Source organism: Cuculus canorus, chromosome 14 (genome assembly GCF_017976375.1).
Source record: "Cuculus canorus isolate bCucCan1 chromosome 14, bCucCan1.pri, whole genome shotgun sequence".
Taxonomy (NCBI): domain Eukaryota; kingdom Metazoa; phylum Chordata; class Aves; order Cuculiformes; family Cuculidae; genus Cuculus; species Cuculus canorus.
The window spans coordinates 14956285-15013899 of NC_071414.1; the positions used below are offsets into that span (position 1 = coordinate 14956285).

General features: G+C 42.8%; 1 protein-coding gene across 3 annotated transcripts; it reads left to right on the plus strand.

Moving 5' to 3' along the window:
* The first annotated feature begins 1276 nt into the window (after positions 1–1276).
* RNF130 (ring finger protein 130) lies at positions 1277–57125 on the plus strand. 3 transcript variants are annotated; one of them, XM_009561641.2, is made up of 9 exons: positions 1278–1875; positions 11935–12129; positions 25425–25675; positions 29135–29206; positions 30728–30810; positions 37606–37702; positions 38719–38923; positions 40968–41061; positions 43935–44108. In XM_009561641.2, exons 1-9 carry the CDS (start codon positions 1617–1619, stop codon positions 43948–43950), a joined length of 1272 nt encoding a protein of 423 aa, XP_009559936.2. In that variant the 5' UTR covers positions 1278–1616; the 3' UTR covers positions 43951–44108. The 3 variants fall into 3 exon arrangements, with proteins under 3 accessions (XP_053935519.1, XP_009559936.2, XP_053935520.1); XM_054079544.1 differs by lacking the exons at positions 40968–41061; positions 43935–44108 and adding an exon at positions 50365–57125 and having other exon boundaries at positions 1277–1875; XM_054079545.1 differs by lacking the exons at positions 40968–41061; positions 43935–44108 and adding an exon at positions 40797–40945.
* The last annotated feature ends 490 nt before the right edge of the window (positions 57126–57615 follow it).

Sequence of the window (57615 nt, forward strand, 5' to 3'; positions counted from 1 at the left end):
GCCCACAAAAAGACAGACAGGGCAAAATGGAAAGCATCCTTCTCTTGTGGTTAGAAGAGGGAATTGGGAAGCTGCTGGCTGGGACATTCGGCTTGTTTTGCTTCTAACAGGGTGTCCCGGTTTAGCCCCACCCAGCTTGATCAGCAGCCAAATGCATGCAGTTGTGGTCCCAATTTCCCTCTCCAGGGAAAGGAGAAGGAAATGAGAGAAAGAGACTTGTGAGTTGGAAACTCTGCCTTTAGCAGAGCCCATAGGTCTACTCTGCTCCAAGATGCAGGTTTGCCAGCGTGCTGCTTCCCTTGGGAATGGCAGAGGGCTCTCCAGGGGCAGAAGGCCCATCACTTGCCTCTGAACGAAACAGGCTGTGCTTTGCGGGTTTTATCTCCCACACAAATGTGACCAGGTGCAGCACAAATGGATGAACTACAAGATCTCTGAAAAGAGGACAGTCCAGTAAGATGCTCAGAACACCAGGTTTATCCGAGGGCCATCTGGAGCACTGGGCAACTCCATACCTTGAAAGAGCAGCAGCACAGCTCTTTGTTCAGAAGTTTAGAGAATATCCTAACTCACAGCCGTGCAGTTTGTGTTTTCTTTGCCATAAGCAACTTGGATGGCCCTTTTCTCTTTTCAGAAGAGCAATGAAGCTGGTGAAGGGGCTGGAGAACAAGTCTTATAAGGAGCCGCTGAGTAACCCGGAGTTGCTTAGCCTGGAGGAGGCTGAGGGGAGACCTTATTGCTCTCTACAACTACCTGAAAGGAGGTTGTAGAGAGGAGGGAGCTGGGCTCTTCCTCCAAGTGACAGGACAGGACAAGGGGGAATGGCCTCAAGCTCTGCCAGGGGAGGTTCAGAGTGGATAGCAGGGAAAGATTTTTCACAGAAAGGGTCATCAGGCCCTGACAGAGGCTGCCCAGGGAGGGGGTGGAGTCACCATCCCTGGAGGGGTTTAAAAGACAGGTAGACGAGGTGCTCAGGGACATGGTTTAGCGGCAGATAGGGATGGTTGGACACGATGATCCGAGAGGTCTTTTCCAACCTCGTGGTTCTATGATGCCTTAGGCCCCGCCTCCTCATTTGACCCTGCCCCGGGGGCGTGGCCTCGCTAAGCGGCTCTTACGGCGATACCACCATTACATCATCCATTAGACCCCGCCCCCTGCCTTGACCCCGCCTTCTGGGGGCGTGGCCTCGCGGCGCAACTGTGGGGCGGTCCCCACCATGACGTCACCCTGAGGCCCTGCCCTCTTTAGCCCCACCCACGTGGGCGTGCCCCGCGCCTCGTGTCGCGGCTGCGCAGTGCGGGCAGCGCCGGCTGCGGGGAGCGGCGGGCGCGGGGGTGCGGGAGGGCTCGGACCGCGCCGGGCAGCGACCCCCGAGCCGGGCATGGAGCGGCGGCCCTGCGCTGCGGCCGGCGGGGTGCGCCGCGCTCCGTTCTAAGGCGTCGAGTGGTGAGGGGAGCCCGGGACCTGCCATGCCTCCCGCGTCTCCTCGCGCGGCGTGAGCCCTCGCTCTCCCTCCTCCTCCCTCCGCTGCGCTGTCGTTCTTTGCTCTACTGCCGGGCTCCCCGATGGGATAAAGCCCCCCCTCCCCTGGCGAGCGGCGGCCGGAGGCGAAGATGAGCTGTCGGTGCGCTCGGCAGCAGCGAAGCGGCGGTTCCCCCGTGCTGCTGCTGCTGCTGGGGCTGTGCCGGCTCGGTCCCGCCGGCGCCGACAACGCCAGCCAAGCTTATTACACCGCCCTCATCAACGTGACGGTGCTGAGCCCCGAGCGCGGCGGCCCCACGCTGCTCAGGATCGACCGCGGCCGCTACGGGCAGGATTCCCCCAAGGTGGAGGTCAAGGGGCTGCTGGTGGCCCCCGTGCCCATCAACGGAGGTAACGGGCCGCCACCCTCGCGGGGAGGGGGGAGGTGGGTTGGTGTCTTGAGGTCTGTGGGGTCTCCTGATAAAAAGAGGAGGAAGAACTTGCCCTAGAGGGAAAAGGATAGTGTGTCCGGTTCTGGAATCGCCGAGGTGTGCATATGGAGCTGTTGGAACGGGTGTAGAGGAGGCTGCGGGGAGGATGGATGCTGGAGCACCTCTGCTGAGAGATAGGGCTGTTGGTGGAATCCCTAGGGTGGAAAAGACCTTTGAGATCATCAAGCCCTGTCCGCTACTAAACCATCTCACAGAATCATAAAATGGTTTGAGTTAGAAGGGACCTTAAAGATCATCTAACACCACTCCCCACCATATCCCTCTTCGTGAAGAAGGGGAGACCTCAGAGCAGCTTCCAGTACTGAAAGGGGCTCCAGGAAAGCTGAGGAGGGACTTCTTACAAGGACATGGAGTGATAGGATGAGAGGGATGGCTTTAAATTGGAGGGGGGAAGATATAGATTAGACATGAGGAAGAAGATCTTTGCAGTGAGGCTGGGGAGGCCCTGGCCCAGGTTGCCCAGAGCAGCTGTGGTTGCCCCATCCCTGGAGGTGTTCAAGGCCAGGTTGGAAGAGGCTATGAGCAGCCTGTTACAGTGGGAGGTGTCCGTGCCCATGGTAGGGAGGTTGGAACTGGATGGGCTTTAAGGTCTTCCAACCCAAACCGTTCTCTAATTCTATAAAAATCCATGATCTGAGAGTGCTGGCTTGAATTGCTGCTCTGCAGAGCATCCAGCTGTCTTCCAGGGTGGACCCAAATAGGCTGGGCGTGTTGGGCGATGAAGGTGGTATTCCTAAACTAACGACAGGCAGTCGGTAGCAATAGTTAGCAGTGTTCAGTCACAGTGTCATTGTGGATCCCAGAACAGCTGCATGGCTCTCCCTGTGATGGACAGGCTTCCTGATGGCTTTTGCAGCTGCAGGGAGACATCATCCAGTGCACATTTCTTACTCAAGTGCTGTTTAAGCCATCCATCAAGTCTTGGAAAGATGAGCCACCAAGCTGTTACTCTCATGGCCAGTCCAAAATGCGCATGTTTGCAGTGCTGGATGCTGTGTAGTGCTTCCAAATAAGTTTTATTTTTCACTAAGTGAAGCTATTGTCAGTCGGTTGTTTTCTGGCAAATGCTGGCTTTTATAGAGAACACCACTGTCACGATTTAACCGCTCAGACAAGAACAACTGATTTAAACAAGAGGGAGTATTATCTTGATTTTTGCCTGAAATGAAACCAGTCGCTTCAGTCATAACAATGTGGGTTTAATAGCATCTTGTTTTGAAAACCCTTCTTGGCATTATCTAAATGCCAACTTTAAGAAACGGATCCACTTGGTGGATCGCATTGTTCCCAGCCTGTCTCCTGGACAGTAAACCTCTCAATGATGCATTAAGTGAAACCATGTAGTTGGTTAAAACAGGACTCGGAGTGATTAATATTAAGAAGTTTTTAACATAATTGATAACACAGAACTGCCATATTATTAAAACCTTTTGAGAATTTGCCAGATTAGGAGAACACTTTGCTTTTTCAGGACAAAATGCATCTTGCTGGGCAGCCTGCTGTAAGCTTCTAGCATATATGAAGCAGACTGTGCATCAGCAGATGCTTGCCAGGTTCATTGAAGCTCAGTTTCATTAGCTTTACAAAGCGTTTGCTAGAATATGTTAATACTTTTGGGTGAAAGGGTGAGGGAGCAGAAATCGTTGAGCAAGTCTGCTGTAAAATTATTTCCATTTGTACTTCAAATCCTGCCTTCACCACGCTCTCTGAGTCAGCTATCATCTTCTCCCTGGTATTCCTCTTCTACACACACACATCAAATGCCATATGAAGTCTGGAGGCTGCCCTGAGAAGTGTAAGGCATGTAAACACTGTTATTGGAAGTAGTATTTTTAGAAGGTTTAAAACTGCAGCCTTTTAATATATGCAAGAGATCAAAATATTTGATTTTTTTTTTTAGTAGTTGCATTATCTGTCAAGAAAATCTTTTGCTATTAATTACTTTTTAACCTGCTTCTGTGACTTTTTATGCTGTCTTCTCATACAGTGATCACTCAAGTGTGATTAAGGCATTGAGGGAGGCTGACAGTATTTTCACTGAAGGCTAATAATGAGAGAAGAGCTAAACAAAATTCTGAGCAGTCCGTAAACAGCATATTTGCACCTTGCTGCCAAGTATTGTGCGATGAATAACTTCAGTGAGAAAGCACAGCAGCAATTGTGAAATTGCAGACCTCAATTTCTGCAGTTTTGACATGCTGCAGTCATTAAAACCTTGCCATCAGTTGGGGAGATTCAGTTTTGTCCATCTGTTTGTCAACAGAAGACTGTTAAAACAAACACTGCAGCAGCTGCCTGCCTTGAAAGTTCTTCTGAATTGGAGGTTATTATACAGTGTACGTTTCATTTGAATTTCGCTGAGGTTCACTTCACCTGTCGTGTAGTCAGAAAGATTGGACTGTTTTATGCTTTTAATTAAGATGTTCTTGAACTCTTAGGGGTCTTACGTTTATATTCCTCTGCTTTTTTTGTATTTAGAGCTTATAAAAGGCAATAATGCTGTCTTGCTGAAGAGAGTTGCTCTAATGCCTTTTTATCAGCCAGTTAATGTTGCTGTCAAACTTGTTCGCAAAATATTTTCCAAAAGCTCTTAACACCAACAGCCGGTACCAGCCCCTGCTGTTAGAGCAGTAATTGTGCTACCCCAGTTCTCATCCTGAGAAAGAAAAGACTCTACAGCTTTTGTTTAAAGACACCTTGACTTTGAAACCGCTTTGATATCAAGCATTCACCCATTTGTGTGCTATCCCTTGGAATTCCCATGAACGTGGGTGATCTGTTTGCACCTTGGTGGTGTCGACTGGGGCATTTATGTTTTAGAGCTGAAACATCCTTAGTGTCACGTTTTTGCGTGCTGCGTTAGGATCCCTTATTCATTGCCTGCAGGGAAATAAATGGTTTTGCCAATTCAAGGTTTAGGGCCCGTGTTCTGCTGAACTCACACCATTTGTAATAGCACAGCCTGTGGTTTTAAGTATTTTGCAGTGGGTTTTGTTAGTATTTAAATACTACTTTTTGAAGTTGCCAGTCCCATCTGTTTACCCATCCTTTAAATTTCAGTTCAGAATGATATTTTCTCACTTCTCCTGTTTCTTCAGCAGAAGTTCTTTAATCAACCTTGTCGTGTTAATGCCAGTATTAAAACTCTTTCCCTGTGCTTTTTATAGACTCGTGTATGAAATTGATACTGGCTTTCAAAAGCAATGTTCCCCTGGAATTGATATGGCAGTAATTCTCATGACCGCTTGTGAATGTGGCTGGTGAAAGCATAGCTCCAGTGAGCCGTCAGTCGCATTTGGCCACTGGGTGTAAATCTGGAACCTGAGTATGCGTATTTTTCCAAACGCATTCAATGCACAATAGCAGCAGGGTTTCTCTGTTAATCTCTCTTTCATTTTTCTCCTTCTAGTTCCTTTTCTTACTTGCTCTAACTTGTTAATCTTTTGTCAGGGCTTAAATAATTTCTTGTTAGAAGAGCATTTCCAACAGCTTCTGGATATGGATGCTTACAGATTATCAAAAAATGATCCTCTTGTTCTGCCTGGAAGGATAATAGTAGAATCCATCTTCACTGCCTGACACAGCTTTTGTGACAGTTCAGTATGGGGCTATATCATTTCTCTGGTGAGGTTACTGAGCTTTTCTCGTTCAGTCCCTTACTCTGCTATTTGTGGCTTTGTGGAACCAGCCTTTTCAGCCCAGACATCCCACTAGCTGCTGAGGTCCTCATGGCAGTGTCCATACTTGCACCATGTACGTGTTCAGCCCTGTGCCGCTCCAGTGACCTCTGCTTTTCAGCATCTTTGGTATTAGATGCCTAACACCAGTTGCGGTGCTGACCTTCAGGTGTATTCCTCTCACTATGACAAACCAAGCTGGAAGCAATCAAAAACTAACGATTCTTGGTAGGAACTGCGGTGCTCTGTAGCTTAGTTCCCTCAGAAATGTTCTCTGTGGTGAACAGAACTTTTCTGTAACTGTTGAGTCTGGGTTAGTCTTGGAACAGGCTGCCCAGGGAAGTGGTGGAGTCACCATCCCTGGAGGCATCCAAAAGACGCGTAGATGTGGCACGTCAAGACATAGTTCAGTAGGCACGGTGGTGTTGGGCTGACTTGATGATCTTGGAGGTCTACTCCAACCTTAATGATTCTATGATTGTGTGTCGCTCTGCGTTTGGATACGCAGCTGAGAACTGAAAACATCAGTCTTGTGTACTCCCAAAGTCTCCTCACAGATGGTTGGACCTTGCCAGCAGGCGAGAGTTTGTGCATCTTGGCTGGTGGGAGCAGGCAGGGTGGTTAGACCGGAGGTGTGACTGGTAGGAAGTGAAATAGCAGCAGACAAAGCTGAAATTGAAAACATGAAGACTTACTGAGCCAACAGGTCAGGAAGGAGGGAGTGAGTGGGATGGAAAAGGGCTGGAGTCTAAAGGACTTGTGGGGAGGTGATGGCTGCATGAAAGCTACTTTTGGAGAAAGAACTGGAAACGGGAGGTCTCCACTGGAGGGGTAGTATAGTGGTGGCTGGGCAAGGAGGCTGAGACAAAAGACCTTAGGAAAAGGCGGAAGCAGGGAAGAAACAACATTGGCAAAGTGATAGGAAAGGAGGCAGATCTTGTGCGTGGTACTATAACTAGCATTTTGTAGCATCTGACATTTCACAAGCAGGTTGTGTGAGTAAGTTTTAGCTGCAGACAGCTTAAAATGACAGTTTCTTGGTAACTGCAGAGCTTTCAGTAACACTCAGACAGCAGTTTTGGCTCCTTTGTGGCCCAGAATCTAAATAATAAGCTTTAGGAAAATGCAACAAGCAAATGTGTCAATAAATACAGAGTAGCGGAAGAAAAATCTCATGCATGCATCCATCCTTTACCATTGGTCTCAGTATCCAGCTTAATTAGTAGCTGTTAATTGATGACAAAAGTGGAGGTTGTGTATTGGAGTTTATAGCCATAATTGCAGTATAGTTACTGAGCTAACGAGGTTAAATCTGAACTATTACAGGACTCTTGTAAGCTTCAGTGACTTTCTTTTGTTTAACTTCTTCCCTGAAACAAGATTACCTCTTGTTGAAAGAGTTTCCTTCATTGTTAAAGCCGGCTTTAGTCAAAGCAATTACCTGAAATAGCTCTTGAAAATAAAATATTGTTATACATAATTCATTGACAAAACTTTTGAAAAGTAGGAGTTATAACTGGCTTGAATAAGAACTCTTGATAATAAGACAAGTAGTAATACATTGAAAAAAAAGATGTGTATTACACTTATTAAACCCTAATGGGATGGCAGATAACTGGTACCCTTCCTTGAAATAAGGAAGAATCGGTGCTGCTTTGTTGCTTCTGTAAATTTCCTAGCTAAATTCGTTTTCTGGAAGTTTTATCGCAGGATTATAATTAACGTGTTGCACAAGGCTGTCAGGTTTGCCAGACAGGTGTGTACGGAGCCCCTGCCCCAGGAGCACCCACTGGAGAGAGGGAACGCTTTGGAGCACAGGCTACATCTTCCCCTATGCCATTTTCTTTCCCAACCAATCTCTTGATGCGCTGCCCCTCAAAATATCAGTGAGGTTTCTCCAGCTGTTGTAGCGCAGTGATTGATGGTCAGGCTTTAAAATGATTTCTGCATGTGTAGTTGAGACAGAGCAGCTCTGGCAACTGGTGCTGGCCTTGGGGAGCGGAGTGTTGGCTGAGATGTGATCACAATCAAGGTGTCTGACCTTTTGGGTTTGTTTGGTTTTAAAAAAAAAAAAGAAAGCAATGAAAAATATATATAAATGGAATAAAATAGTTAAAGACCAAGGTGTGGGAGCATGGCACTGGGCTTTCTCTGTGGAAAGGGGACAAAGTCACAGTCAGTGCAGCAACCTTGGCTGGAATAGGAGATCACAGCTACGTTCTAAGCAATGCCAGAGTGACGTAAATGCACGGTGTACGCGGGAAAGCAAAGCGGTTCAGAAGTAGGAGGCAATCTGCTTTCAGGCAGGTGTGTGTTTACTTCTGACAAAGCTTCTGACATCTTAATTTCATTTTTGCCCCTGCAGAATGGCCGTCACTCTTACAGGGTAAGGCTAAAGGAGCTGGTCAGGTAGTTGGAAAGGATGAGGAGGAAAGTACTGTTGCTGTGCTAATGTAACCCTGCCTGTGCTTCTTCAGTATTTGAGGAAGCCTGGCTGCATCTGTTTTATTACTGTTTTTTTCACATGAATCCCTAAAATGCTGTCACAGACATTAGTCCTTCAGCAGGAAGGGCTCTTGAATTTAAAGAAATGCTTAAGGAGAAACAATTACTTCCAAGTTGAGCAGTCCTGTGCGTTCTGCAAGAGGAAATTGAAGCTCTCTTGAAGTTGAAAACAGAGGTGCAGCCTGTCGGTAGATACTTCAGTTGTAGCTGGTCCTTCTGTAAAGAGGCTCTTCTGTGATGTTGGGGCTTAGATAGGAAGGGAGATGTTTACAGCAATATTCTACGTAGCTCTTCAGACCGGCAGGCTGCCACTTCTGACAGAAAACTGGTGTTTTGCCAACACATGCATGGTATGTAAGCAGGCATGGAGAAAGGAAAGGTAGAGGAAATAACTTAAATTTCAAGCCAGAAAGCACACCTGCAGGAAGCTGTACTTAGGTGGCTTTCTGTATGCTTATGTCTTCTGAAATGATGAAATTAGAAGATTGACTTCTGATCATATCTTTTTATGGGCAGGTGACTTATTTTAGAATGATTTAATGTGAAGTTGCTTTTCATTCCGGCATGGACAGCATCCAGGTAATACTTGCAGGCTCTGGTCTTTCGTCTCCTAATTGGACTTTGGAGAACAGAGCATAGATGGCTTGGTAATGGATAGCCACTGATGATGATTCTTGCTGACGCTGTTCATTTATCTGTGTTCCTTATGATGCCAGCTGACGTGCCTGGCACGTCAGGTGGATGGCAGATGTTTTATTTTAGCCAGCTCGCTATGCTGGAAGGGTGACCATGATTAGAAGACCTTCAGTCTTTTCAGAGTGTATGAAGTCTGTTGAAAAGACGAGCAGAAAACCTCACTTTTCCCTATTGGTCCTCAGTTTTATTATTTAAAGTGAAGAGATTACATTACCACCCTGTAACACAAATATTAAGTAAAGAAAAGTGTGCTGTGTCTTACTATTAAATCTCAAATGACTTGTAGTTACTCAGTTCAGGTTTATATAAAACAACCAGATTTTCCTTCATTATTTTTTCTATTTCTTAAAGAGCAATAAAATAATAGGGTCGGGTGTTAAATTTTCATCAGGACGTGTTGAATCCACCTCATCAGGAATAACATGCTGCATGCATTTGAGTGGGTTTTGTTGGTCTATATCTGGAAAGCTTTTATCTCTTAATATCTTGTTTCCTAATCCTGTTGCTCTATCCAGTTTCATAGCTCTGTCCACAGCTGAGAAAGACTTTGATCTCCACCGTGGTAGAAAATTTTGTACTACTTTTCCCATAGATGCAGTTTCTGTTATCTATTACTACTTCCTGTCTTGATTTTTAAGCTAAAAGTTGAGCGCCGTACAAATTTAAAGGTTCCTACGTAATTTTTTTGTAGAACTGAAATATACAATGGACTTTTGAGAATGCTGCCTCCCTTTCCAAAGTGTCTTTTGCCTTTGATTGCCTTTAACTGCTTTTATGAATTTTCATTCTTGTAGCCTGTTACCTTTTGTGATCATTTTTTTCACTTGCTATTTTAGTTTTGAGCACGATTGTATTGAAACAAACTGCACATACCCCATAGGATCACTGCTTTTCATCCATCCCGTATATTTTAAGTACATTTCTGTTGGCCGTAATGTCGACTTTCAGAGTTATTTTTGGCAGTTTGGGGAGATTCTGTGGAATTGCAGTCATTTATTGCATGGTAGCTTCCAGAGGATGTAGCACACCCAATGTTTTTGGATATGACTTTGCTGGAGAAGGATGAGATTTTTAGCTTTCAAGCCTTAAGAAACTTCCGATCAGAATCTGCTGGTGCTTCCCACCTCCGAGTTTTTCAGTGGTAGATGTTCTGAGCAAGAGGGAAGTGTATGTTAAACGCTAAACTGCTTTTATCTTGTGAGGATATCGCAGTTGGTTGCCTGTGTGCCGTGTTATGGTTCTATCACGTTTTCCAAAAGGACTGTAATTCCTCAAAAAAATTGTACTGTTCTCTTAAATTTCAGACTACAAGGACAAGCTACAAAAATACAGTCGATATGGAAAGGCACTCCTACACCCATTGCTGTTGGTGATGTCCGTCACCGCTGCTCCAAAACAACGTGCTTGGATCAGTGCTAAGTAGCAATTTCCAAAGGGATTCAAGTAATGATGTTAGGGCAATGGAAGAAAATACTCTATAAAGTTTGGCCTCAGGCATCTGTATTTCAGATTTTCCCTGGATCCCTGCATAAAAAGAAAAGCACAAATACCAACACGCAGCAAATAGCCCTCCGTGTCTGAAATGTCTAATACAGCCTTGCAAAACAATGGTGAAAAGGATGTGCTTGTATCTGGCTCCCCACCCTCCTTCCAGGGGAACAGGGAGAGGCATTTCTTGTCGAAATTAAGAGATGCAGCGACTTCCTGTGCGACTGCCACAGTACAGGCTCATCTTGCACCACTTTCCTTTAGGCAAGAAAAGGATTTTCTTCCTTGATTCAGAAAAGATCCCTTAGCTGTTTAAATCTCCTTTGTTACAGGTTTTAACCTGAGCTCTGTTAAGCTGAGAATGCTTAAAATATCTTTTGTTTCTAGCTAATATGTTAAACTGGATATTTTTTGTGGTAGACCTTTTGTTGAAATCTCGTAGTCTCTGCTGAAGAACTCGCTTCTTTAAAATGAAAAATCAGGGGACGCTTCATTGGAATTGCTCTCATGAACTGCGATGTTTTCAGAGCTATTATGCAAACGAATTGTTTATTTATGTCTTTAACAATCACTGTTTATCCCAACCAGTTTTTGTAGCCAAAGATTCTTATACTCTTGGCATTTGAAAGGGTAAATATATTTGTGTTCTAAGCTGCTGTTGGCTCTGGATTTCTAAGATCCTTTAATGATGTGACTAGTGTATCGGACTAAATGGCGTGGTTCCAGTTGTGCAAACAGAAACGTCTGTCATCAGGTTCAGCTGCTGTACTGCGAACTTATCTTCTGGGCTGCTTTCTGTGCCTTTTGTGCACAGCTTTGTGTGGGTTTGGGTTGTTCCAGGAAATGTTACAGCATCGGAAAGGACAAAAGAGCTTTGCATTCTGTTGAATTCAGACATCTGGTGTTTGCCATTTCTGTTACTCTGCCTTTACACCATCAATACCTGTTTAGCTGATGACTCGAGTGCCTCGTTTTTGCAAAACCGTTTGTCTGCCTCTGAATTTGAATGCACTTCCGTGTAGACAAAATGTGCATATGTAAAGAGCTGGTGTTGGCTGCTGGGATTTTACAAGATCAGCTTTTAATGTTATCCTTTTCACAGTAATCTGCACATGGCAGATAACTCTGAAATCTGGTTTTCACAACCTTTGTTTAGTTATACTTCCCACTGCAGGGGTATTCATGGCTGCATTAGAAAGGAAAAAGAAGTTATAGTTCCCAGAACGAGTGGTAAACAGCTGTTTCATAAATGCCTGTAGCATATGAACCATATTCTAATGTTTTTCAGCCTCTAGGCAGGTATTGATTCAAATGTGAATTCATTGTTCTAGCTGCACTGAAGTTAAAAATAGCTTGTGTTAGTGAGACTAATTCTTGGGCATAGAGTCACAGCTTGCAGTGCGTGAGACCTGGTTCTTTTAAAGACACTTTTTTCATAAGAATGCAGTTGTTCTGAGGCTTTATTAATAAGAAATTAGTGGCTTCTTAGTGCGTAACAGTTAAATAATTCAGCAAAACTTGGAGTTCATTTCTTCTTTTTTTTTTCCTGTTTGAACAGATTGCCATCTAGGTAAATGTATTTCCCATTTCAGTTGCAGATCGCCTGGGCTGTGACCCTCGAACACGTTTCCAGGTCCCACCAAACACCAAGCAGTGGATCGCTTTACTACAGCGAGGAAACTGTACGTTTAGAGAGAAAATACTGCGAGCAGCTTCACATAATGCCACAGCCGTGGTCATTTACAATAATATATCCAGCGAAGAGCCTGTCACAATGACTCATCAAGGTAAATAAAGCATGATTTCCCTTAATATCATTCTTTTTTGCTATATAAACTGCTGGTAAAGAGCTCTTGGCGGTGCACAGATGCTGTTTGAAAAGGCCTGTTCTCTAGTGTTCTTTACATGAATGCAATATACCAAAATAAGCCAATAATCCTGAGAAGTTCTTTTCCTTTAGCGTAAATTTTATCCAATGAGGAACACTTTCCTCTGCAGTGGGGATATGGGTGTTTCAAAGTGAGGGAATATCTGTAAGACCTTAGGAGCAACTGTTTCAAACCTTTCTGAGGAAGAAACACTAATACATAGTGGAAGGTCTAGAATTTTATAAAGCATTTGTTCCTGAAGTAGTTTTTGTGGTAGTACATCTCCAACTGGGGACTTTAAAATGTTAGCAGTTATACCAGAATCTGGGCTTGCAATTTTTGTATGTCAGTTTGCTGGAGGTTTGCTTTCTATGATGTGTCTTTGAGTGCCATACTGGCACCGACAAAACTTTGTGATTCCTGTAGATCAGTTGCTTCTGAGTTGCCTCTAGAATTACACTATTGCTGGTCTAAACTAATGATGAAATTCTGGATTTCTGCTTTTTATTTTCTACTATGTGTAAAATTTTGCTGTTACTAGTGAGTCACTTCAGCTGATGGGAGCCTCGTACATAAAAATTTTCCGTGGTCAAAAATACTTTTCACAATTTTGACTATGTTTTATTTCTTTCAGATGACTTTCTCAACTTGGAATTATTTAGCTTAATCAGAAAAATGCATATTTCTGTATTTGACGGCTGTACTGCTGCCTGATTTTTTTTTTTCCCCTTGAATATTTTCAGTCCTTTTCCTTTAAGCATAGGGTGTTGCTTGGAAACTGGAATTTTTCCTAATTTTCACTCTGTGTATTGTCACACAGTTAAAAATGAATTCTTTTACTAAAGTGCTATGGTTGCTTCTTTCTCCCTTTTATACAAGGGAAATGTCTTGTGGTTCCTTCTGGTTTAGGGGTGCTTGACCTTCCCAATTCTATATACCACAGGAATTTTCCAGGGAGATTTTGGCCTCTGTGTAGAAATTCAAAGCCTGTTGTCAATCCATTTTTATCTTAGGTACCTTCCTTAGACATTTTTGCAAGCAATCTGCAGGCTGAAAGTCCCATATTCTAGTAAAATGCTTTCTACCATCTTTCTTTTGTGGTTTTTTGCCACTTCTCTCTCTGCTGATGTAATAACCTCCTAAGCCTTCAGCCCTGGTCTGTCTCTGAAATACCTGTAAGCTTGTAAGGTCTATAGTCTGTTCAGCAATGATTTATGCCTTCTGTGGCCTGGAATACCATATAGTTGCAGAAAAAAAGATTGCCAGCAGCACAGCTCTAGCATTTTTTGCTCTAATACACATTAAATCTATAACGGCTTTGATTATCATTTTGGTACCTTCTTTCTCCCAGTGCTGTTAGATTTGGTGAGTGCTTTCCTAGCAGTGGGTTGGTGTCTTGTTTTTTTATTAAGAAATCCTAGTTCATTCAGTCTTTCAGCTCTGCAGACTTTGAAGCTGTGTCGATAGGTGTGGTGGTTTTGGTAGACTGAAATAATATCTGCAGTGATAAAACGTGAGAGCTGCGGTGGCTGAAGTGGTGTCTTGTGAGCTAGCCAGGCAACTCTTTGGGTACTCGGTATCTGGAACACCACTAATACTGTCTTCAACATGCTGACTTGCGAATATTTAGTCTTAGTTGTGGCAAGCTTTAAAATAGTGTAATTACTGGAGAGGTTGCCTATTTTATCTGTATTTGAGGCGCTGTTTTTTAGCGGCACGTCCTCATTCTCTGGTACACTGGCCTCTCTGTCACTGGTTTGGGCTGTAGGCACTATCTCAAAATTAATATCGGACTTGAAGCGTGCAAACTGGGACAGCCTAAAAATCATTATCCTGAACTGAAGTGGCTCCGTGGCACCACACTGCAGCGAAGAGGACTGTCACTCCACAGCTTTTGTTTTGATTGCGTTATGGTCATGTAAGGGATTTCCGCAGCAGTCCACACTTTGTGGCGCTTCCTATAAATAACTTGTGTTTGGTGGTGTAAGAACCACAAGTGTGCGTAACTGAGATGGAGACAAGTCCTTTGGTCTTAGCCTCAGCACAGGGAGGGTTTGGGAGCCAGCATTCCTTTCCGTGAGAATCGTTCCAAGTGGGATATAGGCTCATGAACCCACGCTTACGTGATGAGCCTGTTCAAACAGATGTTGTGTGCAGAGCAGTCACATTCAGGGCATTCTCTGGTGTTCCTTTTCCTGTCTTTTCAACCATATCGCAGCTTGTATGCTTTTTAGGTGGTGAACAACTGCATCATCTGTTAATTAGCTACTCTAGTATGCTACATTTCTTTAGTATTTTCTGTCCCTAAATGTCAAGAGGAGTTGCCCCTGTGTGTTTGATCGTTGTTCTGATGCTGATTCAGTTAAACATGTGTTAAATAGAGAAAATGAAGGTGAGCCACCACATTGTTCTTACTTCTGTATGATGCCTTCTGCTGTGCAGTATTCCTCTTTTCTTTTAGAAATAAATGTTTCTTGAGACAAATTTTCAGCTGTTTTTCAACTGCTTTATGCCCAGGCTTGTTGCTCTACATTTTCTTTACGTGGACAGGTGAAAATAAACTTTGTATTATTTTATATCATCGTGTCATATTTTTTATAATGCTACATACCGAGCCTTAGGAATATTCTGCCTTCCCAGCGAAGCAGAGGGGCAAGCAGCAACTCCTGATGATGCACGCTCTGTGACCTGCACACCTTCCTACTTTGATATTTGCAACATCTGTGCTAAAAATAAGTACAATATTACATAGATTTCTGTATGTTGCCCACCTGCGGAGGGGTGATTCCCTATGAAAATAACTCAGTAAGCAGTTCTCACCTATGGGATTAATATTTCATCCAAGTTATTTTATGCTTGAACACACATTTGAAAATTCTAATTTTATGGAAATCTGTTCGTACTCAACACATTACTCAGCAGAATATAAATTCCTCTGGTGGCTAGATAACGACTGTCACTCTGGAATCAGTCTGTCATCCCTGTGTCGAATGAACAGTTTCTGTTACTGCTCTCAGAATTTGCTTTTTCTTGTGTGATAGTGCACTAGGTCTCTGCCCCTTTGAGTTCAAGATGAGTTTTAAAATAGATATTTGCCTTAAAGGGTTTCTGTTAATGTTATTTGCATCATTATTTTCTCTTTTATTTTTGTATATCCTCGTATATTTTACTGTGTGTATGTAAAATCAGTTTACTTTAAACGTTGTTGTAGATGTCCTCTATCAAGCTATGCGAAGGACACCTTTCCCAGCATAGATTGTTGGACTATGTTATCACTGGCAGGAAGGCAGTTTTATGAGTGGTTTTGCTTGCTGCTTCTGTTAAAGCAGAGCAAATACTGTCTGATGTAAAAAAGAGCCTGTGGTAGAGAAAATATGTGGTAGCTGTCTTGTTTATAATCAGTTATGGGAATAGGAAGGCAATACAGGTAAAATAGCATTTTAATTCTTTTTTGATTGTGTGTAGTGGAGGGTACTGTCAAATACAAAATAGTTCAATTTTATATTGAACTTCTCTGTTAAAGTCTAGATTTTTTTTATTTGGACTTACAGGAAAGAATAGAAGCCAAAGAAGCCTCTAAAATTTCATACTCAGAATTTATGGAACAAATATAGACCAAAAAAAAAGTTAAATATAGAAGAGCGTGTCAAAATGAAATTGCTGGATTCAAATAACTGCTGAAGAAGTGTGCAGAGGCATTCAAACGACTTCTAATACAATACCTCTTTCAGAGGATTTACTTGGTAGGGGTAAATGAAAGTCTTTAGTACTGCAGACAACTCTTCAAGATCAATCTGGGTTGCACTATGGAAGAAATGGTGCATTTGTTTTCTGCAAGAAGGTGTTTCTGTTCGGTGATGAGCACAGGAGGCAACTTTCTCCTGCCATGGCACTGGAGGAGAGCTGCGCAACGCTTGCCCCCAGAACCAGCTTTCTTTCCAGGGCAGGATTTCTGACAGCCCTCTGCTTCTTAAATATCAGAGCAGGACAGAAGATCTGTACTTGCTTTGAACTGTGATAAAACTGAATGTATTTTACGTGGATTATTTTAGGTCAGTGGCTCAGAGGCAGGAGGGACAGGACGTAATTTGGAGTTGTTGCCATCTAATGGTTACTCCATGTTCTTGCCCTGATTCCAAGGGGGTAGTGCAGAGATCCAGGAGCCAAAATGCCCCTCTCCTCTGCTTTAGCACTCACTGCATGCAGCACATCTCTTCCTCTGCTGCTTGCCTTTGTCTCACAAAGTCTCTTCATGTAACCGCGAGCTGAACCGATGCGTGAAAGCTGTGACAGGGTGCACTGCAGATTATTTTGCACAAATGTGTGCTCTGTACCAAACCCCCTGCAAAACTTGCCCTGGATTGTTGAGACCTACTTTTAATCCACAGCTCAAAACTAATTTTACTGTATCTGACAATGCTGTTGTTCTAATTTATTATTATTAATTTACCCTACAATGTTAGTGAGAAGGAAGGTGAGATGAGTTATTAAAGTTGAAGCTTTATAAAAGGCAAAGCGATCAGTAGTCATAGAATCATAGAATCATTTGGGTTGGAAGGGACCTTAAAGATCATCTATTTACAACCCCTCTGCTATGGGAAGGGACATCCCACTAGATCAGGCTGCCCAGTCTAACCATCGTTTACTTATCTTTGGTCATTTTATATTGTTTATATTTGATAAATGATAATGTGGGGAACAAGTGTCAATGATATGAAGTTAATCCTGTTTCCCACTGCATTTCCTGGAGTTATATCCATCAGGAAAAAATGTCATAGAGTAGATAGAGGTGTCTGACACAACGAGACATGGAGAGGGGTGAGTTTGAAGCACAGATGCTGGACCATAAGGAAGCACATTTCTTCAAGATAAGCCAGGAAAACCCCTTTACAAAGCTAACACCCTCGGTGCCTTGAAGAACTTCTTACCAGTGTTTTTTCATAGTATATGCCTCTTCCATAACTGGAATAACAGCAGTTATGCTCATTTTTCCTTAGCCGGCTGAAAGGGTAATTAGTTCTGTGACTGTGAAAAAGCCCCGGGGACTGTTAGCGACTGTAAGTAATTACATTCTTTTTCTTCTCCAAAGACTGAGCTCCAGCAGCAGAGTAATTCCCAGAATCTATGGATTGGGTGGAATCGAATTTATGGTATTAATCTATGAATAAGCTATTTATGAAGCTCTAAAGGTATTTTGTAGTAGCCTTGGGTAAGTCTAACTGCAATTTGATGGCTTTGGTGGATTTGTTTGGAATGACTGTCCAGATTGATGAATCTGTATGGAAGCTGTCTGTAGACAGAAGAAAATAGGTGAGCGTAAGAGGCTATCCTTGTTAGAAATCCCTGGGGTTTTTAGCTCCAGCTCCATTAGTGGGAATATGAACTGCTGTCCAGAAATAGCGAAATGGGAACCACCTACTTGCAGTTGGTTGTGTTACAGAATGCAAGATTACAGGGGCTTTCAGTTGTCAAAATCCAAGTGTGTCTTAAATTGATGTAATGTAGACCTTGCTGATCCGTTCATTAATATTATTGTTTGATCAAGAATATGATGCTGATCAGTGATTGGGTGTTAAATCCGGATTAAAGTAACAGGTTTTGGACATTGTTCAGAAGTGTGCATGAAGAAGGGTTGTTTTCAAATAAGCAGAAATGTCTTTTGAAGGTAGAAGGACTTACTTATTTTGGAAATATGTGAAATTGTGACACAAGGAACCTTTTTTCAGTAGTGTCATGTGTTAGGATTACACCATTTCCCGAGTCAAAACTTAATGTGAACCTTCTGCTTTTTATTCATTTGCATTGTTCAAGGTTTGAATATAAAATTTGATCTGCTTTGTTAGCATACTCGTACCTAAACAGTGAAAGCATTCATTAAATAGGGCTGCAAATACAGCATACTCGCCATAAAGCATAGTTAAATGCCTTGAAATGTGTGTGAAAGAGAAATCTGTGCATGGGTCGTGGAAAAGCAATGATAAAATGATAAATTCCTTTGTACAAAGTTGTTTTTCTTTTTTAATTCTTCCAGGATTAAAGTGGAGCGTCTGTTTCCTTCTCAAAAAAAATTTAGTGCGAGTAGATGCGAAGGAACATTGCTGAAAGAGGAGAAAGTTGTGTGAAATGTCTATAAGATCATCGCACTATCTGTCTGCTTTTCTCATATCTGGGCTTGCTTTTCCCTGGTGTAAAGACCCCAAAAGGTCACATACATTAAAAAGTACATAAAAATATCATTCCCAGGAGATAAAAGTCCTTCTACAGAAAGGGAATATGTAATACAAGTAGAATGGTCAAGGCAATCAAAAGTGAGGGAGGGGGACCCCAAATCCCCAACCACAAAATCAAAATCCTTTCCATTGTATGTGAACCCTCCTGCAGCTGTGGATGCAGGGATGTGTAAATTCCCCCTTCTGGTGCTTCCCCCTTCTCGGCCCAGCCATGAATCCATCCTCTGGTGCCCACCAGGAGCATTAGAGTATTTTTGCTTTCCAAAGTCACAGAGTGGCAGGGATTCAGGAACTTGAGGCACTGAGAGAAGAGGTGGGGGCATCTTTTAACTTGATAGGAGTATCTTAATTTCTCTAACGATGTGTAGTGTCATATGACTTAGGGCAGAAGATGAAAAGGAGCTCTGTGGGTGAAGTGGCGTGGAGGAAACGATCTGCAGTGAAGCCAATAGGCGACGCCTCTCAACACACTAATGTTGGTTTTCTTGAGTGGGGTACGCTGGGTGTCACAGGGGCCACCAGACCTTGGGAGGAAAGCCAGGGGCGTAGCTCCACCAGCACAACTGGACTTGGGAATGAAGCAGGAGGATTTAGCTATGACTACTTGTTCTGTTTTTAGGCGGATTTCTCTTTTAAGAAACATTTCCCTGAGTGTTGGAATGGAGCAACTGGGTTATGAAATGTGTTGGCAGTTGTAATCTAAATACAGCCCAGCAGTTTCCTCAACTGATTTTGCTACTTAGCTCTCCTTTTAGGAACTCTTGGTCATGGTAGATTATAAAGCTGATGGAAAATATGGCAAGAACATTGTACTGAGGCATAGTTTCTTGTTTAGTGAAGGAGGGCAGGCACTGGAAAGATAATTTCTGCTTATAAGATTATTATTTATCGTCTGTGGACTCAATGTGCTACAGACCAGCACAACAAGAATCTGATTAGGCTTTAATATTTATTTTGAAGTTAATTGTGTCACACCCATCTTTGGAAAGCTACTCTTGCTGTTTCTGGTTTTCTAATCATATGCCTCAATCATATGCCTGTTTTTCTTAAAGGAGAAGGACTCTGAGCACCCATCACGTCTGCTTGCAGTAGTAGTGGTAGATTGCAAAATGTTGAAGCGTGTGTAGTCATATTTAGAGGGCATCGCACAGTGCCCTTCTTAGCCTGGCAGGGTAAAATCTATTGAATTTCTTTTTGCTGAAATCAGAGAAGAGCTTTGAGTGTTCCTCAGAGATAACCTGGCTGTATTTCAGTTGCAATTCATAGAAGCGTGGTCCTCGCTGATCCTGAATATCTACTTCCCTGCCCTCTTCAGCAGGCAGCCAGAATTCAAGTTTTAGCCTCAGAAGAGATTTATTTATTTTTTTTAATTCCCCAGGTTGTTTTGCATAGGTTTGTGTAGCAGAGAGACTTGCGATTTCTGGAAATATCTGCTCAGTGCTTTGGAATCGCTTGGTGTTCCACTGGTTGTGTTTAACTGACGCACACTGTGAAAGCGCAACTTCATATAGCGCTGTCCTTTACAGTTTTCTCACGGTGGTGTTATAACATCTGTTCTAGTGTCTGACACGAGATAGAATAGGCTCCCTCAACTACATATTTACATACAGACAAGAATTTAACACTTTCAATGTTATAAAGGCAACAGGAAGAAAAGTGGTTTAAAATGCTATCCAGTCTCATTCTAAAATTGATTTATATTCTCGGCATTAAATTCTTACCTTGCTTAGAAATAAATAAGTGACAAATATTACGGAGTTTTTTTTGTTTTCAGAAGTATTTGATTTAGGACATCGCAAACAACATATTTTACCCTTGAGATTGCACTGTTGACAGCTTGGATGTGCTCTTGTTTACTTTCTGATTAGATCAAAATAAAAATATGTGCAGCTAGACTTGTTTTAGTCACTCTGAAGACGTGCCAAGGCTCTTCCTCTTGGTATCTGCTTGTCCAAAAGCCTGTTTTAGAGTGTTAGACTTGTCACACTCTGTTTTCTGTCAGACTAAAATTTTAAGGTATCTGAATAATTTGTGCATTTTTGCCCCATGTTGTTAATTACTATGGAATTTCTATGTTAGAGCTGTGCTCCCTAATCCCACCTTTTCTGGCAGTGCAGTTTTGCACACTGCTCAGTGTGCCTTTTTCTCACCTCACCCTGGATTGTATCTCTTCGTGGCTAAATCCCTTTGCCTTATAGGGGTAACTCATGCTTCCATCTCTGCTCCCTGGCAGGTCAGACACCACTATCAGGCTCTCAAAAATTCATATATAACCATAGCACTTCATTTGTGCTTTCCTGTTTTCTTTGTTGATGTTTCATGGGCTCCCAAATTCTTTTGGAGTGATTTCAGTGTTGTTATTCCAAAAACTGGTCGCTCTCAGTAGTGGGACTGATCCCTTTTCTGGGTACTGAGTAGTGTGTGTTCCTGTATTTCTATTTCATAGAGTCATAGAATGGTTTGGGTTGGAAGGGACCTTAAAGCCCATCCAGTTCCACTCCTGCGATGTGTAGGGACAACTTCCACTGGACCAGGCTGCTCAAACCCCATCCAACCTGGCCTTGAAGGCAATTATATTTCTGTTGATAAATGCTTAGTATACAGTTAAGGGATTTTAATGGAAGAATAGGCAGGTCTGGCTTGTGAAGATGGGTCATTTTATTTCCAATTCCATTATCATTATGATCTTCTGATTGTTGCCATCAAATAAGCAGTGGCATTTCAATGCCTGAATCATGGCCCGAATCCAGCCTACAGTGAAGATCTGCACCATTCTTTACCTTGATTAGGAAGGAGGGGATTTTGTTTGCTGTTTTTAAGGAAGTACTCTGAAATTTCTACCAGCAGAATTATTCAGATAAAATGTGTGTTAAGTTTAGGTTTTTCAGAATAAAATCATGAAAGGATTCAGTTACAATTAAATATTGGCTGCTGTTTAAAGAGTATTCGGTGTTCTTTTGCAAGCATGAGGTGAGTGCAGCCTTATCTGCCTCACGCTGTGTCTGCAGCATCAGCAGACGCTATCAAAGACCTGGGAAATTACAAGGACTTCAGCTGAAAATACCATCCATTAGGAAAGTGCTAACCTTTATCTGACTCGATTCTCAGTCTTCTGCAACCATTGTTATATCAAATCAAAATAGCTCCGTGCCTCTTCCAGATGGTCCAACGTTGGCGTGCTTAAGGTGGGATCTCGGGTTTTGCCTTCCCCATAGTTAGGAAGGCGGTTAGAGCGTTGCAGCAGTAGCAGCAGTTTGTTGCCAAGTTGCTCAGATTCCCAGGAGGAATTGTCCCACCTGTCCTTCTCCCTGAGTATTGACCAAGCCAAGGGGAAATAAACCCAGCTGTTTGGCAGTGGCGTTACGCCAGGCTGCCGTTCCCTGCGTTCTCCAAGGTGGGTGGAAGGTGTCTGAAGTCTGCCCTTTGAACCTTGCCTCTCTTTAGCTTGGTATCCTGACCGTAGTGGTCTGTATTTTGAGCTTCAGGCAAACATTTGGTTGTCAAGAATCAACAAAACAAACACAAAGGGAAACAATTATTTGGTTGTGATGAGATTGGAGATTATTTTTTTTTTTTTTAGGATGACTTTCTATTGGCTTTCTAAAGATGCTGTTGTAGAATTGTTAGGAGATTTGGATAGGTTAGTGAGAGAGAAAAGCAGTTTCCTTAGGAGCTCTACAGGAAACCTCTGGATGCTCCTGTTTTTCCCATCTTTTTGTGTTTAGTCTCTTCTCAGTTTTTAAGTCCTTCTCTCTTCTCCTCTCCCAGCATAATATTACACAGATTTAATTGTTAATTGCAGCTTCATCCCTTTTGATACATAGAGTTGTATAGCTGTCCTAATTAAACATGCACATGGTGAAACTGCAAGCTAGGAAGAGCTGTCTGGGCTTGGATGATAGCAATTAAATGATTTATATTTACAGGCGTCAATATTTATCTCGTGCCTGCCGTCTGTCCTAGCTTGTCATCTGTGGCTGAGTGTGTAGTTCATTTGCTTTGGTTAGTTTAGCGTTCCAGCTTTTCTCTGGGCACAGCGTTCCTGGCTGAGGACAGTATTGCTTTTCCTAAGATTACATAGTAAGTCAATGTTCTTTTACACACGCTGCTGGTCTTTCTGTGTTCACCTGAGGAATTATTTTCTGCTGAAGTTTCAGTAATGCAAGGTTTCAAGGTGCTTAAAATAAATGAGTCAGTGTCTCCTCCTGCCCCCAATTGTTCTTAAACAGGGAGCTCTTGCTAAAATTATTTCGGGTGATGCCCCTGACAAAAATACGGATGAATCAAGTCCCAGTTTCCACTGAACTTCACTGTATTAGACAGGAGCAATTTATTTTTCTTTCCTGTCGTTCTCCTTGGCTCTCGCAGGGTCAGAAGCAGCAGTAGCACTTTGGCTGTTCCCAGTTGAGTCATTTGGAATGCAAATCACTTTGCAGTGATGCCAGAGGTTCCCTTTGTGCTGGGCTTTATATAAAACACATGACAGATTGTCAGCTTTGTCATGTTCCCTGGGCTGCAGGGAATAGGTGGAGGCTTCAGCTTTTGGTTCAGACAGAACTGGACTAGTATTGTAAGATCTTACTCAGCTTGGCTTTGCAGATAACCGTAAATCATGCCGGAATGCTGCGTTGAGGGCATCTGAATGAAACTTTGATATAACAATTCCTCGGTGCAAATAAATACGCAGTGGGGAAGCGTAGCAGAACATGTGGTCTGGGGATACAGCCCCCCTTGCACCGTTCCTTGCCTTTCGTGGCTATCACATCTAGACATGAAGAACAGAAGTGAAGCCTAGGAAGGTACCAAGCAGTGCAAATTATCTGCTCTTGATTGATCTTGCACCATCGGAGCTGCAGGGCTTTGAGGCTGCAGGAGCACAGGCTGCTTCTACAGACAGAATATTGCAGGAAAGGTGATTCTTGCCGTCTGATGAAGTGCTGCAAGTCTGGGCAGGGACTCTTCTTAACTGGACAAAGAGGAATCCCAGTAGATTGTCTCTGAAAATAAAGCAAGTGATGGATTTTTACTCTGTTTCTGAGCTTTGCTGCCTGTTAAATATCTTAGTTAGTTTGCATGAAACCAAACTTGGTACATCTCAAACTGAAGTGACTGGAGAACTGGACTAAAACAGACCTTGTGTGGTTGTGTGGAATACTAGTGATTAAATAAGTCATAGCCATACATTGTGTTGGGTTTTTATTGCTATTCAAAGCTCTTGAGTTACTGTCGTAATTGCTTCAAAAATACTCATTCAGAAGGAAACACTAATCATCCTTTTTCTACTTAGACCCATGTTAGTTACTAGAACAAGGCATGAGTGTCTTTTACCATTTTAATTTTAAATGAAGAGAAATTGAAATTTCTTGGGGAGAACACTTTGGGGCTGTGGAATATTTTTTTATTATTATTATTTTGCAAATCTTAATTTCTGAGATTATCAGCTTTGATTCTTAGTAGTTCTGCCAGCACAATCCACACAACTAATGTCTGGGAACTACTCTGAAAACTGAGGATAGTGGCAGTAAAAGTTACTATTTGGCATGGTAAATGGAAAGAGTAATGAGAGAACAGTTAAGACTGTTACACAACTCTTATGAAAGCCCACGTTTTGGAAAATTTTGTGGCTTTCTAGTCTGTCACCCTGACTTATTGTGCCCTGGGTTTCAAAGATGCTGCTGTTTTGGATCTTGTCTGTGATTTTGTGGATACAATAACTTCTTAAAATTCAGATTTCGATTGAAAGGCTTGGAGCAAGTTCCTTGCGTTAAAACAGGACCTCATATTCTCTCTTCACTGTCACACCAGGTTCTCTATAACTTAAATCCACTCTCTAAATCCAGAATCTTAGTGCTGAAGTCGCTTGCATTGTACAGCTCTCATCTGAGGGAATGTGAGCTGGAGCGAGCAGATGGAACAAACAGATGAGCAGACTGCAAGCATTTTGAAAATAGGTCTTGGAAGGGGCTTTAGTATAGGAAGCAAATAGATCTGGATGAATAAGAATGGCACTCATAAGGCTTTTTTCTTTCTGGCTTTGGTTTTCTTACAAACTTTGCTTTCTTTGAACTTGGATCAGAATTGCCCTGAGTTCAAGATGTTCTTTTTTTTATGGGACCTCTGCGTTTAAAACGTAGGTGCTCTCTGCTCTGCAGGTGATTTTTGTTCTTTTTCAGCAAGTCTTGTGGTTTGATTCTCTTATTATCCTTGTACCAATAATTTCCCCTTTGAGACAGGAGGTAGTCTAGAGGCAAGACACTACAGAAACCAGATGGGCTGCACATAGGAGTGGAGCTGATAAAGCTGACAGCCTCTTTGCTGTCTTATCAAGCATGTCTTTGTATGAGTGATAAAATCAGCACTTCAATTTCTGCCAAGTATTTTCATTTCTTTGCAGCCAGACTGATGCGCTTTACTTTCACTTTTTCCGAAGTGATGTGGGTGATGTAGGTAGAAGTCCGACTTTGTTGCTTTTGTGCTGCAGTTGTGATTTACACGTCCTTGACAACCTTGATGAAAGCCACATAACCATGCAGGAGAACTTGCATACCTTTCCAGAGCAACTTGTACGCAGCACTGCCTGTACTAAAGCCGCTTTAGGAATATCATTGAACTCATCTTCTCAATATATTTCTGTGAGTTCCCTGTTTAGGTATTCGCAGTTCCAAATCTGGAACAAATGTACTTTTGAAAGCTAGTTCAGACTGCACCCAATAATTAGAATGTGGGAAGTGCTGTGTAACCAACAGCAGAGAGTGTTACTGCCCGTGGAGCTGTGGCCAGTCGCGTGGTAATGCCCTAATTTGAAAATCTGGGTTTGAAGGACACGGGATGAGTCGAGTGCCCAGTAGCACGTTCCATGAGCCATAGATGGCATAGATTAAAATCTCTGACTTGTCCAGTGGCTTTGCATTTGGAAAATCTTGTGAGCAGCATGCCATGTTGATTTAAAATGTAAATTAAATATATTTGTTTCTCTCCTTATAGGAACTGGAGACATTGTTGCTGTCATGATTACAGAATCAAAGGTTAAAGAGATCCTGAATTACTTGGAAAAGAATATCTCTGTGCTGATGGCAATAGCAGTGGGGTCCCGTGTTCCTCCAAAGAACTTCAGCCGGGGCTCTCTAGTCTTTGTGTCAATATCATTCATTGTTCTGATGATAATTTCTTCAGCGTGGTTAATATTTTACTTCATCCAGAAGATCAGGTACACAAGTGCACGCGACAGGAATCAGGTAAGGGGATGCCTTTTATTTTTTTCGCTCTAAGTTCTGGAGATGATGTAGTCAGTAGTTAATAGAGAACAAATAATTTCTAATGTCCATCAAACTACTGTTGAGAACCGCTTCGTTCTGAGGCAGAGCAAGTTACCAGACAAGGATTTTTGTATAGCAAAATGTTTTCACCCTGAGCAGCACCAGTACAAGATCTTATTACATGACAGGAAGGAACAGAACTGAAGCAAAATGTTTGGGTTTTGATGAGTGCACATCCAAGAGGAAGATGGATTCTATGTTGGCTGAATAATACTTGCTGTATGTATGTTGGGTATGGAGAGGAAAGTTAAATTGTGAATGAACTCATGTAGCGTAGGGGAACACAGAGCTAATGTTACGGATTCTATCTATACTCTTAAGGATAGCTTCAGTAATTATTAAGGTAATTCAGAAGTTGCATAAAGGTATTTCCAGACTACTGGAAATAGTAATCTGCTGCTTAGTAATTTGTGTGGTCTTTAAACTTTCTTCAGGATCACACTTGGTATGGACTGCCACGTTCCCCACATCATATATTTTAAGTAAAATGTCCAATATGCCTTTCTTACATTCATTTTCAACCCTTAATTTGTTTACGAACTTAAGTATGGCCATACTTGGTGATCTTGAATAAATCAAGTCTTCAGTTCCAATATGGATGAAACTTTAGAAGTATATGTTTTACTAGTGTGGATTTAATGACCCACTGCCTCTGCAGTGTGCCTTGGCTTTTGCTGAGAAGGGTCAGTAAAGCTCAGGAAATCCACTGTGCTCGCTTTGCCTCTCTCTGTCCAGGCTCGCTTACGAAACTGCTGACCTCATTGCTGTCTCTTCTCTCCCCCTGAAGCACAGCTGATACACAGGAGCTCGCTGTGAGGCTGTGCTTTGGTGTTTTGTGAAACCTAGAGCAAATGCAAATTTATAAAGCCCCGGTTGCGATAAAGGATTTCCGTTTTAGTTTCTATAAATAGTGCCTGGTGCTGCCGGTCCCATGGGCATCCTGTACGTTTTCCTAAGGATGTCATTCTTAAATGTCCACACTGAAACCGGTACTTAGTGTTGTCCCTTGGGATGGCGAAAGTTTAAATATAACTGTTTCTCGATGAATGTCTGTGAAATTGTGCCTTCTGCATCCCCTGCATGGTCCTAGGCTTCTTCCAAATGTCCATGTTTCTAAACACTTGCTCCATGGGGAAAGGGCTCTTATGACCTTTTTTCTTTCTTTAGATTTTCACAAAGGTCAGGAGAAACTTGATGAAAATTTTATGTGGCTTAAAAAGCTGAGCTTATTAAACTTTAATAAGAAGGTGGCGACAGCTACAGCTTCTTTTTAAAGAGCTTTGAGAGCTTTCACAGAGAGAAGGCTGTGCTGTTAGTGATGGAAGAGCTTGGGGTAGGCTATGATCTTGTTTTTAAGTTATGTCGAGGCACGCTTTTTTAAAAAAACAGAATAAAACAAAACCTCCTGTGTTTTGTAGATAGTACACGCAGATAGTGGTGTTTCACACCATTACTCTTGCACGCTTCCACCAGAGGAATGGAACTCTTTTGCATGTGGTGGTGACCTTTTCCATCAAGACCGTTCCAGGCTTTAAAAGCAAATGTATGCTGTGTGCCTGTGCCCTGACTTATCAAAATAGCGAATCCTGAGCCAACGTGAGCATAAAAGAGTATTTGTTAAAATCAGAAAATGGAAGAGATGGGTCTGTTAAATGGCAGAGATAAAACTTAGAGTTCAGGACTTGTATTTACATACGAGAACTTGCATAACTTCTGGAAGAGCTTTGCTGAAATATTATGTTTCCAATAGGAAAATAATCTTTCTTTAAGATTATGTTTTGTAGCGCGTATAAAATCATATGCTGTACAACTGACTATAAATACTGCCCAGAATTACTTAGCTGGTAGTGTTGAGCTTTTAAATTAAATGCCTGTCCAGCCTTGTTCCTCTCAGTAATCTCACTTTGGGTTGTGCAATGATTAGTGCTCCAGCAGTGAGCCAGTGTGTTCTGTCACTGAGTACTCGGGTAAAGATGCTTACTCGAAAATATGTGACTTAGATTTGCTTAAATTGACCAATTTCTCGCATGTTGAAGTTAGGATGGAGTTTTCTGACTTCAGGAAGCGCATAATTTCCATTTCTGATATTGTGTTTCCTACGTGGGAACACTTCAGTCGTTGGGACTGAGTATCTGATTTTTTTTCATAATCCACGTTCTTAAAAATGTTAAAATTGTTCTGTTCTTCTGTGGAAACCACCGGAAAAAAACGTGCTTGTGTAATTCTAGACTGTGTTACAGTTGGTTGTGGTGGACCTCAGAGGTCTTTGTGTTTCTCAAATGAAAGCAGCCTGCTTAGTTACAGTTTGCATGTGGGGAACGTGTATGGTACAGGAGGGGGACATGTTATGAAGGATTTGATTTTCAACTGTATGAAAGGTGAGAACAGAAACAGGACATTTGCTTCAGGCTCTGTTGGCAGGTGCAGTTTTGATATTTGGGTAGGTGCAGCCCATCTCTTTCAGAGGCAGAGTGCTCAGTACAGAACGGAGGTGAAGGATGAAATACGTGAGCTTCCCTTTTTCCAGTCAATGTGAAACAAATCTGATGTCTGGGGTACCTGAAACAAGAAGATGTGAGCTTTGTGGCGCTCACTGCCCCGTCTCTGGGATCCCACGGACCAGCTGGCAAATATCCACTCTCTCTTGGCTGAGAACTGGGCATTGCAGTAGGAATTGACTCTTGAATTCCAGAAATCCTTCCATCCTCCGGTGATGGTCAGAAAGATAACATAAACAACAGAAAAATAGCTTTGCCTCTGTATTCAGATTGAGGTTCGTCTTCTAACCAATATTCATTTCAGCTTTATTTAAGTCTGTATTGGCTTATTTAGATTTCATGAGCCGTAATTTTTTTTAGTTTGTGAGATCCTGGTAGTTGTGGGTAATAGCAAGAGAGAAAGTAGGTTACAGCGAGAGGATCTCTTACATCTCAGAATAAAATCAGACTGCTCGGGGGGAAAAAAGAAATAGTAATTCGAGGTTAGGAAGAGAACAAGGGGTATATTACAGCACACTGAGTAACAGGCAGTATGAACGGAATATACAGAAATTATCGATGAGGTCATGATAATTCCTTCAGCTTCTATCTTGCTATTTGAGTTTTGTCACATGGACACTGGGTCACCTGTGGACTTGTGTACAGTTTGTGGGGTTTATGCCAATGCTGATGGAGTGCATTCGTGGGCTCAACTATTGAATTTTTTTTTCTCTTCCTGACAAATCCGTGTGCTTTGCTACGTATGCTTCTTGCCTTATGTGTTGGCCTTCTGCCATGGCGCGTATTGCAATGTTAGTATTGAGCCCAAATAAGTTATTATAAAGAACAGGAATGAAACTTGATTATTAAATTTGTGTTCCTTTCTTTGTCACTTTATTAGCGTCGTCTTGGAGATGCTGCCAAGAAAGCCATCGGTAAATTGACAACCAGGACAGTAAAGAAGGGTGATAAGGTATGAAAATAAGATTTCAGCATGGTAAACTTGAGCATCGTGTTTGTTTCTTGCCAGGGGAAACAACCTCAGTTTTTCCCTTCTGCTTCTGGTTTATGACCTTGCCTTCCTTGTTGGAGGCTTCCTTTGTCTTGTGGCACAGTATTTAGTGTAACTTTCAGTATCAATATATGCTGTCAGTCTGTGCGTTTCAAAGAAGCTTTTCTTGCTTAAATACTACTTGCACTCCGTCTGGCAGCTGTGACCGAGAGTGGGTTTGTGTGCTGGCTGGAGGCTTTGCTGGTAGGAGTGCATAGGGCTGACACTGTTTATGTGGAATTCTGAAGATTACATATGGAAGCTATGTAAATAAATTTAAAAGACTCGTAAAGGACAATCTCTTATGTGAAATATGAATGCCCAGTAATCTGAGGGGGAGGTCTTTCATTAAAGATAGTAAATGTTACTCCAAAAATTTTGTTTGCCATTGTACAAACTAAAAAATATGGTGCATTAAGTCCTAAACTTTTTCCACTTCTATGTTCAGTAATGCTTTTTCTTTGACTCTGAAAGGAAATAATAGTCACTTAATCTTGCTTAATTTTTGCTCTTTAACTTGCAAAAGGCAAGGGAATTCTGGCTATGATTTGATTATTTCCTTGAGCCTTTTTTAGTGTGATTCCTTTTTATCTTTCTTATCAACACTATGGGCAATGGAAAATTGGGAAGTGATAGAAAAATTTCCTTGCAGAGAGAAGGCAGAAAAAAATCTTTCTGCTCTTTCTCACTCCCTATGTGGTTTTATTTCAAGACAGCCCACTGCACTAAATCTTTTTCTGACGGTATGGGAGTACACACAGGTAACGGGTACTTTTCCATATTAAAAGAAAAGATGCTGTCATAAATTCAAAACCAGCAAGTGATGTGTAGGTTGCAGCGGAGACAGCGGGAGACACACACTTAGGTGAAAAGATAATGGGGGAAAACTTGTCATTCGCTGGAGCAGCCCATCGGGGTCCTGTGTGTGCAGCACTGACTGGTGCTGACCAGGGAGGGGCTGTTGTCCTGCTGTGGGTTCTGTCTGCAGTGTCGTGCTGGTAGCTTGCTGGCATAGACAAGAATAACGAATTTGAACTGAGAGAAGGCACAGTGTGGTTTGTGTCACAGGCCAAAACATTTTAAATATGCATACTGATGCTGTATCTGCAGCCCAAATGAAGTCAGCCCCTTTTCATTAGATATTTTAAATTCTCATGGTGAAAATAAATAAATAACGTGACTTTTGGAAAACATTAAAAGAAGAGGATCCAATCTATCAGTCATCCTCACCTTTGTGTCTGGGTAAGAATAATAATTCTGCAAGTAAGCAGCAGATAAAAACATAGGGCTGCTCTGAAATAAGTAAAATTTGCCAGTTCTGGCTATAAAAGGGAATCCCAGGACTGTGCCACTTGGCACAATGCATTTCGTGCTAGTCACAGCTACCTCTACATCTGTCATAACCTCAACTCTTGACTTGAATTTTCATTCTATTCATTTTAGGAAACAGACCCGGACTTTGATCATTGTGCTGTCTGCATTGAGAGTTACAAGCAGAACGATGTTGTTCGCATTTTACCATGCAAGTAAGCTAGTAAAGTTGCTTTGTTTGGAAATTCTTCTTTCTTTGTGCTCCTTTGCTTCATTTCATGTAATATGTGCCTTGCGATTTACAGACCTGTTTGTTAGATGTTTCCAGTCCTAATAACAGCCAGTGGGTGCTGGCACTGTTATGGTAGTAGAAATGAAACCAAAGATTATGATCCTCAGGGTGGGCAGTTTGGGCTTATCAGCCAGGGAGCTATTAAGGTGGTAATGGGGGAAGAGTGGTGCAGATTTAAGGACTGAATGGTGGGCACAGACTTTTGTGTAATGATCCCGGTACAGCTGCAGCATTCTGCACAGTAGATGTGCAACATGGGCTGTTGGTTTCTGAAACAGTGTAGGAAACAGAACTGCAGTCTTTCTAACCTTCCTACCTCCTCTGACACAGTCAGCCACTGTGCTATCATCCATCTTCGGTCTCCTCAGTGCAGTGTGTTCTTGGCTTTTGCCTGAAGATTTGTACCAGCTGGGTATTCTGCATTGGTGCTTAAAATGTAACAGATTCCTTCTCCTTCTATGCCATTCTCTTGACATTTACAGATTTTCAGTTTGGTTCCATTTCACTTCCATTCGTGAGTTGTTTTGGGATATTTGCTCCTTGAGAGATGCTTTTAAGTGCTTTTCCACACAGTGACTGGTTTTGATGAATCGGTCCATTTTGGTAGTCTTAAACATTACAAAGGGCATCCTTCCCTTGTATTCTGAAATTCAAAGCTTTCTCCGTATCTCCACAGACACAAAAACTACCTGTAAGTTACGCTGTGTATGCACGACCAGGATCCAGTAATTTGTCCTGTGCTTGGTATATAAATAGTGCTCTGCGTGCTACTCCAGAAGCAAAAAAGTCATGTTAAGAGTTGAACTTCAGTCACGCAGTAGTACGTAAAACATTATTGGTCTGCTAAATCCTTCTGCAGGCTGCTCTGAATAGCTTGAATAGTTTTCTTCTAGTGCATAATGAATTTCTATCATCGTAAAAGGCAAACAGTATTATTTTATCTCTTAATGAGCGAAATTTGCGTATATTATACTTCTGAAGCCAGAAGTTTAATTCAGTTTACTTTTCTCTGTTCTTTACCTTTTGGACTGTGGGAAACAATGAACTGGTTTGGATTCTCAGCGTTGTTCTTTAATACAACCTGCAAAGGTTTGTTTAGAATCTCCTATTAAAGTGTTTGGGAATAGAAAAGCTTGGTCTTAGATCTATAAAGATATGGGAGCTTTTGGTTATGCGGATGTGCGTGCCTTTCCTTTCTACAATTCAATAACTTTTACTCAAAGATGAGGTCCCCTTGCCTATAAAAATAAACTCCCAACTGCTAAGTAAGGATTCCAGGCATTTATGTCCTATATTATAAGCTTAAGTAAAGCTTGCATGTGTGAATTAAGCACTAGCCTTCATTTTGTTATGTAGAAGGTTATTTGGAGGAACTCTTGGAAATTACACACTGGTTTTGAAACACTAAGCTGATTTCTTTAAAAATTACTTCTTAAGAAAGTTTCACTTGTGTAGTTCAGGGCAGTACTGAGAGGCTCAAGGATGTGGAATGGAGGTTCACGAGACCCACTCTTCTGCTCCTTTTTCTTTGACACTGAACAGAGGTCAGAGAGAGGTCCTTGCCAACAAAGAGACAATGAGTCTTCATCTGGTGCCTTCTCAAACTAAGGAGAAAGCAAAATAGCGACTAAAACTCAGCTTCCCCAGTTAAACACCTGCCACTGTCCAAGCAATGATGTGTTGCTAGGATCAGCAGGTGTGGTCAGACCATTTAGGCTGAGCAGATCACTGATTTTTTTTTTTCTTTTTTTTTAATTAATGAAGTATTTTTTTAAGTCCTTTTCCCTCAGACACCTTTTGTGAGCTGCAGTCCCGCAGACCAGAGGCTCAGTGCTCTCAGGGATAGTTACAACCGCTCCAGGGAGCGACGTGAAGGTGCACCTGGCTGCTAACTCAGCACAGCCTCCCCCCACTGCCCACTCCCATGTGAAGGAGATCAAGGCTGTTGTGTAGGTCCTTTTCTGTTCTGTTTTTCACGAGAATATAATGTCAGCAAAGGCCCAGATTACATTCCCGTTGAAGGCTCTATGACAACTTTTATGTTCACTTTCTACTTCTGTTTTTAAATCTCTTTTCATCTGCTGCCGTTCAGCTTTGAATTAAGCGCAAAACCATCTTGGCTAGGTGGAAATGTTGCGATGAATGCCTTTCACAAGACATTTTTATATTTGCAGACCGGTAGATTTCAGATTGCATGTAAAAACCTTCAGTCTTCAACATCTGAGATGCTTCTCCCCAAATCTTGTCGTGAAGTTGTAATCCCCTTTCTGCTTCCTGACACTTCAACTTCTCATTTTAATGCAATGTGCAAAGTTATTTTAAAAAGAGAACAAATACCACACACGCCAAAACAAAAAAAACAACCTACAAGAGAGTCTCTAAGCCAGATGAGAAAATAAATTGCAATAAAACCATGAAGAAAATGGCTTGACCAAGGAGAAGCAAATGAAAGGCTAGAAGGTTTCCTTGCCGTGCCTGTTGAGGAAGCTATAATCATTAGACAGTAGGAATCGCTGACATATGACATCCCTGCTGCTTTCATCAATTTAAAAGTAGCATTTGCCTTTGGTACCACGGTTGTTCTTTGCAGTTAAGTATGATCTGTCACTCTGTGCCTCAGTAGAGAGGAGTCTTGGTCTGGGCAGACACACAGCAGGGAAAATTCGCCATCAGCTGAACAAGTTGCACCTAAAATTCCCTTGTGAAACACCTTATTTGTGATGTAAAGTTTTGTGGCAGGTGGGAAATTGTGGCCAATTTAAAAGTAAACTAAAAATGAAAAAGATTACAAGCAATGCAGTCGAATTTCTGTCATTCATTTTGCACTTCAGAGAGACATATTCAACGCGAGTGGCCTGTGGACATTCCTATAGCTCTTAGTGCACAGGGGGGTGAAGCAGCTGTCTGTCTTGGGCTTACAAGCCTGAGGAATATCTCTGTCTTGTGAATGCCATTATGTAAGTTAATAAGTAGTGTAGGCAAATGTCAGCGGGATTCTAGCAGCAGACAAACCTCATGGACAGTTTTCTTTATTTAGATTATTTTACTTTACCATCGCACTGCTGCCTTCAGGAGATGAAGGGGCAGTGAGTGAAACGTGAGGGTGATGTGAAGGATTAGGGAGACGTAAGGAGAGGAGAAGCAAAGTCACAGGTTAGAGAAAAGCACAAAATGACATTGGAAAGGGCAGAAAGATAGCCTGGGAAAGAAGGAATTTATAAAGTAGGAAGAGAATTAAAGTAGTGAATGTGTTCAAATAAAGGGATTTTGAGTCAAATGCTCAATATTTCCTGTACTGGGCAAGAAGAGGGGAAAGCGTCACAGGAACTAAGCCAGATTTCCGTCAGTTTGATTCTTTGCCGCTGCAAATAGTGTTTGTGGGTTTGGTTTTTTTTTTTTTTTTCATTGACAGCAAATTAACACAGTATCTCAGTGCCATCCTTTCTGCTTACTGCAGTGCCTCTGCACCCTTCCTGTTTTCTCTGCTCCCTGCTCAGGAGGGCAGCCTGTCTTCTCCCCCAGCAATACTACTATTGTGGAAGGTACTGAGGCTGTTCTGCCCTGACATTCCCTGCGGGGGGTGAAGATGTGGTGCCCCCCTCCCCACCGCAGCAGGACAAGCATCTCTCCTCAGCTGTGCTGAGGTACTGCCCTTAAAGCAGGGAAGTGTAAGGAGCTCTTGGGAAAGAGCGTTTGGAAACTCATCCAAACGTTTCTTGTGTGACGTGTGAATTCCAAGGCATTGCACCAGCAAAAGAGGATTCTGCCTCACTTTTTTTCTCTGTGAAATGCTGGAAGGAAGCTGTGTTGTACAACAGAGTCAGAGTCATGGTGTTTATTACAAGCTGGAGGGCAGCTGGCTTGGGTTTGCTGACGGAGTGGAAAAATATCTGCAGGTCACCTGTTTGGAGTTATGCCCGCATGGGAGACTCCTTCAAGTACTGCCAGCCTGTCGTGCTTGCTCTAGCCCTGAGGCCGGAGAAGCAGCAAAAGCTCTGTCACGCTTGACTCCATGGTGCATGGCTCCTAGGGGAACGTCATCAGCCTCCGTGACCTCGAGCAATTCGCTAGGAGCTCTTTCAGATTTATGGTCATGGAAAAGAAGTGACAGAAATACAAAGATTGAGAAGGTTTGTGATAGCAGCAAATACAAGGACTTACTTTGTCAGACAGTTTTTAAAATAATTCATGTGTTTACTGCCTTCATTGCTGTGTAACTGCTTTTTAACTCTTGCAAGCAGAGAAATCCAGACAGAGCCTGAGCCACGATGATGGTATCGGCAAGCTTTTCAAGTAGATAAACTGCTTAAGTATCCATCAGAGCCATGCTGGTCTAAATCAATAAATAACCTTAGGGGAACTGCATTTTTATGAAACACATTAATAAATATCCTTGAAGGTTTAGGAACTAAAAGCAAAGAATTAAGAGGTCATGAAGATAGTTGAACTGTTTTGGTGCATTTGAACTGTATGAAACTGCTAAAGACTCTCTAAAATACCTTCTAATATTTGGCAGATGCACATTGACATCCAGATCGGACGCCTGCTTCACTTGATCTGAGTGCTTCTGCAGCACTGATGAGCCGATAACAATATATTAAAGCTGTTTTTATACTTCTATAGAGTCTTGATGTCTGCTCTTTCCCAAAATATTAGATTTTCAGGTTTGTCCTGCTCTAAAAATGAGTTCAGATCTTAGAAGGAAACATAAGCAACTAAAAACCGTGATTTGCTTAATATAGAAAAAATAGCATCTCTGTATGATTTAGAAGACTTCAAACCGCTGTTACCCAGGATTTCTGAACATTGACTCCTATAGTTTTGTGAGTAATAAAGGGAGTGCATTAAGATCTAATAATGATAGAAGCGAGTTTGTATTTTGTGCAGTTATTTGAACAGTAAGCACTGTACATACCCTGTTTTTCATGATTGCTACATTGCTAAAAGACTCAGCCCAGCTAAGTGAATGCCTGAGATTTTGTAAGGTTCTGTTTGTGCAATATTTGGGATATAGATAAGCAAAGTTCTTTTGCTCCCTGACCATCTTCTGCTGACTCTGTGTATCTTTAGTACAGGTAGGATACACAAGTGCAGCAGACCAGAACCGAGTTACGTTGATGTAGTTTAATCCCTCCTACCAGTCTTGGTAGCATAGATGAAACAATTACATGCTGTCTTTTTCCTTGTTTATGAACAAATTCATAAAGCCCTTTTCTCTGGTCACTTTCCAGACATTTGAAAGGGAATTATCTAGTAATATGCCTCATTTGCTCTCTGGTTTTAAAATCCCAAAGCGATTGGGACTTCTTTGCTCCCTAACCATGTGATGAGCTTGCTGAGGCACAGAGCAGTGAGTACAACCTGAGAAAGGAGAGGATGGAGAGCGTCACAATTATGCGCTTGCATGACCTCTAACAGAGGCTGTTGATGCCTCTGGTGGAGAGAACTCCTTCTGCCGCTGCTCCTTGGCCAGCCGGTCTCAGAGCACAGCTCTTCACTGCCTAAGCAGCCCTTGTGATTGCTGATCTCCGTTGTGATCTCCAGTTTGGCTGTGGCTGCTCTTACTGGCTTTTTGCTCTGCAAGCAGTACCACTGGAAATCACAGATCTGGGTTCTTAACGTAGGCATTTCTTCAGCTATTATGAGCATTTGACTAGACATAAGAAGGAATTTCTTCACAGTGAGGGTGGTGAGGCACTGGCACAGGTTGCCCAGGGAAGTTGTGGCTGCCTCATCCCTGGAGGGGTTCAATGCCAGGTTGGATGGGGCTTTGAGCAGCCTGATCCAGTGGGAGGTGTCTCTGCTCATGGCAGGGGGGGTAGGACTGGATGATCTTTAAGGTCCCTTCCATCTCAAACCATTCTATGATTCGATAGAGCTGTGTTGTGTAGAAAGTCTGCTGAAACCCATTTCTGCCATGCGTGTACTCTGAAAAGTTCTTTGCCTTTTGAAAAGCCAAGAGCACGTTCCCTTTAATTTATACGTGCTGGTTTTGGTCTCTGCCTAGTCTTTCCTTGTTATATTGGTTTATATCAGTCCCAACACTGTTAGATTTACGTTCATGTATGTGTCTTAAGGCTTTGTGTGCATCGTAGGTGGCGGTTCAGACTGCTCTCTATTGTAGGTTCCCTGCTGTGCAGTAGAAGCCAGATTGCCTTTTCATCTTTGAAAGGTTTTTCTTTTATGACAATCATGTGATGATGGACATATTTTCATTCCTGATATCAAGAAATACTGACTGTAGGAAAAACTTTCTTTTTACTTAGATGTGATAATTATAAAAGCCTTTTCCAAATCAAACAACTGTGTTTGGGTTGGTTGGCCTGGCTTTTGAATAAAATTGGTGGATGTTTGCTCTACCCATTCCAGTTTATGGCCAGGTTCTACATAGAAATTGAGACAAGACTTTACACGAGGTTATGGTGGGGACGTTTTACCTTAGTCATTCTGACCACGTGCATACTCATATCCATAATAAAAGGGGAGGATGTGTTTTTCTAAGTGTTTCTTCCTAGTTGACAATTATTAAAGGATGGCAACAACAAGCAAGGATTTTTTTTTATTTTTTTAATTGTAATCAACACAGAATAATGGCAATTCTATAATTTGTTCTGCTAGCTTAATTAAAAAAATTATCTAAAAGTTTGGTAAATATAGTTTTCATTGTATACAATAGAATTGTTTACTAATTATGTATATGCCTTGTCTGTTCTTCTAGGCATGTTTTCCACAAAGCCTGTGTGGATCCATGGCTTAGTGAGCACTGTACGTGTCCAATGTGTAAACTGAACATTTTGAAGGCACTAGGAATTGTGGTAAGTTGTGCTGTTGTGAGCTCTTCTTCTATGTCTGAGACTTGGAACAGGATGAATAATCATAGGGGAGAAGGGTGTTCCAGTGCCATAAAAGTTTGAGGGGTTTCACCAGTTTCTTTGCTGCTGATAAAGATGTTATTCTTATTCCTTCCCCTGGTTGGTCATTGGGAACATATTGTTATATTTCCATTTATAACAATTTATCTCCTGGAAGGCTACTAGGATCTCTATAATCTTCTCTTTTCTCAACTTCTTTCAACCCTTTTTTAAATTTACTCTCTAAATCTCTTGGTTTTGTTGTGGTCTCCCATAGACACTCAAATTTGTTTACACAATAAAAGCTATGCCTGAGCTGAGGCCAGTGAGTTTTCCTCAAGCAGCTCATGCCTTATGGATCCCTGAGGACTGTTGACCAGTTCACAAAGGGATAGAAGTGGAAAACCTCAAAAAGCATCTTTCCATCTTTTCCATATGAGGGAAAAATTGCAAGGTGGAAGTGATATTCTGTTCAGGAGAACAAAATAAAGAAGAAAGAGAAGAGCATATGAAGATACTGCCTAAGGCAGCTTTTGAATCAAGCCAGGGAGAATAACGAGGCTTTGGTTTTTCCCTGTGTCAGTTGTAGATTTGCACGCTTTCTAAGAAGTTGTTGATATATTGTTGAATGACCTATTTTTGCAATTGATAATGTTCCTGGATTTTCGGAGGATACTATAGAACTCAGTGTGTGTCATCATTGCTGGTGGTAGTGACCCGTACTAGTATAGGCTATGATAGAAGCATATTTGAGTGCCTGTCTTGATTCTTAATACATTTTCCTGCTTCTTCCTCCACCTCTTTAAGATGGCCTGAAGGAGCAACTTGGGTTAGAGCTTGCCGATTCGTGTGTTCTCTCCTGTGTGATCTGAGGACATCCATAGCGGCTGAATAGTGTGTCTGTGTGGTTTTACTCAGTTAATAAGTTTGCTACACATAGAATATTCACCGTTGTAATGCGGAATTGCTTGTTTTTCCAGCCAAACGTGCCGTGTACAGATAATGTCGCCTTTGACATGGAAAGGCTCACCAGAGGTCAGCCAGCTGGCAGGCGGTCAGCCCTCAGCGATTTTGCCAACGACAGCTCTCTCAGCCTGGAGCCCCTACGCACCTCTGGGATGTCACAGCTTCCACAGGACGGAGAGCTAACGCCAAGGTCAGGAGAGATCAACATTGCTGTGACAAGTAAGTTTTCTTTGGCTTCCAGTACAGTTGTATGGTTTTCCTGGAATGTGGCACTTGCTTTGCTGTAGCTGCGTGCTGCAGGGCCGTGGGGAAAGGTTTCCCTCCAGGGGTAAAGGTGACCTTAGTGTCTCTGCAAGAAGCATACACTCCATATTGAAACCAGTAACTCTAGGTGTGACAGCACCAACGCTTCCATCATTAATGGTGAAGCCTCTTAGGTCTGCATGCAAAGAACACTGATGAACTAACATGGCAACAATAACCCTCTTGAATTCTGTAACCAATAACCTGAATTGGCAAAAACATTATTTACCCTTTTAGACTACTTTGTGCACAATAGTTTATGCAAATATAAACATATTTTAGCTGATTCCTGTTTCTGCAAGACTTTTTTTTTTTTTCCCCCCGAGGATGTTACTACTAGAATTCTGACTTCTCTTAGCAAATGGTTTTTCTTACTTTTTTTTAATTCACAAATTTTGTATTTGATGTACCAACATATGAGTATTGTCCAAGCATTTCATGGCATCAGAAAGCTGTTCCTGCCCTGCTTGGAAGCTCTTATTCATAACAACATGGTAAATTTCCACTCACTGGATTTTACCTGGGATTTTTACTGTATAATAGCACTATAATGATTACAATGTATGGAATTGTATCATTTTTCCATATGCTGTACAGTCTCAGTTTGATGCATGAATGGTTGGTTTTCCGGCTGAATTGCACAAATAGAATCCATGCAGTACAACAGTCATAATGTTCTCCTTCTATTTGACTTCGTTGCCTCTGTGATGTAGATTTTGAACTTAGTGAACACTGTTTGCCACTGGTCCGTGTGGCTGATACAGTCGATGACAGCATTTCTTTGGATTCTGTAGCAAAGTAAATGTCTCATTTAAATAATTTCATCCTATGAAAAACATAGTCCGTATCCAAAAATGTCCAAGACAGAAAAATCCACATACAAAATATAGATTCTTTTCAAAGCCATTAAGTCACTTTGCGCAGTGTTTGGCATCTGATTCACCTTGTATCCAGCTCTGTTGAACAGAAAGCAAACCCATTGATGTGCTGCTTTTCTTGTCATGGGTGGGAAAACTGTAGATTAACTGAAACTTTTCACAACGTGGCTTTACAGAAAGTATTTTTGCTGTCTGTTCCCGGTTGCAGCTGTACGCTTGCACAGATGGGATGCCAGGGTAAAGGAAGAAATCGTCAGCATGAACTGTTGCTGATTACGTTTATGAAATAAAGCTTTAGAAAGGATGTTTGGATTTAATGGATGACACATGCATTCTTTGATGCATTGAGAGTTAAACCAAAAGCCATATTCAACAACAGTGTTCGTATTCCAATCTATGACTGTGTGCCAAATTGATCTTGAGGAGGGAGGGCTTTGAATAGTGAACATTCTTTAATAGCCGCTTTTATACTACTTTTTGGAGGGTTTTTTAAGGTGTCTGTCGGTATACGTAAATGTTGAAATTATTCTTCCATGTTATATTTGTCTATTAAATGGAAAACTCTAGTTATGTTTTACTGTTGGACAAGCTATCCTATTTTTTGTTGTTTTTTTTTTTTAAAGTAACACCATAACATTTATTCAGAAGGGAGGGGGCTAAGACACAAATTAAATGTGAAAGCATACTGGGTGTGCTGATGTGAAGAGCTGCACCTCAGCAAATCTAAACCAACCCTGACAACCTTGTCTGACTAGGGGGTGGACAGAGTTTCCGTTACATTTTCCCTTGTTCCTGCATCTCACTTTACGTTGTTAAGTACTCTCTCTTTATCACTAACGCTTGGGCTCAGCCAGGAAATATTGTTGTGCTATGCTTTTTGTCCACACCTCTCTCCACTTCTTCTTTGCTAGCCTTCTCCAGTCAGTAACTCTGTGGCTAACCTCCTTCTGCTTCACCTCCTGGTGCCAAGTCATGGCTTAGAAGCCTCTTGCCTTCCGCCAGTGGTATTTGAGGGGAATATTGGCATCGCTTTGACATAAGCCTTCTCCCACGAGTGATTTCCTCCTTTCCTTTGTCAACAGAAGAATGGTTTATTATTGCCAGTTTTGGCCTCCTCAGTGCCCTTACACTCTGCTACATGATCATCAAAGCCACAGCTAGCTTGAATGCTAATGAGTAAGTAAATATTCAGATGTTTCTCTGTATTTCTGGTGGGTGTGTGCTGCGGTCAACGTTGGGAACAAATCCCAAGAGAATAGAAAAGGGGGAAAACGGAGTTTTCAAAGTGTCAAATGCCTTTTCTGCTTTTCTCGAATGTGTTTTTGTTAACAGTACTTTCCAGGGTAACATCTAAAGTCCCTCTTAGCTTATATATAGCTGGAGCGTCCGAGGAAACCTCACTGCCAAGTAGAGACATGGAAGGGGGGAAAAGAGAATAATTACATTCAGGTTTTGTTCAGTGGTTTAGGTAAACATTCGCTTTCTGCTATTATATCCCATGTTCAAAATTCACCTGGCATAGCCAGGACAATCTGTCATCAGTTACCTTCGACAGTTTTCACCTCAATTTCTTAGTCAAGCTTCATGCTAGAAAAATTTGTGTTCCTAGTTGGCACACTGAGCTACGAAACAAGGTATTTAAATAGAAAGCTACCTTTTTGCTCTTAGGAGAGAGAGAGGTGAAAGCAATGAATACAGTATTTCTTTTCTCTTAAGTGAAGAGAGCAGACCAGTCTTCTGACCTCTCATTTTAGCATGCTTAAGTATTGCAGTCAAAGGAGTGCTTAAAGACACCCGTGCTTTCTTAACCTGTATAGACACCCCTGATGCCTCCCTTCAGACAGGCTGGACGAGAAATTACTCTAGCACATGAATTTCAAGCTTTTTTTATAGTTCTGTGTGTAGGCAAGTATAAATCTGTTCTGCAGATGCATTAACTGGGTACATCCACCTATTTTAATTTTAGGTATATGGAACATCTGGGCTCGTGATACATATTTAGTCATAATTCATTTATTTGGGGATGGAAAGTGTCAGTGTCTTTGTCTCTGAACATCTTAATACAGCTGAGATTCCATTAAATGTGTTGATATCTTACTAAATGTGGGGCGAGATTCGAAGGCACAGCCTGGAAATGCAGCTTTATGAATATAACTTCCCTTTTGTTCTTGTTTTGTTTCATTTTGAGATAAAAGAAAGAAGCGCTTTTAGTGCTTTCTGGAAAGTATAAGGTGTCCTTCTCAATAGGATAGAAACAGATCTGACAGTCTCCAGTGTCAAATTTTAGGCAATCTCAAACTAATCTTCTTCAGGAGGCACCATAATAAGTTCTTACAGTTTTTGGTCATCAGGAACCTTTGATTACCACTAATTTGCAAATCTTACTTTCCTCTTTTCAGATGCCAGTTCTAAAAGGCCATAATGAAGAAAAGTTTTAGTATTTCAAATAGCCCTATTAAGTCTGAATATTACTTTTTCTTTTTCTCCATTCTTCAAAATCTTGAAATTACAAGCAGCATTCAGCAACTTGGCACCAGAGCTGTAGCTGAACATAGTTAATCTGCCCTGGGAAGTAGCTTGGGAAAGCACAGATGAGTTGTGAAACGGGAATGTCTGCATTTCTAGGCATTTCCACATCATTAGAAAGAAGACAAAGGAACCGTAGCCCATGTAGTGTTGTCCAGATGTGGGCACTGATAGCAGTTGAATTTCTGCTTTCCCTTGCAACTCTTCTTTTTGTTGTCTTTTGCTGAAGCTGGATCTGGGTCTGTTTTTACTGAAAGGCCGAGCTCCTCCAAACTGGCAGAGAGTTTGGGCCTCCAGAGAAGGGTTTTCACAGCCCTTAGAACAAACCAAGGGCGTGCTGATGTAAGGAGAGCTGCTTTGCCCGGTGACAGGAATGAAAATGTGAGCATATACAAGTGTGTGCTTTGAGGCAGACTGAAGAGAACTAGCAACCGCAGAAACCAGAGCTGTGAAAAATCACTTATTTAGGTTACCTGGCTGTAGCCATTAACTCAACAGCTTTTTGACTGAATTCTTTGGGATCTAAGCAGCTTCCACAAGTGCTGCTAGGTTTGACTACTCATTTTAGACAGTTTAAAATACGTACGCATGGGACTAGTTCTTAGATTTATTGTTTCATTGACACCATATGTTCCCCAGTGCCAGGCAAAGCATTTCCTGTGCTGGATGGACATCACACCAGGTACATGGCAGCTCCCTCTCACTGCGACTCCATTAAATGTCACAACAGCATTCCTACTTTTCATGCTGTTCTCCAAATAAAAAGCCATGCTGGCATGCGCTACCGTTGTTAAGATAGTGTCTAAAGATGAAGCTGAGAATTTTTTCTTATCAGAAAACAACAGTAGTGAGAATGAGGGTATGTAATATACTGATGGAAGTAAAATGTGCCAAATATTCTGCATTAAAAATCATCTAAAAACATGTCCTGATGCTTTTTTCCCCCCCTATGTCCTTACTGCACCTTAAATGTATCTATTTAGAGTGATAGTTCAGGAGTTGAGTATATATGCATATCTAACCGTGTATGTATATATGCACACGTACATGCATTTTTAAATAGTGAAAGTAAACATCTATGTGGTAAGAAAAGAAGGAGCCAACCACTTTCTCTTGATCTCATAATATTCATGCACTGTTACTGTTAAATTATTTAGGTAGTGATTTAAAGGAACGAAACAAGCGTATTTTGCTTTGCTTCTTAGGGAATGGTCAGAAATTACTGTTTAACTGTTTTAAAGTCTAGAAAACCCAGATGTTGGGTGGCAGCATTTAGAGAAAGTTTTCAGGAGCAGATGGAGTTTCCTCAGAAGTTTAGTAGTGCTCAAACCACTGTCTGTCCTGTCTTTTATTGGTCCTGTGAGAATCATGTCAGGCATACGGACCTCTCTTAATCCTCTGGCCTTGTATAATCAGTCATTTCTCACTAACTTACTTCTACAGGTTTTATTGTTTTGGGTTTTTTTAGTATTGGCAGTATTAACTTTAATATAAATATTTTTTCCTGTTTTTATGCCCCACAGAGCAGAATGGTATTGAAGAAACGCTTTCTGGCCAATTGCCTTGGAGAGAGACACCTATTTTTATGCATCTTTTATCGATCATGCAGCACAAGCAATTATTTAGTACATTCTATTTTTTCATAAAATTTGCTGATGCCAAAGCTTTGTATTAAGGAAAAAGTGAAGAAAGAAATAAAAAAAAACTTTAATTATGAAATCTTACTCTGAGACTTTTCTTTTTCTGGGACTTGGTGTTCATACTTACTTCTGACAGCCTTTTGCGAATGTTATAAGGTGCTTTGTTTCCCTTGAATGGTGTCGTCTTTGGAGAGCTGTAGTCTTCTCCTTTCATTTTAGGACACGCAAGCTAACAAGTGGAAATCTGACACAGTGCTGTTGTTACGTTGCCGACCAGCAAAAGCGTTATTAGCAATCACTCCATACCAACTGATTAAGGGAAAAACCTGGGCCAGGCATTCTAGTATAAAACAGGCTCAACTTGACTCCAGCTGAAGTTTAACTGATTTGAAATAAGGGCATTTTCTCCCGTTCTCCTCCTGTGTGGCACTGTGTGCTGGTTGTGGCTGGGGTAGAGTTAATATTCTTCACAGTAGCTGGTAAGGGGCTGTGTTTCGGATTTATGCTGGAAACGGCATTGATAATTCAGGGATGTTCTAGTCGCTGCTGAGCAGTGTTGACACGGGGTCAAGGTCTTTCTGTTCCTCATGCTGCCCCGGGAAGATGGGGATGCACCGGGTCCTGGGAGGGGACACAGCCAGGACAGCTGACCCCAACTGACCCAAGGGATATTCCGCATCGTATGACATCATGCTCAGCATATAAAGCTGATGGAAGAAGGAGATGGGGGAGATGTTTGGAGTTATGGCGTTTGTCTTCTCAAGTAACTGTTAAGGTGTGATGGAGCCCTGCTTCCCTGGGGATGGTTGGCCACCTGCCTGCCAGTGGGAAACGGTGAATGGATTCCTTGTTTTGCTTTGCTGGCGTGCGGGGCTTTTGCTTTACCTATTCAACTGTCTTTATCTCAACCCATGAGTTTTCTCACTTTTACTCTTCCAATTCTCCCCTGCCCATCTCCTAGGAGGAAGCGAATGAGCAACTGTGTGGGGCTGGGCTGCCAGCCAGAGTTAAACCACAACACCCTGGGTGGATTGCAGGGTGATTTTTGTCTTCGGCTCAATCACTGCTGAAGGTTTGCAACACTTGTTTTCTGAACCGACAACTCATAAATGTTTTCTGTCTGCTGCTTTCACCCCACCCTTCTTCCTGATCAAAGTGACACTGCTCTAAACCACTTCTTCCTTCCTAATACCCAGTTGGGAAGGTAGCGTTTCCCCCACCGTCGTCTGTGAAGCCTCCTTTCGTGTTAGTGACGGGTTAGTTTTTGTTGAAATTCAGATTGTGAAAGATTGATAATGGTCTTTACTCTTATGTAGAAACTGCAAACACGTCCCTTCTTGCCATGGCTTTTTTACTGCTGAGGAGGCAGAAGGAAAACATCCCTCATCGCTGTCCTCGCTCAGGTTTCTTCGCGCAAGTTACCTTGTGCAAGCAGTGTGTGAGTAATTTCACAACAGTTAAACGTTCTGATTCGCAGTGCTGGAGTTGAGATGGGTAGGTGAGGGTAACAAAGTCAGTAACAAAAAGATCATTGGTAGAAGATAAAACCTATTCTGCATTTGGTTGTTTTTGTTGTTCTCATATTGAGACGTAGAGATTTGAAACTTAATGCTTTCTAACTTAATTAAATGGACAGAGGGAACCAATCTTACTGTAAGATTTAATTTTTTTATGTACTGGAAAACAGGAGGTTTAATTTAATTTTATTTTTATGTATAGGCACTTTTGGAATTTAGGAACACAGCCAGACTCTGCATTAAAATAGTTTCTTAATTCTTATCTGTCCGATAGGCTTCAGCTGAGAAGGCAGCTTTTATACCAAGAAATGAAGTGCGCGATAGCTTCAGTGCATTTAATAGAATTATTTTTCAATGTGCCCTTGTGAAATTTTGACAGAAACATGAAAACAATCAGTAGAGCAGCAAGAGCATTTTGAAAGACAGGAAAACCCCATTGGAGTTGCTCACGAAGAGGAAAAAACCCTCAAATGTACCAAGTCTGAGGACTGACTCCTTGTAAAATACAGTGTTTGTCAGCTGAGCGTTGTTGTCAGAAGTGGAGGAATGTGGTCAGAGCAAGATTTCGGTTACAGGCTGCGAAACGAGAGTGTGACCTTTTATTTTTTTTCCACACCACAGTAAAATTGAGAAGCTTGTGCTTTTCTCCAAAGCCCCTGAACTGCTTTTGAGTGCTGCCAGGAGGGATGCGCAGTGCAGCCTGGGCAGTGTGGGGGACCCCAAAGCGAAAGGCACCACAAACCATTCCAGTTTGTGTTTATTCTCCAGAGCAGCAGCAGGAGAACTTGAATGATATTGGGAATATTTGAGGTTCTGATGCATTTCCCTTCATAGAGGATTGAAGTAACCCATGGTGTCATCCTTAGTCTTTCCTTTGAGCTTCTAGCAAGTCTCTCAACAAAGCCTTAATAAAAATACAGACAGTATTAATTAACAGGTTAATTACAGGTCAGGCTAGCAATGCTAGTTTATCCCGTTAATGAAATAAATATATTCAAGGATGGACTCTGCACCATCTCAGAAACTCGGGGTTGTTTTTACTCTGGATAGATGGACACTAGAAGGAAACTCCCACAGTTTCTGTTGCCTGCGGTGCTTTCAGATGCTCACACGTAAAAGGTGAAGGATGTTACTGTCGTATGTGTAATCATCACAGTGAGAGGAAAGGAGAAGAGCGGATCCCTCTTTCCAGATGTTGGAAGGGTGGCAGGACTGGATATAATTCAAGAGGGAGCAGGAGCACCTTGCTAAACAGCCGGCTTCAGGGAAAGGATTCTGTATGGACCAATCCTGCTCTGTTGCTTCTTAACTGAGAAGGTGTCTGGAACAGATTGTGAGGGCGGGGAGCGCCCTGATGGGATTTGCACATGAAGAAGTCATCCTGCCCCAGGAGCTGTGGAGAGGCTGCAGCTTGAGGCAGGATTTGGCCCTGGTTAATGACCGAGGGCGTTAAAATAATTTCAGATGGAAAGGGAGCATCAGGCAGGCAGTCCTCAATCCTGATGCACCTGGAATGTTGCGGCAATGCTGTGTCTGGTGAATTTTTAGCCTGGGTGTGGTGCCCACTTCATCCTGTGGTTATAAAGATCAATTCCAGGGTATTATATTTATTTTCAGACTCAATACAAGTTATCTGCAAAGTTCTTTGTAAGCATATAATGAAGAATAGTGGCAGAGGGCACTGAAGGATTTGTTTCCATATATTAAATCTGAATGCAGACTTGCTGTTTGTTTATTATTTATATATCGTGATCTGCCTTGGTAAGTGCAAAACAGGAAGAACAGATTCATAACTGGAATTTGGAGCTGTGGATGTTTCTATTTGTCCTTAAAACGTCGCATTTCTAAGCAAACACCGGCCATTTTCCGCATTAAAACGAGCGTGGCTGGGTCGCGGTGCCCTGCTGGCTCTGGCTCTGCTGGGACTTGTGGGCAATGGTGCCAACCTGATATTAGAGCTCCCGAAGTTGGGGTGTTGAACAGCACTGGGGAGGCTGCGGAATGGCAGAAGAGAGAGACACTTGGGAAAAGAATGAGTGATGTGTCCCACAAGCCGTGTGAAACCGGGAGATTCAGAATCATAGAATAGTTTGGGTTGGAAGGGACCTTAAAGATCATCCATTTCCAATCCCCTGCAGTGGGCAGGGACACCTCCCACCGGATCAGGCTGCCCATTTGCGTCTGTATGGAAACGTGCAGCGTCCCTGGAAGCGGGTGGCTTACACTTCTTTTGCCAAGAAGCAAGAAAACATCACAGTAAAGAATTTTCGAGGTGTTGGACATAGAGTGCCTTTTTCCAGATTCATTTAGAATATTTGTTGTCAGATGACCCATCTGCCTGTGGATTGGATCTCTGCCTTCAGTCTGGGTGCACGCAGAGGAAATGACAGCCTGGGCTGTCTGCTTCCTAATGCCTTGTTTAATTTTTGAGTTACAAAACCAAAAGCAACACCAAGCTTTCGGAATCCCCTTCGTTTCGTTTCAGCATTGGCTGTTCAGTCTGGAACATTGCAGTGGCTGGAGGAAAGGGAAACAAAGCATCCAATATCCGTGGCTTATTTCTACTACAAGCGGAGACATGATCATCAAAAATCAGATGATCCTGACCCCTAGCAGAAGTCGCAGAAGATTTAGATGAGATATCAGAAATAAATGTTTTCCCGTGAGGATGGGGAGGCACTGGAACAAGTTGCCCAGAGCAGTGGTGGCTGCCCCATCCCTGGAGGTGTTCAGGGCCAGGTTGAATGGGACTTCGATCCCCTGATCCAGCAGGAGGTGTCCTTGCCCCACTGCAGGGACTGGAACTGTATGAGCTTTAAGGTCCCTTCCAATCCAAACCATTCCGTGATTCTATGATATGAATCTATTAATCAATTTTATCTGATATCATTCCAAAGTAGATTCACTTTTTTTTGTTTGAAGGCAGACTATGATCAGCTAAAAATCATAGTTCCAAATAATTCATGTTCCTTTAAACTTCACTTTTTTATTATTTTTTTTTTAATTTTAAGCTTCAATACCAAGTTTGGGAGAGGATTCCTGGAATCACCTTAGAGACCATCAGCTTCACACCTAGAAAGTGGGTGTTCATCATCCCCTACCAACTGCTTCTCAAAGTCTATTCCAACGCAGTGTACTCAGTCTGAATACCTGGGTCTGCACACCTGGCACAGTGAGCAATTCGCCTCTGTGCAGTGTGACTGCAGGTTTCACTCTTGTTTCCATTAACTACGTGATCAAACGGAAATTAATTTGCTTGTGAGAACTTCCCCTTCTTGGTGTGTTTGGTGGAGGGAGCGCGCGATCGGGCTTTCGGTGATAAAAGAGATGTGGAGGAGGGCGGGGAGCTGGCAGCAGGTGGGTTGCACAGCCTCAGTTTGCTGCTCTTCCCAGTGATGATTGGACCTGGGCACAGGATTCCCGTGCATCGCAGAGTCGGTTGCACGTTGGGATGGCAGCTGGCTGTCACAGTTTGCATGTGGCGTCCCATGGGCTCGGACACCTTCCACTGGATCGGGTTCCTCAAAGCCTCATGCTTTGAGAAGTGCAAAGTTCATATTCTCTTTTGCTCTTTCAACAATTCTGTGCATTTGATTATAGCTTTAGGTTTTCCTTTTTAATCGTAATAAGGATGACTGCTTTTTCTTCTCGTTTTTCTTCTGAGTCTCTGACTTTCGGATGAATGGGGAAGGAGAAAAGGTGTTTTGGACAGTAGCAGCTGAATTCTTCTGTCGTCTTTCTTGTAAGCTCTTTATTTCAGAACGGCATATGCTGGACTCAAAAACTGGCAAAGGAAAGGAGGGTTTAAACACCTAAATTCTGCCAGGGCTAAAACTGCAGTCCCGTTAGCGTCTTGCTCCACTGATGCCTGGAAATGGAGGCACCTTGGTTTGCTGAGCACCTTCGTGATGAACTTGGAAGCTTTTCAGTTGCCTCCAGTTTGGCTGGTGTGGCTGCCTGGTGTATTGTATTCTAGGCAGCCTTGCTCCCAGCTAATCCCTGCTGGGATCGAGAAACCAAGTAATGAAACATTTTGGCTGAGGGCCTGATCTGATAGATGCTTTCAGAGAGAATTTACTGTACACCAGTGGGGCTGGGCTCCTCGCGAAAAACATCTGTGTGTTTGGAGAGCCATGGGAATGCAACGCTGTCGAGGAAAAGTGACAAACTTCACTTCCCCGCTCTATCAACAGCCACTCGGCGCTTGTTTTGGGTGTCACCAGTGTTGGAGAAGAGGGTTGGGTCTCCTCTGGTTCTGTGTAAGGAAATATGTAGTTTCTAGAAAGTGGCTTTGGGTGGGTGGAGGTTGCTGAGCTCCGGAGGAGGTCAGATTTTGACAGCATCAGTCAGACAGTCCTTGGTAACATCACTCAGCCTTCTGGTTCCTTTTAACCCCGTGCCAGAGCGCTTTGTGCTGGAGCGTGGCATAGGGAACTGAGCACCTACCAAAGGTTTCTGAAGGAACCACGTTCCTGCTTTACAAGGCTGTAAATCAACCGCAAGCACCGAACTCCGGCCTGCCTTAACCTTGCTCAGACTTGACCTGTTTTATCTGCAAGAACCATTTGAGGTGGGATTGTTCATGCATATGGAAAGCAGTTGCTTTCAGCTGCCAGGGGAGCACACGAACGGCAGTGAACTGTTTCATATGGCCGGTAGGGCTTTGCGTTAAAGAGGGGCTGTTTTTTCCATACATACTGTGTTTGTGGTCGACACCAGTGTACAAGGTTGCTTTATACGTTTTTTTACATTGTTTGTGCATGTTCCTAATGAATTTTTTGTTCTACCTCTTGCAGGCAGTCACTTCTTCCATCGTAACTCTCTGTCCCCTCGAAGCCTGGTCTACGAGAGTGAGTTCTCAACCATCGAGCCCGCCTTGGACATGTACGACGAGAACAAAACCTGAAAGGAATCCATGCTCCTTCCTGGCCCTTTTTCCGTTTTTTTCATTTCTCATTCCTATTGTTGTGTACTCTTTCCATGGATCTCCTTTGTCTGAAGAAGAGCTGCTTTTTCCAGAACACGAACCCGCCTTCTCGACTGCAAAGATGAAGACCAGCTTGTGGTGGTTTCTGAGGGTGGCATCTTTGAGCTGACAAAGAGTTGCGCGCAAGCAAGATTGCCTGATGGAAATAGCTGAGTAACAGCATGGGGAGCTGTGTCGGTCCAGCCGTGGCGACGCAGAAGAGATTTTTACAGTGGTCCTAAGAGCGTGTCGTACTGCAAATGCGTCTCTCACACGGGTGTCTGCTGTTTGCATTTTTCGATTGTCCGGATGGTTGGGCAAGCTCAGAAAGGGAACTGGTTGCAGAGGAGATGGCCAGTGACTGGTAGAAGCACTCGTATATCTTGGTCAATCCATAACCTTACTGTGGAATAGCCCCTTCTGAAAGGGACCTTTATAAGTGCATTGAGTTTCCTACAACCCACATAACCCTGGACAATAGCGAGCCAGCCTGACGTTAAAGCTGCAGAGAGGACCTGCGTTTGCAGAAAGATTTCTAGGAACTTGATGCTTGGTTTTTTCCTCCAATTCGATTGAAGTGGGAGAAAAACGGCCTATACAGAATATACTTCTGGTCCTTCCGTGTGCTCCAGTCAAGTGAGTCTCTTTCGAAAGAGAGGACATTCACAGAACCAGCACTTGATCTACCTGAAAACTATTAGACTTTTTGAAATATGCAGGAATCTAATTAGCTTTCTTCCTCACTTTACTTTTTTGGGGGGGAGGGAGGGGGAGGATGTTTAAAAAAATCCACCAAATTTTTCACTGAGGTTTTTTAAAAGCCAGCATGTTGGCATTACACAGAAGAAAAGAGGTAAGCTTCTTGTCCCGTTCTCCTGTTGAGATTGGAAACAGTTAAATAGCAAACACGTTCTCTAAGCTGTGCCCTTTCCCACTGACATCAATAACGGGAATGCAGAAAGCAGCAGAAGAAAGGAAAGCAGCAACTGCTTTGACACTCAGCAGGAAAAATCAATTTTTACTGGTGTGTGACAAAAGCGGTGGGGAAATGAATATTGTTTGCAAGCTGCTGAAGGAGTAACGCAGAAATGGAGAGCGAGAGAGGAGCCTCTGGAGTTAAATTGTTCACAGCATTCCTCAAATGAACAAACGTGGAGGAGCGAGCACTTCTGCTCCACCTTTTCCTACTGGACAATGCATAACTGCTTAATGAATGTTTGGATTTTTCTCCATTGCAGTCTAAGTTACTGTAGGTGTAGAAAAGCATTTGTGTCCTTGTAGTGTGAAACAAAGCTTCACCCTTTGTATAGTAATCTTGAGAAAGCAGTTAAGCCAAAAAGAAAGGTAAGATATACCCTGCCACGCTGTAATTTCATCCGCTTTTTGCTACAGGCAGGGAATTTCCCCTCCTTTATTCTGTTTTTTAATTGCAAAGCAGTCTGCTTGACATATATCCTTACCTGAAGTGTGGTTCGGCTGTGTCTTTAACACAGATGTTTAAGAGAAAAACAAGAACCCAGCTCTGTAAAATGAGGAAATGATCCTCTGTGCCTGTGTGCTTTGACTTTTGTTGCTGTGCGTCAGCTTTATTTAATCTGATAATTCAAGAGTGGGTGGTGTGAAGCGTAGGGTTTGGTTGGTTTTTTTTCTCATAATACCCACGTTTCTGTTTACCAAATGCACTTTTATTGTCATTCAGCTCACTCTAGAAATACGCTTAAACCCCAGACTTTTTAAGAGCACAATTTTAACACCCACTTACTCCTACAAAGCAGAAGTGAAGGTCACAGAAAACGCCAGCCAGTGGCTTGAGCAGCGGCAGGTCGTGGCCGGCATCCTTCCTCTCCTTGCGGGTGTGCGAAGGGGGGCAGAGCCGGCGAGATGGGGCAGAGTTCCCACCAGCCCGGCTGAGCCCCATTCCAGCCCGTACAGAGCTCGGAGGTGGCAGAAGGGCTGATTAAGCAACCTCTTGTTTTGCAATTATGTCGGTGAGATGACAGCAGACAGACACGTGAGAGCGGCGCAACTTCCGAAAACAAACGCCCGAGAGAAAAACCATCGTCTTTCAAGGATGTTATAGGGCTTGTTTTTATCTGTGGTGGCCACAGGTTACAATAAACATACAAACACCTGCGTGAGGGCAGTTAAATACAAATCACCTGAGTCTCTCCAAGAAGGATGCGATGCCCAACCCTGTGCTGCCGGCCCTGGGCAGCGGCACCGCGGCGAAAACGCGTTCTCGGGGTCGAGCCCTGCAGCAGGTTTGGGGTAGGACAGCCTGGAGTAGATGCTCCAAATAAATCCTTCTGGTAGGGCTGAGTCTGCCTGACATGGGGATTCGCCCCAACACCATCAGGAATGTCACCAATGCACCGTTTCGGCACGAAAACAAAAGTGGTGGTTTCTCAGCTCTGACTGAGATCGTTCGCACCAGCTACGAACCAGAGGTGGGGAGAAGAGCTAGAAAACAAATGGAATTCAAACAAACATTACAAAGTGCAAGGTCCCCAAAGTCAAAATAATAAATTATGTCATTTGTATTTTGATAAATCTTATTTCTAACCTAACATCTTGGTTTTAAGCAGGGAAGAGGGAAGGTTCGCCTCTGGTTGTGGAAGGCAGGGTCTGACGTAGTGGCAAAAATGGACTCGTGCTGTAGGATCTTGGGGCAGGGAGCTGACAATCAGAATTGACATCTTAGATTTGGAAAATCTTGCAACACTGGAAAAATTAAAAGCTAGTTCAAACAATTGATCCCTACCTGCATGCTGGGACGTGCTGTGGCAGGCGTTCTTCGACTTAGTCATATTTAGGCTGGTGAGGCAGCAGCACAGCAACATGGGTGATTTTTCTGGGCTGTGCTGGTAAGTTGGAAGTTTTCCTTTTAATATTAATCAGTATATAAAAAAAAAAAAGCTTGATGAGCATTGTTGTTCTTGTTCTGCTGCAGTGGTGCCGTGTATGGGTGAGTCATTTCATAGAAGAAAAATATCCTGCGATCTACCAAGAACTGTAAGTGCCAGTAACTTGGAAAATCATTTTTAAGGTTTTAAAAAAAAAAAAAAAAGGTGGTTTTTAACTGAAAACATTAATTTTATGACTTCTACTTATAAAACCCAAAAGCTTTTATCTCTAAGTGTTTCCCTAAAATATTTAAACCCTAACACTTCATCTTCTCTTTCCCCACCTCCTGTTCTGTGAAAGTTTTGCATGTTCCTGTAAGGTGTGTGTAGAATCAAGGTTTGGTTGTGTTCTTAGAGGATAATTGCCGGTGAGAAAAAAAAAATAGACTGTAAGTGTGCTTTGTACCTATAATACTAACATAAAGTATTAAATTTGCAGCATGTTGACATTCACTTAATGACGCTCCCGATTGCTCCTTCCAGTGAGCTCGTGTTGGTATCTGCGCTGTCCCCTTCCTTCTGGGATGCCTGCCTTGGCACCTGAGGATGCTGTGGGAACAGCCAGATACAGAAGCCAAAGAAAGACCAAAAATAGTGAAATAAATGTATTTAGGACTGTATTATGAGATTTTTACACATCTTCCGTTTTCTTTATGCTCATGTGAAACAGTGCGAAGGCTTGGGAGAGCCCGGAGCTTTAGCAGCTACTGAAAATCAGAGGAAGGTTAGAGGGAGGTTAGAGGGAGGTGAGGGTCACACGGCGGCTCCAGGACTCATTGAGCCCAAATTAGGTTTGAAATCGAGCCACCGTTGTAGGTCATGAGCTGAAGATGAAGGCACCAGGGCTGAGCTCAAGTTCGCGGCAGCTCTGCAGCCTGTTTACTGGGGAATGAGCTGACTTTGTTGTAGGATGTGTATTTTTTTTTTTGCTTAACTAATAGTAATCTGGGTTTACAACAAAGAAAGGAATGCACACGCCGAGGCACAGCGATGCGAACGTGAGAGCCGCAGGGCTGCTGCCAGCCCCGCGGGGTGGGGAGAGAAGGGCAGGAGGGCGCAGGGCAGGGACCCCAGGAAGCACCTTGAACTTCACAAGCGAAGCTTTTGCTACTTTTTCACCCTGTGTTACACATCCATATTTGACCTAGTTTTCCAAGCCGTGCAGAAGAGAGCGTGATGTGCCATGACAGCTTGCATATGTGTTGTTATATTTAAAGATATCTTCGTTTTTTTCCTTCCCCTGCTCGACCTGCTGCACTGCAGGAGCCGTGCTCCGGCACGCCGGGTGGAAACCGCTGAGCGGAGGGAGGGAAAAATGCTCCAATTCATGAGATTGGGGCAAATCAGGAGAAAGGTAGACTGTACTTCTGCAGGTTGGTGCACATTTCTGCTGTGTTTCCAATGTCTTTGTAATAATCAAAAGAAAAAGCGGTATCTCCACCCCTCAACCCTTCTTCATGGGATGCAGTGACAAGAGTGAGGCTGTGGATGGGATTTGGCTGCTGTCACGGGGCCGCTGTGTTGTGTAACCCCCAGTCAGTGATATCCTGGCCTGGCAGGGACCTGGCAGGTTTATCTGGTGCTTGTGAAGGGCTTGGAAGGGATGAAAGCTGCTTGCCTGAGCCTTTGCAAAGCAGCACTAATTGACACCTTTTCGTCTATGTTAGTTGTTTGGTCTTTTCATTCACCTACTCTTTTTAAAAGCTTGTAAAGTTCCCAAACTCTCTTAATTCTCCCCAGTTAACCTCTGCCCTTCCACCCCATTAATTACTGCTGGTTTCCTCCTCCTCCTGAGAGCCAGGTGAAGGTCTCCATCGTGTAGGTGCTGCCATCCACCCAGCATCTTCCTCCTCATGCCATCCCCATGCCATCACCGTGCTGGCCAGCCCTTTAAAGGGGGATTCATCACTCCAAACCAGCACCATAGTCTGTGGGAGCATGAAGGCTCCTGGTGGGTTGTTCTCAGCCAAAACTGGCTGTGTGCAACATGGGCTGTTCTTGTAGGGTGTTTGTTCTGTGGATCCCTGTATGGAGCATCCTTTCGGTCCTCGACCTGATAGCCTCATGGAGATGCCCAGATGAACAGAGATGAATGTGTAGATTGTGCAATAATGTCTGAATATCTATTATTTTTAAGGCAATAATGTCCAGTGATTCTGGGCGTGGGGCCCTGTGGTATAAGGTATTGTCGAAAAATAGTCCCTTCCCTAAAGAATTAATAATTAAGTATTAGTATTCCTGCAAAGTAAGAAGTACATAGGTTTTTATTGAAAGGTGAAGCTGTTTAGAGTGATTTCATTGCAAGACCGAGGTGTAACATGAGCTAGTGTCATATGGGGGCTGGGGTTTCACAGCCGGGAAATCTGCTGGACCTGTTCTCTTACTCCTGCCAGGCACGGGTTATTCCTTTCTCCGCTTGCACCCACCCGCAGCTCGCTGTGGCTGAGCCCCTCAGGAGCAAGAGGCTTTTAATCACTGCCCTGAGCTCGGCTGTGTGCCTTTGCTTCTTGGTTTGCCTTTTTCTTGCTGCTTCCCATGTGCTCTGGAGCTCGCCTTTCCTTGGCTCTGGCTTGGTCTTCATTGCTCCAAGACCCCGAGCCATTAATTCCCATCTGAGCAGCTCTGCTGGGTTACAGCGGTGGCATCGGATGGCTTCATGGCTAGATTTGCTTTCTTTCTAGCCTGGCTGCACCTGTAACCCCCTCTGGCTGTCTCGGGCAGTAAAGGCTGTATCTGCCTGCAGCTTTTGCAGGTACCTGGGCTGCGGAGAGGATCGCAGAGATCCCAGCTCAGCAGCCCTCCCGTGCTCCAGCACGGCAAAATCTGGGCTTGAAAATAAAGGCGGTGCTCTTTGCTGCTTTCAAGCCAGGAAAGTTTAATAGTGCGTTTGGAGCTGTTAAAGCAAAAATCCTGTTTGCAGGTTCACGCGGTTCCTGCATCGCAGTCAGCAGAGCAGAGTCCCAGCCTGGCCCTGACAGGGCTCGCTTGGTGTCGTGCAAAGGTGTTGGGTGAAAAAGAAGCTTTCTGGGTTGCCACCACATCAGCAGGTAGACTTTTCCACCTCAGATGTCCAGAATTAACTCCCAGCACCGCTAAGATCTGTCGCATTAGTCCTATAAAGGGGAATAACCTTTCTGAGCAAGCCGAGTGACAGCATCGCTCTTCTGCTTATCCGGTCAGCCCAGCTGCAGTTTGCGAGTAGACATTAAATGTTAAAAGCTTCTCCGTACAACCATGTCTATTCGGGATCCCGTGGCTATGGCTAACTATGCACAGAATCCACCAAAACGGGAGCATTTTATCCCAGCAGAGAGGGAACACCGCAGCCGTCGGGCTTGGGAGGCTGCAGCAAACAACAAAAGAATCCCCAGTTTGCCTGTGTGTAAAAGCGAGAAGGTTGTTTCAAGTGGTTTGCAGTGAGGTGGTTGACACCGATGTGACCCCCATGACATAAAAACGCCAGCAGGTTCCAGGGGTCCGGCTGAGCGATGGGGACGCTGCCCTCCCGACAATCAGACCTTTCCAGCCCTTGTGAAACTGTAGCTTGGCAGCGGCAGAATTTCTTGACATGTTTTGATGTAAGTATTACACTGTATTGTAGTTCCACGGTATATGCCAATATGTTACCAGTGCATACTGATTAGTTAGGGTTTGCTAATGTACTACATTTCAATAAAAAGCAGTTTAAAAATATGGAATTTGTGAGCTTGATGTCTCTGAAAATACAGGAGGGTGAGAGCATTGCCCAGTAATTCCAGTTCCTCCAGCTCTTTTATATATATACATACATATAAATAAAAACATAACTATACCTATACCTATATAACTATAAATCTCTCTCTTAATGAAGTGTGAAACAACGTTGTTAAAAGATCCCTTTTCAGAGAGGATCTTCCCCCCTCTGCAGTGAATATTGTCTTATTTTACTCTACCAGTGCTTAGCAATCTCAGGCCATTAAAGGCCACGTGGTTCAAAGTGGCTTATGAATATACAGGAGACACTAATCCGCCTTCCCGCAGCGTGTGCGACCTGAAGGATGGCAAATAGCAAACAGAGGCATGGAAACATAGAGCAGGATCCTTCAGCAGCATCTCCCGGTGCTCGAAACCCTTCCCACGGCACATCCAGCCTTTGGGAAACACCGAACACCACTTGGCCATCAGGATGAAGGCAGAGC

What these genes read in the sequence shown, in the direction of transcription:
- RNF130 (XM_054079544.1), top strand. Translation starts at nt 1,617, where the DNA reads ATGAGCTGTCGGTGCGCTCGGCAGCAGCGAAGCGGCGGTTCCCCCGTG. An exon ending in TGTCACAATGACTCATCAAG is followed by an intron (nt 12,130 to 25,424) that starts GTAAATAAAGCA and finishes CTCTCCTTATAG; the next exon opens with GAACTGGAGACATTGTTGCT. An exon ending in CAGTAAAGAAGGGTGATAAG is followed by an intron (nt 29,207 to 30,727) that starts GTATGAAAATAA and finishes TATTCATTTTAG; the next exon opens with GAAACAGACCCGGACTTTGA.